The sequence below is a fragment of the Protopterus annectens genome, chromosome 1.part0 (assembly GCF_019279795.1).
Source record: "Protopterus annectens isolate FY-2018-M chromosome 1.part0, PAN1.0, whole genome shotgun sequence".
NCBI classification, from domain to species: Eukaryota; Metazoa; Chordata; order Ceratodontiformes; family Protopteridae; genus Protopterus; species Protopterus annectens.
The window spans coordinates 477,668,875-477,740,963 of NC_056725.1; positions in this window are offsets into that span (position 1 = coordinate 477,668,875).

A 72,089-nucleotide genomic window follows, 5' to 3' on the forward strand; every position below is an offset into this window, starting at 1 on the left:
GAATGGTACACCGACAATGATTCTAGAAACTTTGCCTGACTGCTAAACGTATGCAGCTTAATCTCCTATCTACAGACATTTTATGCTACAGAAAAATAATGTTGTTGCATGCTTTCACTTCCTGAAACTATGTTATGTTTGTCTTAACAATCTTTAATATTTGAACATATTCTGTTAATGCGAGAAGAGGGTGTAATAATATCAAAAAAGACTTAGGGTGGGTGGTGGGATGCCATGACATTTAGTTAAATGCCATTTTTGGACTTCTACATGACTGAAGCCAAAATGCTGAAAATGCATTTAATTGAATACTACATTGCTGAAAGTCAATGCAGTTGAATGTGGTATAGCTATGCATAGTTCTGTAATACATAACATGAGGCATGTAGAAACTGATGAAGAAGCTTTAACTGTTGATTGGTAAACTTATACAACCTATCATTGCCATGGATTCTCATTGTGCATTGGCAGGGATTGCCTTTTGTAAATTTCTTCTCTATATTTCACAACTGTGGAACCATGGAGTTAGTATAGTGAAGTAAGAGGGTGAGAGTCAAAACCCTCCACATGGCAGGTGCAAGAGGGATGCTCCCTTGGAAAAAATATCTTTTGGAAATGTTTTTCTTTGAGTGCTTCTTAATTAGTGATGTTCCCATTAAGTGGAATGTGACTAAATGGGTATTCAGGTAAATGGGATTTCAACTATATGAATTACATAGTTTACAGACAAATGTGCATTATACTAAATACCACACACTTGTAGGAGGTTTAATGGTTAACATATATGAGTGAGAGAAAAAAAGAAATCAACAGTATGCTTCAGCACATGACATGTGCTTACACAGATGTGTATATTCACAAATACATACATAAAAAAAAAAATATATATATATATATATATATATATATATATATATATATATATATAAATGTGTGTATATATATATATATATATATCTATATATATATATATATGCATGTATATATATATATATATATATATATATATATATCTATATCTAGGATCATTACAGAATACCAAAATCCCAAAATCCCGAAATTCTGAAAACTGAGGACCAGAATCACGAGATTGCGGAATCTCGAACGTAGTGAATGGGGATTGCCGTACAGTGCGGAATGAGAACTTTGCCATTCACTCCACTGTAGTGTAATCTCGGAGTTGGTATATTTAAGTTGCAGGGGGCGTTGGTGGTGCAGGGCAGGGCTTGCCCCCCTGCATACAAGTTAGAATAGTTTGTTGTATGTTTTACTTTTTTTTTAAGTTTAGAGATTCCGCAATCTTGAAATTCTGGTTCTCGGGATTCAGGGTCTAGGGATTGTGGAATTTCGGTATTCTGTGTGTGTGTGTGTGTGTGTGTGTGTGTGTGTGTGTGTGTATCAATAGATAGTCAGCCAACATCAACACGTTAAACATTGATGAAATAATCCTATAAATGCTCATATCTATACACAACTGTGCATGCCTCAGCCCATACAACATTTAAGTTGTAAAAGATAAATAAAACTTTGTTTTTAGCATGAGGGTGAAGCCCCCACAGGATCCCCCCCACTCCCTGATAATTGTATGTACTAACTCAAAGGTCATTCCAACACAGGGAAAGGGAAAAAGGCATATTCCCCAGGTTAGAAATAGTTTGATCTTAGACATCTGTTGACCAGCTATTTAGCTGATCATATATGCTTGACTAAATAGCTGCCAACGAAACACACATTTGACCATGAGCATGGAACCTATATTTATCTATATACATGCACATATATATATATATATATATATATATATATATATATATATATATATATATGGGTCTACTTCTTTTGACCTAACTCCCATTTGCCTGACACCCATTTGCCTGAGACCAAATGACTGAAATTTCATTTGCCTGACACTTCATTTGCCCGACACTTCATTTGACTGACAAGTATTATTAGCAAGAAAATGGAATATGCCCTCTTCCCCACTGTAGTGCGACCCTGGAGTTAGAATATAGTGGGGAAGGGGGCATATTCTATTTTCTTGCTAATAATACTTGTCAGTCAAATGAAGTGTCAGGCAAATGAAGTGTCAGGCAAATGAAATTTCAGTCAAATGGGGTCAGGCAAATGAGTGTCAGGCAAATGAAAGTTAGGTCAAAAGAAGTAGACCCAGATATATATATATATATATATATATATATATATATATATATATATATATATATATATATATATATATATATATATATATATATATATATATATATATATATGTGTGTGTGTGCATATATATATATATATATATATATATATATATAGAGAGAGAGAGAGAGAGAAATATACATATACATATGTATATGTGCATGTATATGTATATATAGATAAACATAAGTATAAATATATATATATATATATATATATATATATATATATATATATATATATATATATATCCCTTTTCATTCACTGAAATTACAGTTAACCAAAACTTAAATTGCTGAGACCAGTTACACAAAAAACACTTCTCCAAAACATCAGAATGCCGATCTACAAAACACCAACATGACACCTAACTCAAACTGTCAATAACAATAACAAATATCCCTAAGTTTTGCAGGGGGCAAGCCCCCTGTACCCCCCACACCACCTGCAAATTATATATACCAACTCCAAGATCGTACTACAGTGAAAACAAGGGCATATTTCTCACTCTATGCTGCAGTGAGATCTCTATTTAAAAGTTACGAGTACCTGTTTAATATCTGTCAACTACCGGCATATCCGCCATGGAACTCCACTGGTACGGTACACGTGAAGGTACATAAACTCCATACCATGGCACATCTCACACTTCCAGCATCATGGCATTCTGACATTTCGAAGAATTGTTTTTTCATGTAAGTGGTCTTAGCAAGTTAAGTTTTGGTTAACTGTAATGTCGGTGAATGAACTGGGATCCATATAAATGCATTAGGCTATATTAATTCCAATGGAAGGAAACTTTTGTTGATGCAGGATTTATCATGCTCCTTTGTCAGTTACTGTTTAAGGCAAAGTCTTTGTAAGTCATAGTCTAGATCAACTATAAAGTCCTTTCAATTTCTTAAATTCATTAATTTTATTTATTCATTCATTTATTGTGTAGCTGATTATCACTAGAAGCTTTATTTTGATTTATATTTTATTTTCCCATTTAGTTTGTACTGTTTAATGAAAGAATGGGGAAAGATTGCAGGCATGTACACTCTAGTCCATCCAAGGGGCCTTTCTAGTTAATCCAAAGTTAAAATGAATTGTAGCTTTGAGAAATAGTGAGCACAAACTATAGTACATTATGTAAAGAACAATTTGGTGTGACTGGTGCAGCTGTCAGAATAGCTTTTTTATGAAATGCTTCCCTCTGTACAGAGTTAGCTTGTGTACTTTACTCATTAACACCTGCGTGGTGTGGATTGTCTCACCTCTTGCAGCATACACACGTCTAACATTATAGAGATTTTTCTGAAGAATAAACTTGAAAAGCATAAGATAAAAGAAGTGAAAATATTTTTGAACAATGAAAGCTATTAAAACTGTACAAATAGCAGTGTTGTCAGTAAATTGTATTATTACACTGATAATACTCACTGCATTCATAGTATTTTTCATAAATACTGTAATATATTATACTGTAGGCTGTGGTGGTGCAGCGGTTAGCGTTGTTGCCTCAAAGCAAGAGGTTCTTCCGTTCAATTCCCCGGCTGGAGTGCCTTCTGTGTGGAGTCTGCATGTCCTCTCAGCATTCGAGTGATGTCTAAAGACTTGCAGGTAGGTGCATGTGTGAATGGGTGTGCCTTCTTTGATGGTTGGGTGTTGGGCTGGCAACACGGCACCATAAAAATCCATTGCCAATCATTAGTGGACCGGAGTTCTGCTGTGGCGACTCCTAACTGGGAAAAGCCGAAAGTCTGTAATATATTATAGTGCACAACAGCCTCAAATTATATTTTTTCTAAACATTCACAAAAATGTTCATATTTTGAAAATGATACAACCCAGATATATATTGTTAAACATGTTTGTTTTCACATGATAACAAGAAATTCCTCTGTAAGTGCGTGTTTATTGAAATATTTGCAGAAACATAAAAACATATATATGATGGTATAACTATCAACACAAATAATACTGAATATCTCTCAAGATGTTCAAATTACAGTGCACATATCAATGACACTTTTCTTAACATCTAAGGTTTCACTTGATATCATGCAACAGTCTGTGAGCCACTTGGTTTTGGAAGTATTAAGAGCATATGGAAATATTATCTTCATTATTACTAACAAACAACTAGCAATCTTTCAAGTATAGTGTGATATATAACTAGCACTAGCAGTGAATTGTCCTGTCTCACACCATACACCTCAATAAAATATTGGCCTCTCAGTTATGATAATATGAGCACAAATATGAAAATATGAATAATAATTGCCAATCAAAGATTAATTTCTCTGCCGTGTGACATCCTATACTGGCAATCTTAGTGTAATTTTATTAATAACTCCTTGCTCTTTCGAATACTGCCTATTCTTAGCTGTTAAGTCACTTAGTTAAAGAAGGCAGATTTAGAAAAGTTCTGGACTCCATAAGGTATGGATATGAACAGGAAGTAAACGAAAAAGGCATTATAGGCTTCAGGGATTTTATTTGCATACTGTTGTAGTGATTTCCTATCACAATTTGTCTTAAATTGCTAGATGTTTTATTTTCTGTGAATTCTGGGAGGAATGTGTTTTGATATTTTTGTTTATTTTGAAATTCTTTATTTGTTTGCAGCTGAGAATGGATTTTTTAAATGAGTATGTCATTAGCAATTTACTGAAGTGTAAGTACCTTGTCCAGTGAAATAAACACTGTGTATATATAATAGTAATTCATGACAACATTGGAGACTTGTGTTCCTCATGTCAAAAGTTGGATGATTGTCCTTCTAAAATCAATAGTAAATCTAGACTTTCCAAAGATAATTGTAGATGTGCAATTTTTAAATGTTAACTATATTAATGGCCTAACTGATGAGATAAATAATATGAAACAAAGTGCAAACAGTGTTTGAGATTTTTAGACACTCTTCAGCACACTGTATCTTCCTTAATATATATATATATATATATATATATATATATATATATATATATATATATATAAATGGTTTCACTTCATAATCTCGAAATTATGAAGCCGAACCATTCACAATCCTAAAACCCACAATCACAAATCACACAATCATGAACATACATACACCATACACCACATAATACATGCACCATTCCACCCACAGCACACAAACCACACAACCTTGCACTATGCCCCCCACACCCCCCTACTTATATATACCAACTACGAGATCGCACATAACGAAAAAAAAAACAACTCACACCATCGCATTCTACACTCGCTCGCACACAAATACACATCACACATACACAAACACCAATAAATCCAACACTCACACTCATACTTACACCTCCCTCCCCTTACCCACACATACAACGTACAAAAACACACACTCACTCACTCATCTTCAATTTCTGACACCATACCAGCCAAACACTTCATGCAACGTACTGGAAATGCATAAGTGTGGATTCGAGATATTCAAATTCGCTCTTATGCACTTTTGGCATTCTGTATTTTCAGCTTCATGGTCTCGGAATGCTGAAATTTGAGATTTCAGCATTTCGACATTATGAAGTGAAACTATATATATATATATATATATATATATATATATATATATATATATATACACACATATATATATATATATATATATATATATATATATACATACACACACACACACACATGTGTGTGTGTGTGTGTGTGTGTGTGTGTGTGTGTGTGTGTGTGTGTGTTTGTTTTTGTTGAATGTGTGCGATGTTCATGTCTGTTTGGTTGACACCATTTGTTCAACAAAAACACGTGGCAACACCTGCATGAAATCAACAATCCCTGGGTGGAGGAATATTCCCTTTCCATGGGGATTGTTAAGCGTCAGAGTAGATACAGCAATACACTTTGAATGATCGAACCGAATACCGCGAACAGAAAAAAAAGAAGCGCCGTATCACTAGAAGATGCCAAGCGGAGAGTGTCAGGCAAGACGTTATGGTCCAGCGCCACAGAAGTTAATGATCACTGGGCTCACGACCCAGAGTCTTCTCTCAATGACAGTATTACAAGTGTAACCTGCATGTATACATGAAATGCCCCTGCGGTTGCTTAAGAGTCGCCTGCTGTTAGGTAGAGCCCTGTCAAGTCACAATTGTGAAGTTTCTTCAACAACTTCAGCTCTGCAGAAAACTGCCTCTCATACAAGCAATAGAAGTCCATGTTAAATAGAGCATCTCAAAACTGGAAAGGCAGCGCGAAGACCCAACTGGTGCAGACCGAGAAGCCCATTGCTGGTTCCAACAGACTGAGTTTTTATTCACTGGCCAGGACCGCAGACCTAGAGTCCCGGCGAAATTACTTGATGCAGCTCAACCGAAAAAGCAGCAAATGCCATCAACTGCAATAAAGTAATGCTATAACACTTTATTGTTTTGCAGCCATGAGTTTCCTTTTACAAACTATGAGTTTAACTTCATATTTAGCATTACATAGTGCTTCATTTGCTTCCTGCTGTCCTGAGTTTGCCAAGGGAGCTAGTAAGTTTTTTCTGAACTTTCTTGTTTTTGAACTACAAAGTATTGGATTGGGTTTTAAATGCGACAATAAAACGATAGTCAGGCATTTCTGGCTCTACAACATTTATCTCAACATACAAAATCATTTTAAGGTACAAACAAGGTACTTTTCATGTTTGTTGTAGTCTCCACAGACTGTTGTGAGTTGTGTGCTCTTTTTTGCATCATTTGGAAAAGTAGTTATAGGAATGTATATGCCTGGCAACACCAACATAGTCCATTGAGCTTTTTTTGAACTGCTAAACATCAGTGTGTAACAGTCCTTTGTTACACTTTTTAGCCAATTAGTTCAACAAACATCTTGACCAATTCGCAGTGAGGTTTCTGTGGGATTAAAAAAGGAGTTTTTTTTTTTCTTTTTTTTCGCTCTGTTTTATCAGTGACATATTCAGTTCTCATATATCCAATTTTTTTTTTGAACTTTAGTAGCTATCCCAGCTACGGTCCACCACTAGTCTATCTGCAGGATCTGATTATATGATCTCAGAGTTAGTATACATATATATGTATATATATATATATATATATATATATATATATATATATATATGTATGTATGTATATATATATATATGAGATCCGTACAGATCCCCGAAGACAAAATCACCAAAACTAATTTTGGTTTGGCATACTTGCGCGAAAGTGCTTTTCACCGAAGAAGCACTTCTACGCAAGTATGCCTGTTTGCGAGAACGCACTATGGTGTGGATACGGGAACATTCCATTTTCCTCACTGTAGTGCAGTCTTGGAGTGAGAATATTAAAGTAGGGGGGGGTGCAGGGGTGTGAAGCCCCCCTGCATAAACGTAGATTTTTTTCTTTTATTTTTTTTTAACATATATTAACAAAAGCGCTTTTTTGGTGAAAGTGCTTTCGTTAAATGAAGTTTGGCAACAAACTAAGTTGTCCCGGGACATCTACATAGGGGGATTAGGTAATATTAGGAAGAGTTAAGTGGGTTGGGGAGGTGAAAGGGTTAAGTGGAGGCAGGGATATTTGGGAGGAAAAGAGATAATAATGGGGAGGGGCTTAAGAGGATTAGTCTGGTGTAGTTGGGTTAAGCAATCACATTTTGGCATGAACTTGCTATACTGTAGGTTCACGTCCTGATGACCGGTGTGTTCTTTGGTCGGGTAAGGCCTTGGTTTGGTAGTGGGCATGAGGAGGTGAGTGCCTAGGGTATAGGCATAGTCAAATGTATGTAGGTAATGTGTTTTTTTTTTTTTTTTGCGTGTGCTCTTAGGCGGCGATGGGTATTTTGCTGTGGGATTGCTTGTGGTTGATAGATGGGAGCCATGGGAGTTGTGAGGGGGCGAGTCACTTTGTTTGGCTCAGTTGTTGGTCATGGGTTCGTTGTGGTAGTGATTGGGTGGTGGCGGTTCATGGGGTTTTGGCAGGCATGAGCTACATTTAATTTGTCTGTGTTCTTTCTGTTGGCCAGGGTGACCTTTGATTTGGTACTCACTCATTGGTGGTGTTGGGTTAGTTTAAGAGGACTCGTGATGCTTGGATACTTGGTGGTTTCATGTAAAGCCCTCTCTCGCATCTTGTTTGGTGGTGGTGTAGTGGCGAATGGGGGAGTTTGGCTGTTGCTTTGTTTCTTGAGGAGAGTGTGTGTCGTTTTCGTGGGTCGAGAGTTTCCCCATGAGGAACAGTTGTCAGTTGCACATGCACGCGTAGCGATAACAGCCGTAGGGGAGGATTAAAGTAGGGGTCGGTTAATCTCGTTTTTGCTCTGCCCCTCCGTCAAAAAAAAAAAAAAAAAAGTACATATTTATTGGTTCAGGATATAATCCCCCCACCATCTAATATTGGGTTTTCAAATATTTTGTAGTCCTAGTGTGGTGGCAGCAAAAATTAAACAATGTTGTATATCATTAACTTAACGGGTAGGACTGCAGACTCTTCCATGTTATATCTATGGAGTGCTAAACATTGGCTGTCATTGCAGATATGTCAGTTGCTGATGTATTACTGGTTATGTTTTGTTGCTCTGTCTCTTGTTTATGATAAATGTGTTGGTACTCAACTTTTATTGTTTTGTTTGTAATCTGAGGGCAAAGCCCCTCCCAGAGAGAGAGGTATTCCCCATGGTACTTATCACTGTGTTTGTGTGTCGCCGGATCTGGTTGTTTGAGTGGATGAGCACTTGGTTAGCCATTCAGGCTCTCCCTCCCCCATGGGAAGTTGTTTGTGTTTGGTTGTCCAGTGCCGATACATTACAGGCGGTTGTGAAACGGCAAGAAAATGGGGGATTTTGAAAGATTGTTACTGTCGGTGATAGTATACACGCATTTCTAGTTGGCTATACAGGGTGGTGAGGACAGTTTTATTTTATTTTGTTTAGTTGTTTATCATTTTGGTAGTTATGCTGGTTTGGCCACAAATGCATGCTTTGATGGCTGTTGGTGGTTTTTGACTTCTAGCATGCCCGGCTGGTTTGGACATTGTGGGGTGAGTTTGTTTTCTTTTGCTCGAGGTGGAATGGGGTGGATGTTGTGGCATCTCTATGGTGGGTAGTTTTGCTGGTTGTGTTCGGATGGTTGGGATCCACTCAGGTGGACCTAGAGCATCTGTGGAGAGGTTGAGTTGCTGCCCCGTGGATCCATCGGGAGAGTGGGGCACAGTTGAAGCCGGGACAAATATCAGTGACCAGAGAAATGCAGACTTAGTCTGTTGAGTTAGACCTCGGCATTTAAGATAAAGTTCATCATCAGAATGCAGCATTTATCTCGGACTGAGATTACAGCATATGGTGCTGTTTGCTGCCAGTTCATCCTTGCTTGCTCACCATTTGAAAGGCATTACACTACAAATCAGACCTTTAAAAGCATTAGAAAATTAACTTAAGTTGCTGCGACATGCAAAATTTCTTCTTGCTCACAAAGGCTGTCGGTAGGGTCTAATAGTCCAGAAATGTCTATCTGTTCTAGTCAAATCATACAATTGATGACTAAAATCTGTTCAGAGTATCATTTTCAAACAATTTTAAAGGCTTTCCTTCACTTGCTTTCTATGCTGCTCTCTGGTGATATTTCTTAAAGCACAGAGAGATTCTCTATACTACAGAGAGATTTAATCAAGTGGCCAAGATGCATGCCATTTCTTCTTGAAAACTTATTTTACTGAAATAGTTTAAAAATGCATAGCACTGCATAATACCTTACACATCCACACAAAATATACAAAAAGAATAAAAAAAAATGATGTTGCCAATGTACTGACTATCAAATGTCCCTATAAAATATATATTTCTCAGTGGTCCCCATAGTGAAGTATGCTGGTTCATTCTTTTTCATGTATTTTAGTAGGTCTGCACCAGATTATGGTTTTTGAGAGACAAACCTGAGGATGTCCCCATTCTAAAAGTTAGGCATATTCCTCATCTTATCCACCCAGTAGTTTGATAACCTTGAAATCCCAGTATAAGCAGTACAACAGGGCCAAATAATATAAATTTGTCAGGATGCTTGATCTGGTGTGTGACATCGACAGGACTTGCTGGAGAGCGGATTTGTCTCACAGAGGTTGCCCCACCTTTAGAACAAGCTTCCTATTCATTTTATTTATTTACTGATTTGACATTTGTTGATTGGGATAGTCCGATTGGGCTAGTGCCCCTTTTCAGCAGAGGCCCAAGGAGAAAAGCTCTACTTATATCTAATCAACAAAAATTACAGTGTTGAAATAACGTACGGTAGGATACATACAACAGATAGCATGCCCTCATTGGCCCTGTTTAAGCGCAATTTGGACAATTGGATGGGTAACTGGAAATTCACCCCGGGAGGGGTTCCACCTGTGTCCCTCTTGGACAGGGGCAATAGGTGCAGATTTTAGTGCCTGCTTGAACCAGACACCCTTGGGAACACGGGTTGAACTTGGCTAGGCTTGTAGGGACCCTGGGGCCATTAGTCTAATAGCCTCCAATGATCCTGTGATGGTGGTACATTTCTTCCTGGGTTGGCAGGATAGGTTGTCCTTGAAGATGCCTAGGAATGTTTGTTATGTATTTTGGATGTTTTACATGTCTTTTTCTTTCTTGCAGATGGGGTCTTTGAACGCTGCAGCTGTAATTTGGAATAGGTGGGTATAAGGTGGAGCCTGCTCTGGTTTAATTTTGTCCTTTTCTTTGTAGATGGTGGTGTGCCCAGTACCAGTTGTGGTGATACAGTGAATTCACAGATGATAGAAGCAGTGGTGAGTGAGGAAGTTACACAAGGGGAACACAAGTGGGCAACAGTTACTGATGGAAATTGCTGGAGTCCAGAAGGCATCATGCGGTGGCTTGAAAAGGGGATTTGAAATATGCGGTCTTGGAATGTGGTGGCTGTACTTAGGAATAGGTGGGTGTAAGGTGGAGTTTTTTCTTTACATATTAGAGGGTTTATTCTGTCCTTCTCTTTGTAGATGGTGTGGTGATACACAATGAAGTCACAGATGATGAAGCAGTGTAGATGATCGCAAGATCTTTGCTTCTGTAGGACCATTGCGTTGGCTCTAATCAGGGGATGACTTATGGCTATAGAAAGGGGATGGTGCAGGATGGAGATTCATAGCTGTGGGTAGTTTTATGTCATCTGTTGTCCCTTCTACAGCCTCAGCACTTCTCTGTTAGGCATAAGGCAAGCCAGTCCAGCAGGGAGGCATTTGATTATAGCTGCTTTATCATAGATGTGTGGCGGTGTTGCATTCATTCCTGAGTTGGCAGGATAGTTTGTCTTTGCATATGTCTTGAAAGGTGCGTTATGTCTGATTTATATGTCTTTTCTTTCTTACAGATGGGGGTTTTTGGAATGCTGCTGCTATAATTTGAAATACGTATGTATAAGGTAGAGCATTCTCTTTACATATTAGAGGATTTATGCTTGTCCTTCTCTTTGTAGATGCTGGTGTGCCGAGTACCAGTAGAGGTGATACACAAGGACTTCACAGATGATGGAAGCAGTGGCGAGAAAATAGGTTACACATGGGGAGCACAAGGTGGCAATAGTTACTGACTGAAATTGCTGAAGGATAGAAGGCATCATGCCGTGGCTTGGAAAGGGGATCTGAAAGGTATCATTTTGATAGGAAGGATGCTTTTCCACTGGAATGGGGCACAAGGTGGGTCAGAGTAATCATCTTATTAAGGTATATTAGAGCTCTGTGTTCAATTAGTGAGAGCTGATTATTGCATTGGTATAGGGGGCAAGTAAGGAAGATGTAGGTGGGGGTGGCCAAAGGAGAAACAGTTGGGGGACGGTTTGTGTGGAGTGTGGAGATGAGTAGAGTCACAATATTCATAGGAGCACAGGACTTATTAGGTTAAAGCCCTGTGGCTCTTGTCAATTTTGTGAGTAGAGTTTTAGGAAGCATGGTAGGTAGGCAGTTGTTGGGGTAGTTTTAAAACTAGGTGCGTTGTTACAGGGGAGTTAGAAGGTTTAAAGGAAGTTTGGGTGCAGGATAAGGCTGCGGTTGGACAGGACTTAATTGCCTACTAGTGGTATAGGTATTATAAGGAAAGAGCTCTCCAGGGGAAAGACCAGGGCCAAACAGAGGTTAAGAATGGTTCGGTAATGAGAGAATTACGGCTGTTTATGGCTGGGTATGTAGAGTATTTTGTTACTGAGCATAGGCGGGTTTTCAGGAACTAGATCAAGGGGTGCTAGTTTTGCTAACTAAGGTAGGGCATTAAAGTTGGAATTAGACTGTTCCCTACAGTAATGGAGTTGTTGCACATATAGAACTGGGTAGTGGGTGGATTAAGGTGATATGCTACGGATAACAAGGTTTTGGGTGAGAGAATTGCTACTAGTTGTTTGACTGGTTGCCGTCTTGAGTTTAAGAGGGTATAGTTTGTTGTTTTGTTGTGGTTATAGGCTGTCAATACATCCAGGTTGAGCCATGATTTCAGCTTTGAAGGCACAGGGCTAAAAGGGTAAGTGTTCTCTTGGTGTGGATGTTCCGGTGTTACAACAGGGTGATGGTAATTCTACTTTATTTAGTTTCATTGGGGTGTGTTTCATTGATGGCATGGATTAGAGTTTATGACGGGATTCTAAGGTGCTTTACAGATGATGGGTACACCAAATGATGTTTGGCTTGACCTTTCCCTTTATGGGAAGTGGATTGAACAAATGATGTTTGGCTTGACCCTTCCCTTTATGGGAAGTGGATTGAACAATTTTGGGTAGAAGGGAGGGGGAACAGTCTGGTCAGGCTGGTTGGCGGAGAAGAGGGATAACCTTGCCCTCTTCTGTTCCCCCCACTGATGTCTGGATGTTCATTTCAAGGATCTGGGGAAAGGAAATGAGTAGTTGGAGGAAGCTTGCTCAACAGATAAGCAAGCTGAGGTAAGAATGGTACTTATTTGGTGGAAGGTAGTTCAATGGATGGTGCATGAAGTGAGTTGGGACGCTGCTTCATAAGTAAAGTAATGGAGCAGAGGTATGGACCCTGCTTGTTGGGCAGGATGAGTAGGTACACTGCCCTGATTAACATTGAAGTGAGATGGGAAGCTTCTTCATAAGTAAAGTAAGTGAGTAGAGGTATGGACGCTGCTTACTGGGGCAGGGTGAGCAGGTACGCTGCCCTGATTAACATTACAAGGATGTTATGCTGTATTTAGAATCAATTATATCATGAATAGTTGTAATTAATAAAACTGGTGATCAAAGCTATGTTATGGAAATTTAATAAAGGTCGTCAAATGTCATTTGGTGTGATGTGTATTATTGAAGGGGACTGGGACAAATGAAGTTTGGCAACAAACTAAGTTGTCCCGGGACATCTTCATGGGGGGTTAGGTTAATATTAGGGGGAGTTAAATGGGTTGGGGAGGTGAAAGGGTTAAGTGGAGGCAGGGATAGTTGGGAGGAAATGAGATAATGATGGGGAAGGGCTTAAGAGGATTAGTCTGGTGTAGTTGGGTTAAGCAATCACATTTTGGCATGAACTTTCCACCCACCCACCCTCTTTCCCTCGGTGGGGAGTAGGGTTATTTATCAGTGTGGGTAGGCGGAAAAAAGGGATAGGCTTGCCCTCTTCTGTTCCCCCTCTGATGTCTGGACGTTCATTTCAAGGATCTGGGGAAAGGAAATGAGTAGTTGGAGGAAGCTTGCTGAATAGATAAGCAAGCTGAGGTAAGGATGGTGTTTATTTGGTGGAAGGTAATTCAATGAATGGTGTATGAAGTGAGTTGGGATGCTGCTTCATAAGTAAAGTAAGTGAGCAGAGGTATGGACCCTGCTTGTTGAACAGGGTGAGTTGGTACGCTGCCCTGATTAACATTACAATGAATGGTGTATGAAGTGAGATGGGATGCTGCTTCGTAAGTAAAGTAAGTGAGTAGAGGTATGGACGCTGATTACTGAGGCAGGCTGAGTAAGTACGCTACCCTGATTAAAATTACAAGGATGTTATGCTGTATTTAGAATCAATTATATCATGAACAGTTGTAATTAATAAAGTTGGTGATCAAAGCTATGTTATGGAAATTTAATAAAGGTTTTCAAATATCATTTGGTGTGATGTGTATTATAGAAGGGGACAATATATGTTTGGTGATTATGGATTCGGGACTTTGCACATTCATGCATAAGTCCTAGATCCATATATATATATATATATATATATATATATATATATATATATATATATATAGATAGATAGATATACACATATATATAAATATATATATATATATATATATATATATATACATATATATATATATATATATATATATATATATATATATATATATATATATATATATATATATATATATATATATATATATATATGTATATATATCTATATATAAAACTAGCAGGTGTTGTGGAGATTGCAGCCCTCTGCATGGAGGACACAGGGAGATTGTCTCTGCAAAAACACTTGCTTTTGGTTTGACCTGCTCTCAGGTAATACAAGCCTGGTCTGCAAGGCCATGGAACGTAATATCATGGATCTTATAAACAAAGACATTGGTAATCTCCAAACTCTGGACTCCACCCAGTTTGGGTTTGTAAAAGGTAGATCATGTCTCCTAAACCTTCTTTGAAGCAGTCACCAAAGGCGTAGACGAGGGTAACATGGTTCACACAGCCTGTCTAGATCTTGCCAAGGCTTTTGACACCATGTCACACTCTGGAATTATAGATAAACTCACTAAACTAGGTATAAATCCCTATGTCACAAGATGGGTTGCCAACTGGCTCACTGACAGCCCACACTGGGAAAGTAGCAGACTCCAAATCCGACTACAGATCAGTGACAAGTGGCATACCACAGGGTCCAGTCCTGGGTCCTCTCCTGTATGGTATCTACTTTTCTGAAATACAGGCTAACAGGGAAGGTCTTTGGCTAACAAAGTTTGCAGATGACTGCAAACTAGGAGCCATAATCAAAACTACTAACGATGTGGACATCCTACAAAAGGGCCTCATAGAGACAGATGCCTGGTGTCAAAGCCATGGCCTCAAGCTCAATGCCAAAAAGTGCATTTTCATCCCCTTTGGTAAAAACTCTGTACCCATGAGCTACCACATAGGTGGTAGCCTACTTAACACCAAAAGTGTGATAAGGACCTTGGGACACAGGTGGACAGTAGTCTTTCCCTTGATAATCACATTGCCACAGTATTCAGGAAATCCTCCTACATGGCACACCTCATCACAAAAGGTTTCTCATCCAGGAAAAAAGAGGCCATTGTTCCCCTCTACTCGTCACTCATTAGACCCATTATAGAGTACAATGCCCCTTTTGGTATGTTCCTCACAAGACATCTACAACAACTGGAAAGGCCGCAGAAATACCTCACAAAAAGGATTACTGGCCTCAAACAGATGCCCTAAGCAGACCGTCTCAAAAAAACTCCAGCTTTACTCCATCGCATATCGCCTACTCAGAGGTGATCTCTGCCTAACATACAAAGCTATGTCAAACCAAGAACTGTTGGATATGCTGCACTTAAAGAAATCCCAATCCCTCCAAGCTACACACTCTAGGGGCCCAAACCTTGTCACAACAATAAACAGAACATGCTGGAGGGATAGATACCTGTCCCAGAGACTTCCGATACTCTGGAACAAACTACCTATCTATATCAAACAAAGCTGCTCATTAGCTGTCTTCAAGAAAAGTCTTGATGATTGGATGGGAAATAGGAAATTCACCCCGGGGATCACCTCTGTGGCTCTGCTCGACAGAGGCACAGGAAAATAATTTTCTTGGGTGGCAAAAGCCAGGGTACCTTTTTGACTAGGCTTATATAGGCCCTAGGGCCAATAGCCTAGTACCTACCTATAAACCTATGAACAGAAACAATAGAAAAGAGGCAAGGGGTGTGTGAAAAAGAAGAAACATGAACTGATCTTGAAAAGATTAAAGATTAGAGCAAGAAAAAGGAAGAGAAAGAATAAATATGACACCATGCCTCAGTCTACGGAAGTGAAAAGACAGCTACATGAGAACTGTATGCTTGCAAATGATGCAGGTGGTGAAAACAGTGACATTAATAACACTGATGATGATGATTATTTTTTGTACTAACTGATAGAGCAGACATCATTGGATTAGACATGGGAAGTTATTCAGACATAGTCAGAAATTATGTACCAGTAAATGGAGATTCAATTATTATAGGAACTGATACAGTTAAATAGAGGAAATGAACATCAAACAACATTATGCTTGCAGGAGCAAACCTACAGAATATATTAATGTAGGGAACGCTGGAATTGTTTTTATCTGTGTTAATTCAGATGATCTTATTTTTAAGGACTCATTGTCAGTAGAGAACCTAAAGCCCTCTTAGATAACATAATTTGTACAAGCGTTAAGACATCTTTCACAAATCACATGTAGAAAGGAGATTTGGGCAAGCATCTATCAAGATTTTTGGTTAAATACCTATATGTAAACATGGCACATTTCAAAAAGTGGAAATGTTTAGGACATCCAAGCATCATTGTGGGCACGTATTTAGATAGGATAGTGTCCACTTGTCAAAACATGGGAAGATGATTTTTGCAGCAGATATAGTACAATATTTAACTATCACAAAAAATGATTTTGCCAAGTCACAAATTTAGCAGTTCACAGATAAAAAAAGTGATTTATCTGTGCCAGCTGTTAATGCAAGCAGCAGTAGTAATAAAGTTTTTTTTTTGAAAACTTACTGCATTCATTTAAGGCTGATATGTTGCAATATGGTTAAATAACAATGACTGAAAATCAATTTTGTGACAAACATTCTAGCAAAACATCAGGTGGTGATGTCTTGATAGGGCATGAAGTCTATGGGATATGTGATTTTTACATCTTTGATGATAACACTAATACTGTAGATTGTGGAACTGTGACAATAAAGACACCACTGGAACAGATTACAATCATTGGACTGTATAGACCACCAAACTGAAGTGCTAATGATGTAGGTGAATTCATACACTTCTTGCATGAAATACAGGAAGGAAAGTTATAACAGACAAGGGAAAATCATAATAGACAGGCCCCAGGATTCATTAAACTCTGTGTAGGGTTCATGTAGAGCCATCACAGAGTGTTACCATGTACAGGAAGTAGTGCCTGTGGCGGTGGCACACAGTCTATATTAATGAAGCTCTGCATGCTTAAACAAGGTTTTGCAGCAGGCACCAGTGCATCTGGCCACGAACCTCTCCATGAATGCGGAAAGCACTTCCACATACCTTTCAACTGTACAGACTTTCTCAGAATGTCCAAATGTCCACCACATATTTCTGGCCTGTTACTCATAAAAGTGTGGTTTACTAGCAAATCATTGCTAAATCTTTGAGGACTGAAGTCAGAAAATCACAGATATTTGAAATTCAGAATTCATACACTATGGAAAATTCATGCAAATGCAAAACCTGTTAGTCTATCAACTTTCTAAGTTTGTAAGTGCAATATGTCAGAATTGTCTCTGTTTTTGGACTTTTGTCCACCCATTATTTATGGCTTTGTGTAATTCTTTAATCATCTCTTCTTTTTTATTTTGTATTTTTTTTACTTTTTCTGCCAAGGTTTGCATGAAGAGCTGCTGGCTGCAAATGGCTTCATCTATGCTTACCTCATTTGCAAGAATGGACCACCCATGTATCAGACATGACCCAGACATTCAAAAATAGAAACTAAATGCATTCATTTAATACTGCTGGGGATCTCCCAAACCCAGTAAGCAAGGCTGCACTGCACGAATACCAAGACGTTAACAATGAACACTAATATACGGGACCTCATGTAACTAACCCACTGGTGACAGGTGTTATGTTTCGGACTGGAGTGCAGATAGTCCTGGATTCTAGTACAGTGTATGCAAGCTTTTCTTATACTATTGTGACATTGCATATTATACAAATAAAGTGCTACATAGACAAGTATTGTTTCAACTTTCTTGTGGCAAGACCTGTAAGTTTAGGACTACTGCACATATGGTCCTGGGATGAAATATTGTGCATTCCATACACATTTTACTTTACTTTAATTACTTTGTTTTTCCATGTCACATTATATTTACTCTCCCAGTTGAATAACAGTGTTGCGCAAGTATCCGTATATGAAATAACCTTGAGAATGCACACTGTCTAATTTATGATGTATTTGAAAAAGCTGCACTCTGCTTACCATTGTACAAACAAATGCACTTGGCTTATCATGTTTGTGCGATGGCAAGTGGAGCACAACTATTTCAAATGTATGAAAATGTAGACAGTGCACACTCTCAGTAAGTGCAATGCATGCAATTGGGAGGAAAACATGATAATTAAGGTTGAATTTGTGGAAAATGCACATTGGACATTGAGCTTGATCTTTTGTAGGAATGGATGGTGTCTTTGGAGAGGGTGTGCACTTCCAAGCTCAGTGCTGGGATGTTCAGGAGTCCATGGTCTTTGTTGAGCTCCTGGTTAAGGAGCATGGCATTCACTTCTTGCAGGGTGACTATACTGGCTCTCAGTACAAGTCCGAGGCCTGGAATAATGTGGCTAGGTCTTTGTCCAATGCAACAGGTATCCCACGCACAATGCTGCTATCACTATGATGATCTCTGAAAGAGAAAATGGAATAACCTTGATTGTTGGATCAGGGAATGTTAGGCAGGAAACACCCCATGGATGTGTTTGTATAAACTGTATTGATTAATTGTAAATATTAATGCTGACTATAGTAAAGACTGTTATTCATGATGGCAGAATTCCTTTTTTTTTCTCTTTTCCACAGCTGCAGAAGAGAGGGCCTCAAATGTGAAGTCTCACACATCGCAACTGACAAGGATGAGAGAAACACGTGGTATGTAAGCATAGTTATATATAGTACTGTTATTGTAGCCTTAGCAGTTAAAGAGAGATTAGTTGTTATATCTTGCAGTTGTATAAGATTGAGCATGCATATCTCAGCTGTAAAAGCAAGTATCCATGCAGTAGTCTGTAGCATAGCTCTCAAATGGCCATATTTTTGGTGCATATCTAGAGTTTTAACTCACTGTTTTGGTCTGTTCCTCATAAAATTTATGGTTTTCTGGCAAATAAGTGAGACCAAAGTCAGTAAATAATGAGTGTCAAAATGTATGTTAACACAAATCCTATGCAACTTTCCATCTTTGTAAGAGCAATATTTAAAGTCTATCCCTATTTTTGGGTCATTGTACCCCCATTAATTTATGATCTGTCCAGATATCTTGCTCTAAGAGGTTGACAGGTATGGTCTGTATCACAAAGCAACAGTTGCACATTCTCAGATAACAGTGAGCATGAATCTATGATGTGTAAAAGGAAAGTATGCATTCATTATGCTGTAGTCAAAAAAAAAAGTACAGCATGACAGAATGCACTGGTTGTGAGTTCAAATACCATATTTCACAAATATAAAACTTACTTATTTACAATACTGTTATAGGTTTTCATCATTAAATATAAAATACTGTTATGTTTTCATCATTATAACATTTGAAGTTCAGATCAATATACCTGTGGCTTGAATGGCCTGCTGTCGGGTGTAATCGCTGTACATGGAACATGCATATGTGCAATATATGCACCGATGAATGATTGCTAGATGCAATCTGATATGTACTATAGTGTGTATCTGTTAGAAACAAGCTAGTATTCAAAGTAATAAAGACATTTCTTAGCAGTTGATTGTGTTTAAAGCAAAATGTAACAGAATAGAGTAAAATTATTGTATACAGCTTTGAATATTAACGGTGAAGTTACTAATGTTCTCCTTTTTTTCTGTTACCTTACCCCTTCTTGTTTGTTTCTTTATGGTTACTTTTCTTATTTTTTATTATGCATAATTTTTTATTGCTTTGTAGTTACATATTTTTCATTTATTATGTATCATTGTGTTTATAATTATATTATTTATGATTTTATAATAATTTATAATATATTTTTAAAATTTTACTGTTTCCATTTCTTTTGGTTTATGTTTTATTTCATTATTGTATTTACATTTTTCAATGTTATTACTACAGCACAGGGTAGGCCAGTTCCCAGTGATCCCCTTACACTCATTCCACCGGCTACACCACTAAGGCCCAGCACTTCTGGGCTGCAGCCTGGTAGCACCTCCCCTGCTGACCCTGCTCTACATGGACCCTCAGGTATTTCTGCACCTGTGGCTAGGCCTGTGGTCCCATCTGGTAGCAGAGGTAGAGGGGGTACACATAACCCGAACTGAGTAGACAGTGGGCACACACCTATGCCAGATGGAGATCCTGCATTCTATCCATGTACAAAATACCCACTATAGGCAAAGGCACTGGCCACTGCAGCCAGTGGTGCAGTGATGGAACAGTGATGACAGTCCACTAAGTGAGGACTGGAGTAAAACTGTTATTATGCCTGATGTCCTTGGGACCTTAATCTCCCCACCCCCACCCAAACCATAGGGTTCACCACCTCTTGTGTTCTTCGCTAACCCTGACTCTTATGTCTTGTCTGTCAGCAAATGCTTCCTCACCTTCCCAACGTGCCTGCCTCAGACATGCCTGTCTCCCTTTCCCAACAATCCTCTCTATCCTTAAAAAAATGCACCTATCCCCCAAAAATGTTGTCCCTTACATAGCTCTCAGTGTCACACATGTGCCTACTTGACACACTTAATTTGGTACAACTGGCTTCACAACAGAATTATGTTGTTGTCAACCCTCTCTCTGGAGGTGACAGTCCAAATTCAGCTAAGATTCTGTACATGTGATCAGTTATTACTGTTGAAGAAATGGATAGCTATGTTTTTTTCCTACACTCTTCCTGCACACTCCTGAATTCCTTTCACATAGTTTTCTCCCTGCTTGCTCCCTTTTTTCAATACTTTCCTGTTTCCTGAAAAAATAAAACACTGATGAACCAGGCAGGAGAATAATAATAATAATGATCACATGATGAACTTAGTGTAAAAAGCTTTTAATCATGTGCTTTCATCCACAAGGACTTCTTCAGAATACATATCAAAAATACAAACATATGCCCTATATTTAAACAACTACTAACCAATCAAAATCACTGAACAATTAAACAATAAAACAATTATGTTCTGTTTAATCACTTAAGATACATAAAAACTCAGACTGAACTTTGATAACCAAACCAAAAAGTTATTTTCAATAAATAACCTTTCGTCTTTTGTTTTTCAAAAAAATCAGTTAAACAATAACCACGTCTGGGTGTGAGTAATGTTAGATTTACCCATGATTTGTGTGGTTTGGTCATGAAAGCGAAGCCCGAGTGGCCAAACAAAGACAACTGTGGGTAAATCTAGCATTACCCACACCCAAACGTGGGTTATTGCTATTATACAATGACATTATTTAATGAAAAAAATACTTTCCTTGTATAACAGCACCGTGCTGTCCTTCCGTCTCTGGCTATCTCCTCCTTGCCCTGTCTGATGTACTGCACATGCGTTTGGAACTTGCATTCCCATGCATAGCCAGTACGTCAGTGCTCGGGAAAGTAAGGAACAGAGAAAAGAAGATCTCCATTGCTACGCTTTTTTTTAAAAAAAAAAAAACCCTTAAAATTAAAGAATATATCAAACGGAAAAAAGTCCAGGAGACTGGACCTTTTTCCTTTGTATATTCTCAATGGGCATGCTGGTTGGGCTGGCCAATCAGCATGCTCGTTTTACAATGTTTCCGGCCAGTCGTTGTATAATAAATATCAATTCTTTCATTCAATCCAGGATACCGATCAGCATTTAACCTTATCTGCCTTTGAATCTGTAATATCTCTATTCTGTTCTTATAATCCCCCTATCTTTTACCTTCAGGAATTTGTTGTATAACTGCAAATAAATATTTTTTCCACTTTTTGCACATTTTAGAATTTTGAAATAATGTCCCCTGTTTTAATGGAATACAAATGTTCTGTGATTCTATCTTCCAATTTGCGTGTAGTCATGCCTATGTAAAAAAAGGGGCATCAGGAACATATCCCAATATAAATCACACCCTTTGTTTTACAGTTGAATCTACCTTTAATTTTAATAGTATGTTCTATATGTTGTAAGGAAATATAAGGGGGAAACATAAATGTATTCACACACCTTACACATGCAAGAAGAGTACATGCCTAATTCTTTATTAGTAAAAGGAAATTGGACATTGGTGTTGTCCCTCTCTAATATACTTTTAATACTGTTATTCTTCTTCTTCTCTTTCGGCTACTCCCATTAGGGGTCGCCACAGTGGATCAACTGTTTCCATTTTTTCCTGTCCTCTGCATCTTGCTCTGTCACACCAACCACTTGCATGTCCTCTCTCACCACATCCATAAACCTTATCTTAGGCCTTCCTCTTTTCCTGTTACCTGGCAGCTTCATCCTTAGCATCTTTTTCTCAATATACACTGCATCCCTCCTCAGCACATGTCCAACCCAACATAATCTTGCCTCTCTGGCTTTATCTCCAAACCTTCCAACCTGGGCTGACCCTCTAATATACTTATTCCTAATCCTGTCAATACTTGTCACACCCAGTGCAAATCTTAACATCTTCAACTCTGCCACGTCAAGCTCGGACTCCTGCCTTTTTGTCAATGCCACTGTTTCCAACCCATATAACATAGCTGGTCTCACTACCCTTTTGTAGACCTTCCCTTTCACTCTTACTGGTACTTGTCTGTCACAAATCACTCCTGACACTCCTCTCCACCCACTCCATTCTGCCTGTACTCTCTTCTTCACCTCTCTTTCACACTCATCATTACTCTGAACTGTTGATCCCAAGTACTTAAACTCATCCACCTTCGGCACCTCTACTCCCTGCATCATCACCATTCCTCTATCCTCCCTCTCATTCACACACACATATTCTGTCTTAGTCCTGCTGACCTTCATTCCTCTTCTCTCTAGAAAATATCTCCACCTCTCCAGGGTCTCCTCCACCTGTTCCCTACTCTCACTACAAATCACAATGTCATCTGCAAACATCATAGTCCACAGGGACTCCTGTCTGATCTCTTCTGTCAACCTGTCTATCACCATTGCAAATAAGAAAGGGCTCAGAGCTGATTATACTTCTTATATACAAACTTAGGCTTCTCACCAACTAGTTTCAACAAATCAGCATTCCCCTCTATTATTTTCCAGTTAGAATTTATAATATGCCAAATGCTTCCACTATCCAACACAAATGCCAAACTTCATTTACTTACATCTCCCTTAAGGTGGGTGTTAAAATTTATGTCACTACATAATATGTGATGAAATAATTCTTTCATTTTTTTACTAATCTCTTCAGCTATTTTACACAAATAGTCAAGATCATATCCCCTATCTGAAAACATGGCAATAATGTTGAAAACTTCTAACTTAAATTCTACTCTTTGTTCTCCTGCCTGGTTAATCAGTGTTATTTTTTTCATGAGTTATTTATTATACTGCTCATCATACATCCTAGTGGTTTTGTTCTGGTTTTATCTTCTTGGGTGTTTGATGGCTACAGATGGAGAAGAAGAACTATTAGATTTGACTTTACATTCCATCCCTGAGATGCACAATAGCTTGTTAAAGCTGTTTATTTCTATATTTCATGGAATGAATAAAACCTTGGAATCTTTGACTTCCCATTACAAAGGGTCATCTTATCAGAGAGGTATGTTGAGAACGAGTGAATCTATTAGTTCCGAAAATAAAGATAGAACTGTAATTGAGGCAGATGAAACTACTCAATGGTCATTGGAAACAGGGTAGGGAATTGTTATGTCAATGTTTTCCAATGTGGCTGCCTTGCTTGATTATAACTATGAACCTTTCAATGAGTGTCATGATGTAAATGTTGGTGAGGTTAACATCAAAGACTTTAGGGGTTATTTATTTGATATTGAAAAGTATCTAAAGAAATATCATCCCCTAGTGGTAAAGAACATGTATTTTGAGAAACTTATTGTAGAAATCATTGTACCGAAAGGGCTCAGAATGTTTAAATGCCACAATGGTGTGTCTCTGGAAGATGACTTTACATTGAACTTATTGAGTGTTTTTAATAAGACTGGATTGCAACTGTTAAGGATGTTAATTCGGAACAACCATGCTATTATGTCCAACATTAAAACTAAGATAATTGAAAAGGACTCTGTTATTAGTGATATGTTGCTCCAGTCTCCAAACCTGAGAAGATAATATGAAGAGGTTATTCATGCTGCTGAAAAGTTTGAAAAGAGTCTGGCAGTCAGTAAAATTAAAAAATTACAGAGGTAAAAACTGGCTGATGTCAACAATACTGCTTATTCCATGCCTTTTGAGACACGTTTCAAGGCTAAAAACAACCTTCAGTCATTTACTTCTAATGTACTTGTTACTTTTAATTTAAGGACTCCCACCGAGAATACAGAGGTTTCAAAGACAGATGATGTCAGATCATCGATGGCTGGGGATGAGAGTAAGCTGGCGAATTCTGCCGATGGCATAACTGAATTTCCTCTTTGCTCCCCAAACAAAATAACTAAAAAAAAAGTTTAAAAAAATCCAAAAACTATCAAAATCATCAAGGGAGAATTCATTCTACCAACCAGAATATGAAAAAATGTGAAGAGCAACCAACTTTTTAAATCATGCTGTACCCGTGAGTACAGAAGCTAACACTATAAATTTGTCTAGTGTTGAATTAAATAGTATGCACTTAAATGTTTTAAAATTAGGGCTGAAATTTATGCCTAGCTATAGAGCAAATGTAATTAAAAGTATTATAGAACTTAAACATTTTACATGTAAATTGAATTTGTTGAATGAAATATATACATTTAAAAGAATGTCTAAACCTTCTATTTGTAATCCCTCTCTGAATAGCGCTTTAAAAAGTTTTTGAAAGATGCTGTGAAAGTGACTTTACAAAGGTTCTATATAAGAAGGGAATTGATGTATTTTATAATTTAAGTGAACAAGAAAGAAAAACTTGTTTGAAATAAGAGAGCATACTAGCTTGAGAATAATGAAAGCAGACAAGGGGGCGGGGTAGTCATCATGGATAATGAAGTACATTTATCTGGAATGAAAGATGTTAGATAACAGAGATGAATATGTACCTATCACTTTATATAATATTGAACATTTATGGAAATATCAAATCTACCCTTTATGAATTGTTAATGAGCAATTATATTTCTCATTATATTTATGAATTTTTTATTAATTGAAAATCCTAAAATTGGGGTATTATTTGGTATAATTCAATATGAGTGAGAGAAGGCCCCATTTAGGCCTACTGTGTCTGATCCAAACAACAAATGTGAAGGTATTGCTCTTTATTTGGATATTTTATTAAATCCCTTACTGCAAATACTTATTTATGTGATTTATGGCATTTTTTAGTAGAGTTGAGAGAATTTCACAAAAAATATAATTATGGACATTCCAATATTAAAATGTTGACTATTGATGTGTGCTTTTTGTATACTTGTATTCCAGTGATGGCTGGATTGGATTGCTTGAGAGTGCATTTAAATCAATTTACTACCTTTTCTGAGAATGACATTCATGTATGTTGTTGTTTAATGGAATTAATTCTGGAAAATATTTTTTCTATTTGATAAAACACATTATAGACAAATAAAGGGGGTAGCGATGGTCCCTAGTGTAGCCCCTGCTTTTGCTAACCTTGTAGTTGCATAGTGGGAATTAAATGTATTGACCACTAGTAGATATTACAAAAATATTTTATTTTACAAAAGATGTATTGATGATCCTTTTTTCATTACAGATCTTAATGATAGTGAGGTTTCTGATTTTATGATGGAGTTAAACAACTCTTCTAACTTTCTTAGGTTTACTATGCATGAAATTAGGACTAATGTCCATTTTTTTGGATATTCAGTTGAAAAGGAATTTAGATGAGAAAATAATAGATTCTAAACTTTGCAGGGAAGATGCATTTTCTAAAAACTATTTATACTTTAAAAGTGGGCATCCATGATTTATGAAAAATAACATTCCTAGAGGCCAGTTTATTATTGACTACTAAAGAAGTAGAATTTAAGTTAGAAGTTTTGAACATTATTTCCATGTTTCAAGATAGGGGATATGATCTTGAGTATTTAAGCAAAGTAGCTGAAGAGATTAGTAAAAAAAGGAAAAAATTAGTTCAGCCCATATTATGTATTGACATAATGAATTTTGACACAAACCCTAAGGAAGATGTAAGTAAAGCAAGTTTGGCATTTGTGTTGGACATGTCAGTAGAAAGTGGAAGCATTTGTGAAATCATTAATTCTAACTGGAAAATAATAGAGGGGAATGCTGATTTGTTGAAAGTAGTTTGTGAGAAGCGTAAGTTTGTATATAAGAACTATAACAGTATTAAAAGGATATTAGAGAGGGACAACATCAATGCCTACTTCATTTTACTAATAAAGAATTAGGCATGTGCACTTGTGGCATATGTAAGGTGTATAGATACATTTATGTTTCCCCTTATATTTCCTTACAACATGTAGAACATACTATTAAGATTAAAGGTAGATTCAACTGTAAAAGAAAGGGTGTGATTTATACTGGGATGTGTTCTGGATGACCTTCTTTTTATATTGGCATGACTACACATAAATTGGAAGATAGAATCAAAGAACATTTGTATTCCATTAAAACAGGGGACGTAGATATTGTATTATTTAAACATTCTAAGACATACATAAATTGGAAAAATATTTATTTGCAGTTATAGAACAAGTTCCTGAAGGTATGAGAAAAGGGGATTATAAGAACAGAGTAGAAACATTAGAGACTCAATGGCAGAGCAATTTAAATGCTGATCAGTATCATGGATTGAATGGAAGTATTAATATTATTTATTTTTTTTTTTGAAAAACAAAAGGCGAAAGGTTAATTATTGAAACAACTTTTTGGTTTGGTTATCAAAGTTCTATCTGAGGTTTTATGTATCCTAAGTGATTAAACAGAACATAATTGTTTAATTGTTTAATTGTTCAGTGATTTTAATTGGTTAGTAGTTGTTTAAATATAGGGCATACGGTTGTATTTTTGATATGTATTCTGAAGAAGTCCTTGTGGATGAAAGCACATGATTAAAAGCTTTTTACATTAAGTTCATCGTGTGATCATTATTATTATTCTCCTGCCTGGTTCATTAGTTTTTTTTTTTTTTGTGAGTTGTTTTACTATACCACTCATCATTCATCCTAGTGGTTTTGCTCTGGTTTTACTTTCCTGTCACCCCCATTTCTTTTCTTTAAAGAATCTGTGTGTGATGGTACATGATGTGCATCATCGCTACGCAATCCTAAAACAATCATGGCATGGTCTTATTTTTCAAGCTTTTTCAAAGGTACAGAGGATGTAGAGTAGGCTTAAATTATAATGCTGTGTGTTAACCATGTACACATGTTTCATGGAAAGTCCTTTGAGAGCACTTTTAGCATTCCACAGTTGTTTGGTTAGCACAATTAGTTTTCAGCTTGCTACTTTGTTGGGGTGGAATAAGTATGAGTTTCTGCTTTGGCACAAACTAGAATGGACTGTTATGTTTGGTGGGTGAGCATAGTTGAGTATCTATTATAGCCCAAACAAGGATATGTTTCTCTTTACTCTCCTTGTTTTTGATCCTACTCCATTATTTTTGACCCCTTTTGAATCTTAAAGTCTATCAAGTGGGGAAAACTGACAACCTTCATTTACTGATTAATCTGTAAACAGTTTATTTGTACTTACATGATTCTTATATGCATTGTCATTTTTTTGTCTTTCAGGACACAAGATGTCTGTTTGACATAGGTCCCATTTTACTGTGGTGGACAATGACCTCATCATAGAGACCTTACATCAACATCATGCCGTACTGCTGTACAGAGGGCAGGCCAATATAGCTCAGCGTACAGCCCTGTGGGATGAATTAGTCCACAACAAAAATGATATTGAATGACACAATCACACTTATGAGTAGGTGCATCACAGAGCCGCCAATATGATAACAGCTGAAGGAGGCGTGCAGCTGTAGTGGCACATGATCCCCAGATCACAGGTGTTGGGCCTGCTGCAGAACCTCCTCTGCCAGTGAGGAATTCTTGCTAAACATTGCCATACAGGGCATCTCCCAGCAATCAATGAACCAGTACATTCTGGACATGGGTGCCGCACCTGCATCTCAAGAGGAACTTCCAGGTATGCTTTGCTAGATCATTATTAGAATATTGTGGCATTCTGAAAGAGTGTCAGTAGTTTACATGTGTGTGTGTGTGTGTGTGTGTGTGTGTGTGTGTGTGTGTGTGTGTGTGTGTGTGTGTGTGTGTGTGTGTGTTTGTGTGTGTGTGTGTGTGTGTCAAGTTGTTATTTGAGTGGGGGAATTTAAGATAGCTGCAGTTTAAGCTTTAATTTTGAGGTTGTCAGGCACATTTTTGTTAACATTTGGGTTGCTGCAGATATAGATGAGTAAATGTATTACCCCCTATTGTACTGTTAAATGTGGTGCTGTTGCCATTAACTCTTCCTTTATGATTTCAGACAGGTAGGAATTCAGAGAAATAGGGCTCCTCCACTTGGTAAGCAGAATACATTTATGTCAGTAATGCAGATACATTACAAGATATCTGATAATGTGTCTTCTCATGCCCACTGTATGTGTTGCTGTACTGTCTACACACCTGTCAGTTGTACAGATTTTTGCTGAATGTCGAGATTTTTGACTCATATTCTGGCCCATAGTTCATATCTTAGAGGTTTTCTGGCAATTGGAAAATTATTAACAAGTCATTAAAGACTAAAGACATAAAGTAATTACAGAGATCTGAGTTTCAGACTTCATATCCTTCAGAATTGTCAGGCTAAAGCAAAACATTTTATTCTATCAACTTTCTAAGTTTGTAACAGCAATATTTCAAAATTGTTCATGTTCTTGTGCCTTTGCCCACCCATTATTCATGGCCTTTTTCAGATTCCTAGCACTAGGTTGTGAGGTATGACTGTCTGTAATAGTGACAATAGTGTAAATTGTTAGCATATACTGCAGTATAGTAGTGCAGGTATTAATGTATTCTTATGTTTCTTCCTTTTATCACAGGTGATCATGGAAGTGGTTCTTTGTCCCCATCCCACTTGATGTTATTCTCTCATTAGATTCTGATGATGATGGTGGCCAAAGTGAGGCACAACCAGGGGTTGCAGAGGCTGAATCTGACATTGAGGATGACAATCAGGGACCACCCACATATTCCCCATACACAGCCAGTACACCTATGCATCGCTAGTCCACTGAGGCCACATATATTGGACAGGTGGAGGGCAAGGACATTGACCAGGGAAGTGTAGCTACTGCTGCTTCAGAGCCTGTTGACTCTGGCTATAGCCAAACCTTTGGTGAGATGCCATGAATGAGGCTCAATAGGGGTACTTGCAGGAAAGCTTCCATCTTCCACTTGGTGCACATGTCACTTCACGTGTAATGCAATGTATGTTTAGGGCCATCATGGAGGCACAGGCACATTCAGAAAAGCACTCCAGAAAAATGCCGGGGTTGTAAATGTGGCACAGTCTGACATCCATGACTGCCTCCACTGTGTTGTTGATTCTATGGATTGGATGAATAACAAACTGGAGCGAGGTGTGCCTGTGATGGAGCACAGAGTATCTGTCATGGAATGCACATTGCCTGGGATGGAATGTCTGCTGGGAGGGGAACGTCGACTCCATTGACATAGGTCAGCAATTACATCTGCTTTGAGCCAACATGGCCATGCCTGATCATGCTCCTTTACTGACAGTACTTCCACTGCTCCATTAGGGAGTGTGCTGTCCACAAACAGGTGTCACAGGCCATGGGGTCATTGGCCTGGGTGATGAAACAGTGTCATGGAGGTGCTCGGCTTGACATGGTTTTGAAGCCTATTCCAGAGGAGTGGCAACCTATGGCAGATGTATCTGTCTCTCCAGCATGTCTTATATATGTCAGTCTACACTGATGACCCTTGAACAGCTCACTATAGTCCCCAATGATATATGTAGGGCCAGCATTTCCATCACAATTGGGTCAGAGATAGCACTGTAAGTCATACATAAGTTTCCTTGAAACAGTCTATATCACACTGAGTACAGTGACAGCTACATCAGTCTGTCCTTATTAGACACGTTTGACATCCTGATTTATATTACTTGTAAATCTCTGACATCTGTCAAGTTTCTGCAGGTGCCTGTCACACTACATAGCAAAGGGTGCATTATATTCAGGGGCAGGCCTGAGGAGGGATGACTATAGGCTATTTAGAGCTGAACTGGATACTGCTGCAATGGTTTTGCTAATCTGATGCAATATATAGAAAACCTTCCTCACCACAGTAGTCACATGTTACAGTGCACTTGTGTTCCCAGTTCTATCAATATAAAATTGGTGATTAGGGTATTCAGGGTATGTCCATATAAGCTGGAACATTGTTAATACCAAAGGAAATGATGGTGCATTTGTATGAAGGTCACAACACAGAGTTGTCATAGGTCATTAGTCTGTGTTTGAACAGTACTGACATTGTTAGGGGATACAATGATAGCACCTAAGTGGCCTTCAACCACAAATGTGCCTAGACACAGACACACAGATTCGGTTTTGACTTCAAAGAAGTACATGTCGAACATGAATGGACACAGCAGTGACACTTGTGGTAACCCATGAGTGACAGTTGTGCCGCTAGAGGTGACCTCTATCACTTTGAATTAGTGTTATCTGTGAGCCAATTTGCACCCCACTGGACTACATAGCAGCTGATATTCACCTGGCTTCACTTCTCACTGATGCACAAATATGGGATTGTTTGGAAGGCCTTGGCCAAGTCAAGACAGACAAGGTCAATGCCATGCAGATATGCTATCTCTTGTTACATTATTGAATACCAACAGTTGTAACATGCACAACCTCCCCTTGAGGAAACCATGGTGGGATAGATGTAGTGTATGGATGACACCTCTGTCCTTGTATCTGACATCCATGAATATCCATTCCATTGTCTTATAGTTTAGGCTTGTGAAACATAAAGGGATTATAAGTACATGTATATGTTGCTGATCCACCCTTGTGTAGGGGGAAATAGGTCACTGATTTCAAATTTGTATGGATAAAGGTAGTACTCAAACTGTGATTGAATAAGGTGCCTAGTGCAGTAGTTTGCTGGTTAAGACCATTAGGAACACATGCCAGAATGCCATCTAGTCCCATGGAGGCTGTGTTCCTAGTCATGGAGAGAGCAGCGATCACTTGCTCTTTGTAGATTGAGGTTGAAGGTGATGTTGAAGACGTGCTCTGGCAAGCTTGGCGGTGGGTGGGGAATAATTTTTATCCATGCATATCTGCTAAAAGGTTTTCAATTTACACTGGGTTAGTCTGTGCAATACCATCCACAACTGATTTAGCACACATCTGAGTTATACCTTTGATGCTGCAGATGTAGCAGAGGAAAGCCTTAGTTATCCTTGGCTATGGTTTCGACATATTTCCCAGAGCTGCTCTGTGAGGACTTTAGAAGGTGTCATATTATCTTGTTTATGCTGGAGATGTTCCACTTCCAGTTTGGGATTTACACTTTTTTATTTGTAGACAGCAGCATTGTTCACTTACTGTGTAATTAAATAACGTTAGACATTTATCAGCATGGTTATTATTTTGTAAGGATCTTTATTTGATACTATCAGGTATGTCTGTGTCTATACATTTGTGTAGATGGTTATACAGGACATCAAGTTATACCTTACTATAGTTGTCAATGTCTTCTGTGGGAAATTTAGTTTGGAAGAAGATTATACCATCCCTTAGTATGGTGTAGTTATGTGGAAGATGTAGTTTCAGCTGATGTCTTATTTTGTAATCCTGTACCTATTGCAAATTATAAGGACACTACTTTATGGTTGGATTGAAACAGTGCAGGCCTAACACATGAGGGGTTACATTGGTCAATGCTATTTGTGATGACTAGAGATAAAATATAATAGACACTTGTTGGGTGCTGCAGTCTCATTTCCATGGCATATGAGTTATCAACGTCCAGAAATTATTCTGCAAGTGAGTTTGGCCTTGTGTAAGTTTCACAATCAGTGTAATTATAGTTGAAATCATCCTTGAGTAATTTTTTTATTCCATCTTAATTGTTACAAGTACTTACAAATAGGCTGTGTGGCCTTTCTTGTTCAAGAAGGGGACATGTAACTGGCAATAACATTAAGGCATTTCTTAGTGACAGTAAGTTGGAGTTACATTAACTCCACAGACTTATGTTGTCTAACCCCTGTAGAGGAGGTGTTATCTTCAATGAAGGCAGATAATCCACCTCCCGTGGTTCACACAACATCATGTTGCAGTCTGACTGCATGGAAGTATTGTAGTCTTACAAGGATGGGCTACTTACTGTGGCCTTGAATCAGGTTTCTGTGACTGCACAGACATCCACCACTTCCATTGGGAAAATTGTTGACAGAGTGCAGTTTCTGATGTTAACCCCTACAGTTTAGCACTGTGACCCTTACTTTGTTGGAGTTATATATTTTCACATAGTAACTTCTGCTTTTGTGACCTTGCCTAATAAAGGCATTATAGTGGAAGCAAGTACCTTAGCCAGCAAACAAAAGCCTAGATGTGCCAGGTTAAGTCCATGTCTTGCTAAGCAGCATGGTCTATCCACAATAACATCCCACACTGATAGAAACTGAAGTCACCAATAACAGAAGATCATTTGTTATTCATATTGTTGTCTTATCCTAGGCAAGCTTATAATGCTGGTCATACATATGGACATACATGCCTGGGACATACTTAGAGAGCTTAATCATGTCTGTCTCCATATATTACGAAGAGATACATCTCAAGTTGTGCATAACAACACCAACTATGATGGATTAATACTGGGACATGTTGTGGTGAGACTTGATTGCATGTGTGATGTGACTACTTGTGTCAAACAGCTACTAAATTTCACCTTATTTAAGTTGGAGAGCGGGGTGGCTATATGGGTCACTGTACAATCAAGTATATGGACAATATTTGCAATAGAAAACTATTGCCTTAGGCACTTCCTGGGTGAGACACTGATGCTCCTTTTTTATGTGCATTGTGTGCTTTGGGTTTATTTTTAGGGGTACCATGCATGCATTTTGGATTTCTCTGCTGTTTATGTAGGTTGCTGGAGAGTACCTCCATCCATGATGCTACTTCATTAATGTCAGAGTACAGGCTTGAGGTATTATCTGCACTGAGTCAACAGCAACATGTCAAACAGGCTAGCAGAAGAGAGAGAGGGGAAATGACAACTTGTAATGCAAGGTGTGATCCTGGTATCTGCATAGAGAATTAGAAAAGGATAGGGGTATATGATATGGTGTTATTTTAGGGACACCAACTTATGGGATGTACAGTAGGAGGTGTATCCAAAGTGGGAGATATAGTTTTGTTGTGAAGAGCTAAGATGTGACAGTATTGCCTGTTTAACTGAACTTTGACCAACTATGTTGAGCTGTTGAAGATCTGCTCTGCTAGATAGAATTGGCCAATTGTAATAGAAAATACATGTATTTTTTCTGCATCTACAACCACAAAGAGTTAGTAGAAGCAGCAGTTGAGCATACTGCAGGGCTTTCACTTAATAACAGTGGCTAAAAACAATGGCATGATAAATGTGCTTAGAACAGTGTTCCACAGGCTACTGTAAAACACTCTGTATGTAATGTCCAGTAACAAGTCCGATGCACACACCACCTCCCCCAGTTGACTGCATTAACAAAAGATACCCTACCTACCTGCCTATCTAGGTAAATATACTACAGAACAAAGTACATAACACATGCGCCACAGTACAAGTCTGATTTATAAAAGACTGCAGGTGAACGTATAGTAGATGACATTAGCAGGCCATGTGGGGAACAAGAGGTTGGAGGGATGCTTGAAATGGATGTTTGTGCAAATACCAAAACATTGCAAAACCATGCTATTGGAGAAGTCAGTTAGAGTTGCACACATTCACTTTTTATGGACATGCAAACAAACACACCCAGTTGAATTCAGTGAGAATAGAACCCTTACCTATCTAAGTACACAGACTATAGAACACAGGACTTAATACATGCACCACAGCACAAGTCTGGTTTATACAAGACTGCAGGTAAACTTGTAATGGATGACATCAGCAGGCCATGTGGGGGACAAGAGGTTGGAGGCCTGCTTGAAATGTATGCATGTGCAAGCACCAAAACATTGCAAAACCATGCCAGTGGAGAAGTCAGTGAAGGATACATGTCCACTCTTTATGGACACACACACACATACACACACACACACACACACACACACACACACACACACACACACACACACACACATACATCCAGTTGACTTCAGTGAGAATAGACCACCTATCTACCTAAGTATACAGACTACAGAACAAATTACTTAAGGCACATGCCACAGTACAAGTCTGATCCACATATGACTACAGGTGAACTTATAGTAGCTGACATCAGCTGGGTATGTGGAGGACAAGAGGTTGGTGGCCTGTTTGAAAGGGATGCTTGTGCAAGCACCAAAACACTGCAAAACCATGCCACTGGAGACGTCATTTATGGACACACACTTCCACTCTTCTTTATGGAGACACACACACAATTTACAACAGTGAGAACCAAACCCGTACATATCTAAGTGCACAGACTACAGAACACAGTACTCAATGCAAGTGCCTGCACAAGTCTGACATATCTAAGACTGCAGGGGAACTTATAGTAGATAACATCAGCAAACCATATGAGGAACAGGAGCTTGGGAGACATGCAGAGGCACATCACTTCTTAGTGTCATCTGAGGCTAGTAGCCTAAAATAAGTGTGCTGTTTAGACATCTAGCTGTGTAACAACACCAGTACCCTTATTGAGCATATTTGGCTGTATGAGTTTGGCAAAGCAAGCCTGTGAGCACCACCAAATGTCCCTGTCAATGAGGGAGCACACAACTTTATATATTACACTTTGTATTGTGGTTGATACAGGTGGTAAAAATTAAGGAGACCACAGGGTTGTACTGATTGTTGGTGTGGTTGGTGATGGGGGAAAATGTGTGAATTCTAAATATATGTACATATAGTTATATTGTGTCCTCACTTTGCAATGTTTCTATATATATATATATATATATATATATACATATATATGTATATATGTATATGTATGTATATAAAATGTAATAGTGTGAGAAGCACTGGATTTGTGCTATGGCTAACTAAGTGTACATGCATGCGCGTTTGCCTTTTTATCTGTTTGCGCGTAGGTAAGCAGTGTGCTAACATCTGAGACTTACTATTATGTAATATAAACCTGCTACTACAGGCCATTCCTATCTCTACTCCAGAACAACATTTCCCACTGTCTAGGAGCAATATTTGAATGTATTTGCTTTCAGTTGTTGGCAGTCTGTCATACAGCTTATCTGTTTTTTTCCCTATTTCTGCAATACTGCACTTCACACAAACTAGTTAAGCTTTATTAAAAATCTTTTCTAGACACAGTGCACCATGCAAATGTGGAAATAAAACAAGACAAAGAGGATAAATATTAAAAGTATGGGACACATAAGCAAAGTCTGTAAAAGCACACTATCAATTGATAGTACACATCCAAAATTTCTACTTATGTTGCAATTAGTACCTTCACACCAATAGAGCTTCAGCAAACAGGATGGCTGCCTTAGTCCTCTATGCCACAGAAGCAGCTTGCCAGCACAGATCTGGGGTCATTCATCACACAACCAACTGCATAAGAATGTACACTGCTATCAAACCATGGACTGTATATTGTAAAAGGAATTCTCTGTATTATATTTAGACATAGAGCATTAGTAGTCACACAACCTGTCATAATTATGGTTGCAAATATACATCTCTCTGTCTGACATGTTTGTGTTTGTCAGTGATTCATCAGTTACCTAACACATGCAATGTGTAAGTAATTCTACATAATTGTCCATAAAATGTGAGAGGATATTAACTGTGGCATAAACATCCATATACTGTGGGTTTGGGGTTAGTATAACTGAGTTACTGCTATGGCAGGTACAAGGGTTTTTGGGGGGTAGAGGAATAAAGCACATTTACTGTTATGACACAAACAAGTCTGAGATCAGAAACTGTAATGTGTAGCTTCACTATCTAACTTCTCTCTTGAATGATTTATCAGTATAATGCAGAGGTATGACTGTGTGAATGTTTCATTCCTGAGGCCTAATAAGTACAAATGGACACATATTAGTAAAATTAATGTATGTAGTCACATGTTAATGTAATTTCTGTACAAATACACCACTATTTACTTGCTTACTATACCAAGTTAAGAGCTACAAGGATATGTCATGATAACCATCACAAAAACAATCTAGGTTCAAGACATATCTTGCAAATGCAGCAGATGACACATCGTTAGATCGTTAGTTCAGGGCTGGCTCTGTCTGATGCAAGTAGTACACAGCCAATACATCGATAGGTGAAGGTTGTGTGAGTTGCCTGGCATCAATTTTAATATATATATATATATATATATATATATATATATATATATATATATATATATATATATATATATATATGTGTGTGTGTGTGTGTGTGTGTGTGTGTGTGAATAGGAGAAAAGTATTGGGTCCCCTAGGAGGCCAGTGAATATGCTATGTGTTGTCTCTTAGCCAAATCAAGGGCATACGGTACACACCTACATCTGCCTATAGGGACAGCAGCTGGTGGTTCTTCCTCAGAGTCCACCTCTGACTGTGGCTGTGGTGACTCAGGCATTGGTGAAGGGCTGTGTGATCCTTCACCTTGCTGACCCTGCTGCAGCAGTTTATGCAGGATCAGCTTGTAGAGAATAGCACATACTGTGAATATATATGTACATGTGCATGGATTATACTGCAGGGCTCCACTGGATATATCTAGACACTGGAACCATAACTTTAGCAGCCCAGCACATGCTCTATGATGTTTCTAGTTTGAGCATGTGCCTCATTATGGAATTCTTCCATTAATGTGTGTGCACTTCTGATGAGACTCATCAGCCACAGTTCCAGGGAAACATAGCCAACATCCCCCATAGGTAAATGACCCTATGAGATGTCCACCCTAGCAAACATCTGGTACAGCTGTGATGTGTGCCAAATATGGGAGTCATGATAACTGCCAGGGTTGCTAGTGCGCACATTCAGGATAATCCCCTGGTCATTGCACATGACTTGGCAGTTGATGAAGTGGGAGCCTTTGCGGTTAATGTAGATTCTATCCTGCTCAACAGATGGTGCCTTGATGACTACATGAGTGCAATCTATGGCATCCAGTACTTCAGGGTAGTGCACTACACAGTAGAATTGTGCATATTGCTGACCATCTCCTGAGCAGAATGGGGAAATATATGTGCTCACTGGCAAGTATGAGCAAAGCATCCAGGAACTGGTGGAGGATCGTGGATGCTGATGCCTGTGATAGACCTATCATGTCCCCAGCTGGTCTTTGAAAAGTACCTGTAGCTAATATTCTAATGGCTACACATGCCTTAGTTTCCACTAGGATTGGTTCTCCTCAATTGGCTCTGGCTCTGAGTTGAGGGTGGCAGTACTCAGAGTTCTTGTAATGTGTCCCTGTCCACCCTGTAGCACTCTGCAATCTCCAGCTCATGTAGCTCCTGGAAGGTTACCTTGGGCCTGAACACTCTTTTCCTTCTCAGCCTAGACCTATTGTCTACAGCACCAACAGCATTGACTTCAGCCTCTAGCACATACAGATGTAGAATAGTTGTAGCAGCCCGTAACATTATCTCAGTTAATATTTCCAAGTCTCTGTACTTATGGTATTGAAGTATTGAGGAAAATAAGACTGTAGGCTACATGGATACTTTATACATTTGTTGAATAGGTCTACTGTGTGGGATTGGCTAATTAAGATGCAATTCACCTGCTTAATCTGTAAGTAGCATAAATTTAATGCACCTGCTGAGTGCTCAGTAGTGCACTATGCACACATTCGTGCAGCTCCTCTCACCATTGCATAAATCAGGTAATATTTTTATCTCTGTTTTCCTGATTTTGTGCAAACATGGAACATAGAACATGAAGTAAAGCATGTCCATCCTATACTCAAACCAAGGACCATTGAGACTCTAGCCCTACACATGCACATGCTGCCACAGGGATAGTTACATAAGAAGCACACTAAAACTAGCTTTTATTGCTCCTTTTCCCATGGGTGCACTAAGTGTATCAATCCACAAACACATTAAGAAAAAAAGAAAGGAAGCTGACCCACCCCCCTGATTTCACCAATCACTGTTGACATCCATTGGAAACAAAAAACAATATGTAGATGCCTCCTTACAGGGTTGCTCTTTTTTGTGATTCAACAAATGTCCTGAGTTTTGGCCTGATTTGCATAATGACCATGCTGACAACCTGAAATCTACACGGGTAGTAGCCATGTAAGCAAGGAAACTGCACAGGAGCACAATGATGTAAACACCAGGTAGGGTATTACTTTGCCTAATGATGTGATACATGCTATATAATGGTTATAGTACATTACAATAGTCTGTCTCATGCTTTTTGACCATTTTAGCAGCCTGCATTATGTACAAGTTTATTTTACTTTTGGGGGTGGGGGACCAAAGATACATTTATATCATGGCAGTTATAGTGACATTTTTTAGGAGAATGATTTTCTAGCATCCAGAGTGTGTAATTAGCCCCATAATATGTGTGGTGTTACCTGTTTGGGTCAGTTTGGTCAGTATTTCAGGACTTTTACTTCCCCTTGTTTCCGTGTAGACTCCTGCACTGGGAAATTTTCAGACGACACTGCCGACACATACACGGAGTCTACACAGTTTCATTATATGTTGTTGGATCATTCAATCATGTTGATTTGCTTTATTAGCATAAATCTCAGCTATTTATTATACTGAAATTTGCATTCCATGAAAGTTTCCATATTTGCATGTGAATGCGTGTGATTGGAGGCAGCTACACAGAGCTGACTGAATCTAAAACTTGCTGCGCCCATGTGGACATCAAGCTGCGGCACTCACATGATAAAAATTATTGTGTAAGATTTACTGAATTCCCACCAGGGACTTAAATTTACCATAAACAGGCTGAAATAATATTGATTTTACAACATTAGTAAGGACATTACAACATATGTTCAGGAGCAATTGGTACAGATGATAAACCAACTTGGGAACAAATCATGTAAAATGTTGTTTGTGCTCTTGGGGAGATGATTGTTACTTCACAGAGAGGTATATAGCTAGCTATTTTTGTATCAGATGCCATAAGGAGCAACAAAAAAGCTATTCTCTTCAAAGTTGAGGAGTGAAAATAATGTTCTCCTTTTAATCCACAGCTAACTACTTGCCACATTTGAGGAAGTAGCTGCTATAGTTTATGCCACACACAGAGAGCTACAGTGGTTCATTTCTGACTGCAAATGCAATACTGGTATTAATTTTCAAATGCCAGTGTGCACTGTAGACTGAATGAGATCTGCTGATCACACCATGAGCATAGCTGCCTCCTTTGCCTCACTCAGCTACAATCCTGTCTTCATCTCAAGTTTTACCTCCTTTGATGTACAATGATGATGGGCCGGATTCACGAAAGCTTGCACGGAGTCTAAGAGTAGAGTAAGACTCCAGACAGCCAATATGTCTGTCGAGCGGTCCAGGAACAGCTCTCAGGGGCGTGCATGAGAGCTCCTAAAACTACTCTTGCATGCTGAAAGCTATGCAAAGGAGGTAAATTTGCAATCCAGGAAACACTAACTTGTCCGAGTAAGAGTAAAGTTACTTGCAGAAATGTACTCCGTTGGTAACGGAGTACCGTTCTGCAAATAGCAAAACGGAGTTATGACAGCTCCAAATAAAGGATGCATCCAGTTGAGGAAGCATGCCAATGGCCAAATATAAGGCCATTGGCATTTGTATCTGTTGCAAAATAATAAAAAAAATTGTTTTTTTCCCCGATCTCTGATGTTTAAGCGTAACGCAGTGCCACGCAAATGTGCGGCAATCTAAAAACCAGAAATTAAAAACAAAAAAGCAAAAAATAGGCATTTTATTAAAAATATTCTTCTGCTATGCAGGTGAATAGCAGGCTGAAGACAACATGGCTACTGAGTAGTGGTTGCTAAGGAGGGACGCTCCTTTTGAGAGATGTAACCAAGCATTAGTAGGCAATCTTATGCAAATGAGGATAAGGATAATGAATCCCAATTTTCCCTGTCATGTGAACCATGTCCCTAGAGTGTAAGTGTAGGATTAGGGGAGTAGTAGAGTAGAAGATAGGTGACATCATGAGGGGGTATGTATCAAAGACTGTAAGGTTATTGGAGCAGAGTGGAATGTGTTTGCTGTGAGTTACTCAGGACTGGAAGAGGTGTGTCTAGAGTTGTCTGAACTGAAACCCAGAAACCGAAGGTGTATGCTGTGGATATCACTAAAGACTCTTGCAAAGATGCTTACACTGTGTGTGCACGTGTGCACACCTGTAAACCCGTCTAAGCCTGTGTGTGCATGTGTGCACCCGTATAAGCCTGTGTAAGGCTGTCTAAGCCTGTGTGCACGGATGTGCTCCTGCCTAAGGCTGTGTGCATGCGTGTGCACTCGTGTGCGCGTGTTTGTGCTTGTTTGCTCGTGGCTGCCCCTTGTGGGAAAAGAAAGGGAAAAGGAAGGAAAATAAGTAGTAGGAAGTTAACCAAGGAGAACTAGCAGAGCTGCCAGGTGAAATCAATCAATCAGTCAATTACACAGGCAGTACACTAGCCCAGCCCAGCCCAGCACTTAAAACTCTGCAAACAACATTCCCCCATGTTTTTCTCAGAAACACTGCAACACTGCAGTATACAAAGAGAAGTGAAAACTTAAAAAGCTTAACTGAGACAAGAAAATGTTAGGGGCTGCCATTGCTATTATAAGGCAACATGTGCAAGATGCTGAGGGTGGTGCCATTGCAAATGCTGCTGAGAAACCCGCAGTGAGGAGATGGAGAAGAGTGTACAGACCCAGGGTAACCTACCAGGGTCTACATGAGATGGAGATAGTGGAGCGCTATAGAGTGGACAGAGACCTCCTGCAGGAAATTGTTGAGCTGTGCAGGCCATGCCTCACACACAGAACCAACAGAGGGGAACCCATCCCAGTGGAAACCAAGGTATGTGTTGGCCTAAGAATACTAGCAACAGGTACCTTCCAGAGACCAATTGGTGATATGCTGGGGATTTTGCAGGCATCAGCATCCAGGGTATTGAACCAGTTCCTGAATGCCATGTCAGCCCATGTCGGTGATCATGTATATTTCCCCAATTCCCATGAGGTATTGGCCAGCAATATGCATCTCTTCCAGCAAATAGCGAAATACCCTGAGGTAGTGGGTGCAATTAACTGCACGCAAATACACATCAAAGCACCAGACAGTGAGCGGGGTAGGGCCTACATCAACCTCAAGGGCTTCCACTCCATCAACTGCCAGGTCGTGTGCGATGCCCAGGGCATAATACTGAATGTGTGTGCTGGCTGCCCTGGAAGCTACTACGATTCCCATATCTGGCATCTGATGCAGCTGTACCAGACATTTGCCAATGGGGACATCCCAGATGGTCACCTAGTGGGGGATGCTGGATACTCACTGGAGCCGTGGCTGATGACACCCATCAGAAATACACACACACCTGAACAAGAACTCCATAATGAGGCACACGCACAAACACAAAATGTAATCGAGCATGTGTTTGGGATGCTCAAGTCACAGTTCCGGTGCCTGGACACATCTGGTGGAGGCTTGCAGTACTCACCAACTACATGTACCCAAATTGTCATGGTATGTGCCATGCTACACAATATAATCCTGCGAAAACAGCTGCAGCAGGAACAGCATGGAGCAGGGCCAAACAGCCCCCCACCATTGCCAAGGCCTGCACAGGAACAGGGTGACTCGGAGGAGGAACAACCTGAGCCTGCCCCAGTAGGCAGAAGGAGGCATGCCCAGTATGCCTTGGCCTTGGCAAAGAGGCAACGCATAGCACATACACTGGCTCAGTAGGAACCCTGGAAATTACACCTCTCTCTGACTTGCACATAAAATAAAAGGGATACCTAACTTGACACTACCTGTTGACACACATGTATAGGGAGTGTACTATGTGCACCCGACATAGGCAGCCCTGCAGCACCACCTGAGGCATGATTGCCATGTTATAAGCAATAAAAAGCAGTGCTAAGCAGCTTTTACCACTAATTAGTATATGTAAACAAAATTTCCCGCGCCAACTAGCGCAACGTTGAGCAATGTTGGGCAAGGTCGGGCAAAGTTGAGCAAAGTCAGGTAAACATGCTCATATCTGCTTTACTGTTCCTTAAGCAGTCTAGTCTGCCCAGCATGAAAATAAAAAGCAGTGATGGGGCTCAACCCCAGGATACTATGCATTATAGTCACAGCACTAAACCACTAAGCCATGACAGCATTTCGCTGGCACAGACACAGCAGGACAATTGTACACTAATGCAAACACAAAGAAATGCTGTAGCCTGCCCCTAAAGAGGCATGTGGGTAACCTCCCCCACAGGCCTATGCAGACAGAGAACAGCAGGCCAGGTTGTGTGATGTGGGTTGGGTAGGCTAGGAAGTTGCAATCTAATATACGTGACAGTGGACGCCAAGATCTGTAGTACAGTAGTATGCCTCAAGCCAGTACGATAGGCAACAGTGCAGACTGAAATGGAGTACCTTACATAGCAGTGCAGACCTGGGAAATGTGTATAAGTGTCAGGTGAACCTCTCATCCTTTGTACACCCACAGTAACAATCAGGTGTGCCCCCGGGTAGAAATGTACAAAGAATAGCTGCCCCCCCCCTGTATGTAGAAATGTTGATAAGTCTATGCAAAGTGTCTCATGGAAGCCCTGCAGGCACAGCATGATCCCTGTTGATTTATGACACAAAGGTGAGCCCTGCTGTAAAAATACAACTTGATTTTCCACACACATATAGTATAAATGTCTATAGCGGGCGTGCTCACACACTTCAACAAATGTAGTGGATTTCATTCAGCATCACACTGAAAGGTCATACTGGGCATGCTCACACACAAATAAACGAAGCAAATGTCAGGCAACAACATACTGAAAGGTCATAACGGGCATGCTCACACACTTAGGCTAAATATGGAGATGATAATAAGGGATCTATGGACAAATGTGGTTAGTCATCTCTACTTCCAGAAACACATTCACAAAGTGGTCAGAAACTCATGCTATGTGTTCACACAAGGTCTGTGCATGTAGGTCAAAGGAGGTTCCCTTTACTCATCAGTCATCAGACCCATCAGAGAATACCACAACACACTTGCGATGAATCTGACTAGGCACTGCCAGCAGCTGGAAAGACCACTGAAGTACCTCAAGAGGATTTCTGGCCTCAAACAGTTGCCCCATGCAACAAGACTGAATTTAACCCAATCTGTACTCTGTTGCATACTGTCTACTCAGGAGATCTCTGCACAACAGACAGGTCCATGTCATGGCAACACTCAGATCTGTTCTGAGTTACAGCTCCATGGCACTAAATATACATACCCAACTGATATTTCCAACATCATGGCAGATAGGATCAGTGTTAACTTTACCCCCTCTCACCCATGAAAGAGCACATAACTATAATGGAAGACTGCAAATTTGCTGTCTTCACGGCTGCACAGGTAAAAAAACACTCTCCAAAGCCAGTATCACAGCAGCCATGGGACCAGATAACTTCCCAGGCTGTGTTCTACACAAACCACAGAACGGACAGGCACCACACCGATGTACCATGTTCAGTCATAGCCACACCTCAGGCTTTGTGCCAGCTGAATGGTGCACAGTGACAGTTATCCAACTACACAAGGGTGGAGACACCACGGACCCAAGGAACTAGCGCCCCATTAGCCTGATGAGCCTGCCCTTCAAGGCCATGGAATGTATAATCATACAACTTATAAAAAAATATATTTGTAATCCCCAAACTCTGGACCGCAACCATGTTGGGTTTGTAAAATGCAGATCATGTCTCCTAAACCTGATAGATGACATTGAAGCAGTCACCAGGACTGTAGACAAGGGTAAGGTGGTTCGCACAGCCTATGTAGATCCTGCCACAGCTTACAACACCACCCCACACTCTGTAAATACAGATAAACCCACTAAACGAGGTATAGATTGCTATGTCACAAGATGGGTTGCCAACAGGCTTACTGACAGAACACACACTGTGAAAGTAGCAGACTACATGTATGACTTTGGACCAGTGACAAGTGCAGTACCACAGGCTCCAGTCCTGGGTCTTGTCCTGTTTAGTATCTACTTCCCTGAAGTAAACTTTAACATGGAAGGTCTGTGGCTACTGAAGTTTCCAGATGACTGCAAACTGGTGCCATAATTGTAAACACTAAAGATGTGGACATCCTACAAAAGGGCCTCACTGAGACAGATGACCATTGTCAAAGCCATGGGCTCAAGCTCAGTGCCAAAAAGTGCATTGTCATCCCCTTTGTTAAAAACTCTGTAGCCATGAACTACAACATAGGCAGTAGTATACTTAACACTGAAAGTGTGACAAGAGACCTCGTGTCAGAGGTGGACAGTGGACACAACTGTGATAATCACATCCCCACAGTAGTCAGCAAATCCTCCTATGTGGCACACCTCATCACAAAAGATGTCTCATGCAGATTAGAAGAGGACATTGTTCCCCTCTACTCATCACTCACTAGAACAATAATAGAGTACAACGCCCCTTTTGCTATGTACCTCACAAGACAACTACAACAACTGGAAAGCCTGCAGCAATACCTCACAAAGAACATTAACAGCCTGAAATACATGCCATACACAGACCATCTCAAAATGCTCCAGCCGTACTCCCTTGCATATCGCCTACTCAGAGGTGTTCTCTGCGTAACATACAAAGCTATGTCAAACACAGAGCTGTTGGACATGCTCAACATAAAACACTCACATTCCCTCTGATCTTCGGACCCAAAACCATGAGTGAAATACCAAAGGAAGGGGTGTATCCATTTACCTTATGGATACCCACACCTTCAGGTTAGTGGCACAGCATGAGGCCTTGGAGACCATGCAAGTTCAACTAAACTTGGGCAAAGCTGCTTATCAGATTGTAGCCTGCTACAGATCACCTACCTTGTCTCAGGAACCTCACTCAGTATTCCTGAGAACAGTGGAAAATACAAAGGTCCTATCAAACACCATTATATGAGGAGATTACAACTAGCCAAACATTGAGTGGGAGAATTGCTTGTGTACAATGTCCTTTGCCCAATATTTCCTAGAGATTAAGAACTCTAACACCCTGGAACAGCTGGTCACCATGCCCACTAGAGGTGACAACATACTGGACCTGATCATCACCAACATGCGGTACCAGTGTACCACAACAGAGATAAACCCCTTGCTGGTAATATCAGATCATAAAGTAATCACACTGGACATCCACATCCCGCCCCCCAGTCAATGAAACCACTGTGAAGACATTTTCAAAAGCAAACTGCACACTTCCCAAGACCAAAGTGGAAAGTTCCAAAGCCCCCTTGTTATAGCCTAATGCTATACAATCTGCCGAATCATTTACAAGTGCATCCTATGAGCATCTACAGGGATGCATTGATCGTGACATCCCAAATAAAACCAAGATGCACTCCTCCAAAAATAAGAAACCAATCTGGTGGTCATCGCCCATAAATAAGCTAGACAACAACAGGAGGAAACGAACACATGATAGAGCAAACTTCACAAAAGGAAAGGCATCACTAATCATTATTAGGAAGAAACAATGACCGCTCATAAAATAATCCAAGGCCAGTTTCTAAAGACAAATTGCCAAGGAATGTAAGAATAACAACCACAAAGCCTTCGTTAGCTATACCAAACATGTAGGTGGGAACTTCCAAATATGCTGTCAGCTACTGAAAAATTGCAAGAAATACACTGAACCAACTTACATTGCCCACATCCTGGTGGACAGGTTCAGTGCAAACTCCCCCCACCCATCACCCCAAAAGAGCCTGTGTCCATCCAAGAAGAATGCAGAGCCCCAGACTTCATGGGCATGCAGGTAAAGATAGCCCTCTCCAAAACTAAGAACACAGCATCAATGGGACTTGATGGTGTCCCAGGCTGTGTCTTACAGCCCCAAAAGGAACTACACCCTCACCTACATTCACTGTCCAGACTCAATCATACCACAGGCTATGTACCCAAAGAATGACATACACCAACAGTCATCCAGATCCACAAAGGGGGTGCCACAACAGAACCTGGAAACCATTGCCCTATAGGTCTACTCAGCCTGGTCTGCAAAGCTATGGAGCAAATTATCATGGAACCCATAAACAGAAACATTGGGGACCTCCAGACACTGGACTCCACCCAACTTGGCCTTGTTAAAGGCAGATCCTGCCTCCTAAACCTAGTTGACTTATTAGGACGTAGATGGAGGTGAAAGTAGTCCACATAGCCCACCTGGACCCCTCTAAGGACTTTCTACACCATTCTCCACTCTGTCATCATGGACAAGCTTACCAGGTTGACATTAACAGCTATGTCACAGGATGGGTGGCCAACTGGCTCACAGATCAAACACACATGTTCAGGGTTGTGGGTGCCATGTCTGACTCTAAACCAGTCACAAATTGTATCACACAGGTCTTGGTCCTGGGACCCCACCTGTTCAGTTGATACTGCTCAGAGGTACAGGCAAGCACGGGAGGAGTATGGCTGAACAGGTTTGCAGATGACTGCTAACTGTGGTCCATAATCGACTCTATGGCTGACAAAGACATCCTCCAGAAGGGTCTTACAGAGACAGATACCTAGTGTCAAAACAATGCCCTCAAGCAGAACGCCAAAGAATGCATAGTCATCCCCTTTGGATAAAACAAAGTGCACACAAATTACAACGTAGGTGGTAATTCAGTATGTACAGAGAAAGTCATTATAGCCCTGGGAACACAGGTAGATAGTAAACACTCCTTTGATGATCACATGGCCAAAGTGTTTAGACATTCCTTCTATGTAGCCCACCTAATGTCACCTAATGTAGCCCACTTTGTCTAGTCTGATGATGTCACCATCCTACAAATATACTTGCTGAAAGAAGAACTCACAGTAATGTGTATAGCATGTCGTGTTAATGCGTACTCCTCTAGTATCATGAAGTAGTTAGGTAGGGGTTTAAATCCTGCACTTGACAACTGTGTGTGTCCGTGTGTAATCTTCTTCGAAAGGAGCAACCTTTTGGAGAGTAGTAAAACACCTTAACAGTGGTATACTAATCTTTGTCAAGTCTGATGATGTCACTATCCTACAAATATACTGTGGAAAAGAGCATTGTCAGTAATGTGTATAGAGCGTCATGTTAATGAGTACTCCTCTAGTATCATGAAGTAGTTAGGTAGGGGTTTGAATTCTGCACTTGGTGAGTGTGTGTGTGTGTGATACTGCTGGTCAATGTGTTGTGGATTTTGCTTTTACTACAGTATGACAACAGTATATGCATTGCACATGTCAGGTAGCTGTGTGGCAAATACATATACATACATGTGACCTCAATTATTTCATATGTGGGAACCCTGCTTTCTCCATGAACACATCTGTCATCTTTGCCAGAGTGTGCTGCCACTTTCCAGACCTTAGGTCACATCTATATGCTTGTGACAAGGCCAGCCACTGCAGAGATCCCTGGCCTAGGTCATCCATGTCACACACACCTTACGGTTTCTATTGAATTGTGTGAGTGAGGGTTTATGGCTGAGGTATATTACAGACCTGTTCAAATGCAGCAAAGTCTGTCAATGATGGCTATTCATTATAGGTGTACAACAACCTTTGTGGACATGCATGCAAACCCCTTATTGCTTATGTGATCCAGCAAGGGATTTCTAAATACCTTTGGAAATGTGATTACCAAAGTAGAGATGATGTAACACTTGGCTGCATGTACACATAGGTACCTGTTCAACATGTTGGTGGCTACTACCTATGTGGTACTGTGGGGATACTATGTTTCGTAAAGGTAGATGACTATGCTCTGGTTGGCTTATAGCTTTACAGCATGGGTTTGACAACAGGTATCTGTCTGTATGATACCCTTGTGGAGGATGTGTGTGTCATCTGGAGAATGCATTATAGGCCACAGTATGCATTTCCAGATGTGGACAGACATATCCCTACTGTGATTGCTTGTACCTAAGAGAGCTATATGGCAAACAGGAGTGGTCTCTGCAACGGGTGCAGGTGAATACCACTGGTTACTGGCATAGTATAGTACCTGAAGGACCCAAATGTTACTGTGTGTCCTACATCTGTGTGTCAGTTGTCAAGACATCATCTAACGATTGTTTATGGTCAGGCTGTTGAGGTTATGTATACTACCAGAATGCAAAACAATGACAGATAGTAGCAGTATCACCCACAGCACAGTGTCAAACCATGTCATACACACATGTGTACTCAAGTTCCCAAATGTGTGTAGTACAATGCATACTGGCCACCAATAGAAACTATGGAGTGTTACTGTGTAACACATGGCATGTCACCTGCCCATGTGTTTACTATGCACGTACATGCAGACGATGCACCTCCACCATGTTCACAAATGTACACCTGCAAATCTGTGCTACACACATCCGACACGTACTGTCCACACTCTAACACATGCTGCCAATACTAGACACATCACCCAAGTGGCACGTGGGCGGACAATACACTATTGGAACTAACACTGGTGTAAACAATACTACATTGACAATCATAGCTTTAATGCATCATGCCTGCTCAGCTACACCTTCAAGGATATCATTACACTCTACTGCTGACAACATGCTAACATTGCTATACTGCTGTAAAGTCACCCTGTGCATCAGCACCATGGTAGCCTGTTCCTGCATCTAAGTTACAGATGACAGGAGGTGGCACAGGTTTCATCATATGCACAGGGTGTGTTGTTGGTTTGCCAGAGGCCTACATTGAGCCATACAATCAACATGTATGTGTGTGGGTGTGTGTGAGGGCCAAGAGTACTGCTATGGGCCAATGTTGATGTAATGTGTGCGGGTATGTGTTGGCCCTAGGTGTCTATTTTATGTGTGTGTCTGCATGCACACAGTTCCACCATGTGGCTGCCATATATGTGGATTTGTGTGACAGGTACAGACTCTACCTGCCAGGCTTTACAGATCACTGTCTCTGGCCATGGACACGGTACCTGTGCCTGGCAGGTGTGCTACTGACAGTATCAGGTACTAAACCAGACTGGGTACTATCCTCAGAGGTGGACAGATGTACACTGGACCCAGGTCCCTGCTGGGACTGTCCAGAGCCACATGCTCGTGGTCTTCCAGGATGGTCTATGGACAGCTCACCCCCAACATTGCTGGGGCTGGTACTGGCACTATGGGAGTGGCTGTGGCTTGAGGGAGGTCCGCAGCGACTGCCAGCTGCTGATGTTGCTAGCATACATCCACATTGACGTCTCAACTGTCCCGCACTGTCCTGACACATGGACATGACATTGCAGAGGACATCTAATGTCTCACCCCAACATCTATCAGTGACCTCAGTGTAATTATGGATGGCACCTGCTAGGTCATGGATACTGTCAATTACAGTGGTGTTATGTGCCCTCTGTGCCTTTAGTCCCTGTCTGATATACCGTTCCATATGTGCCTGTACCTCCATGACAGCCTGGAACATGCATGAGGTTGTAAGACCTGTGGCACGTCTGCCAGGGGCATGATAAGCAGCAGTGCTCCGATGAGAATCCCTGGACATCTGCCTATGTGGTACCCTTCCAGACATCTGGGTATGGCTGCTGTGTCGGGATGCATGTGCCATAGATACAACACTGTTCTGGCCAATGCTGACTGTACACTGTCCCTCAGCTAAGGGCATTGGTGATGGAAGCATTGGCAGTATGACTGTGTGCATGGATGGGATGGAAACTTGTGTTCTGTCGATTGGTGGCCCAACAACATACCCTGGCAAACATGCCTGTGCCTCAACACACCTATTCTCATCATCACTATTTTGCTCAGTGACATCAGGTTCCCTGCTGCAGTGAACCAGCCCAATCACAACACCTGTGAGCGGAAAACAAGAAAAACACTTTACGACCTGTGCATGATGTCGGAACACATGCACACATGCACACATGTGAATAAAGTGTTGTGGTTTTCCATCTTCGTGGTTGGTGTTTGCTTTTTGCTATGTGTTGGAGTTTTTGAGAATCCCTGCTGCAGTGAACCAGCCCAATCACAGCACCTGTGAGAGGAAGACAAGAAAAACACTTTACGACCTGTACATGATGTCGGAACACATGCACACATGCACACATGAACACATGCACACATTGCTCTGATGCATGTGTGTTGTTGTTCAGTGATTGGCCTCACCCTGGAACGCAATGTGTACATGGACACAACATTGCTGTGCAAACATTGAAAGCTCTGCAATGTCCTGTGTACCATCACTCACAGGTATACATACCATGGCTGGATGTGTATCTGTGTGTCACATAGATATCCATTTCTGATTAGAGCGTATGTGTCTTTAGAAGATAATTGTGGACACAGGTTTAGCACATGCATGCTATGTATACACACAGGATGAGTGGTGCATGTATACCTGATGGAATACCATTGCTCAACATAGCCATTGTACAGCGGTTATGGTGAGTGTAGGACATATTGTGTACATGCCAGTGCCAGCCATGACATGGCATGCTACAACACAACTGCAACATTAAACATATAACATACCTAATGTGTGTCATGTGACCTATACACTCCATAGCATTACAAGACATATATGTGTCACTTTGTACAAATGGTGATTGCTATGCATATTGTGTATAGGTGCATATGTTTGCACACACACAACAGTGAGGTGCATACCAATGAATGCTATGTGTAGTACTGTGGTTACTGTAATTGGATGGGGTGTAGTACCATGAGCCATGATCATGCAGCATCATGTGGTCACTCAAGGCCACTAATGTGTGCCAGACCGGCACCTAGCATGCTGTACCTGAACTGCAGTACCATGGCTACAGTCACCATTTCACAACCAGTTGTTACATGGGTTTGTAAGGTGCCCAATAGGGAGCATTGCCTAACATGAATGTGTTATGTGTTGCAGAGTGTCACACAGCCCCATGATAGGCCCCTACCCCTCAGGTATATTATGTATGCTGTGTGGATGACATTTGGGATACTGGAGTGTGACCTTACAGCGGGTGTCTGAATACGCCAAGTGTAGCATATTAACGTGTACTGCATATGACAATGTTGTGTATGTTGTGTGCATGTGTATCAACTCTGCCTATCCAATGTCCACTACAGTTTTGCCACAATTGTGTGGGATGCTCTGTGTATTGCATGTGTTTGAGGCAGCTACACACGTTACTGGGATGTGCATAGTCTCACAGCAAACATGCACAGCATGCATTATGCATAGGTGTGTTACGTCTACATGTCCTACACCTCACCTATAACATGCACATATATCATGCAATATTAAATGTAGAACACACACTCACCAGCATGGGTCTGCTGCCTTGCTGTCATACCAGAGGGACCTACAAGGATATGAGACAGTTTGTCAGTGGCAACAACTGTGGCATTGCTACTGTGGGTTTGCAATCTTACAGAAGTACAATGGTTGACAGTCACAGACCTACAGATTATGTTTCAAATTATCAGTATTGCACAACACCAGGCTCCACATCTTCTAACTACACAGTACACATCTCACATATGCATGATCTAACAATAGAGGTAACAGTAGTCCACAGATATGCCATGTTACTTGCACGCTCCGTGTCAACTCGCTGGGTGGCTCCGGCCTCCATGATGATACCTGTTTGCTGTTGTTGTTGTTGGCCAGGAGCCACCAGGCTGAGGAGCAGCTCCTCCACTCTGGTGAGGGGGGATGGATGGCTACCCTACCACCTGTGGCAAGCTGTTGTCTACGGACATCAGACGCATGCTGCCGGACATGTCTAAGTAAATCACTGCAGTGATGGCGTACCTGCACATATGTCCGGTTATGCATGCCTATGTCATTTACCCGATGGACAACATCTTGCCACAGTGCAGCCCACTCATGCTGGTCCTGGCTGGTTCTTGAGAACAGCAGGGTATAGTGCTGAACCAGGCTGGTTGTGATCTGCTCATCCTAGGCTGGGCAATATGTCAGATTGCGATGGTGAGCCATGACCCTGGAAGACAATGAAACAATATGTGTGAGCAAATCATGTGGCACATTTAACATTCTAAAGTACAGATATCACTGAACTGCCATACATAGCAACCTATTGGCTGTCAGAGGATACACACTTTCAATACCACATATCAGTGCTCATACCACAACTGCCTGACAGTGCCTGGCACACTCTATATATCAAACCATGTTCTGCACAACAACAAAGAGAACCCAGTATGTAAGACTATACAATAGTACATGTCACACTGTATGTGACACAATGCACCACCTAGCCACAGGAGGTATATATCAAGCTAATGCATAAAGAAATATGTCATCCATTGCAATGATTGTAAAGTCCAGTTACAGTATTACCAGTATACCACACTAGTTGTTGGTGTCAAACCCCTGCCTAACATATGTGCACATTCGTTAGTATAGGTGGCATACTGCTGTACTAGACTATACATGTTGCTAGATATGCACTTATATCCTGTAACACACATATGACCGAGGGCATGTTACAGGCATACCCACACACACATCAGACATACATACAAGACACAAAGACATGACAACCCAGATGAGCTTTACCTGTGTACCATACAGTACTGTGTGTCAGTAATTACAAAACATTATGCCTGAGGTATGCAATCTGTGAGGACTACAGGGAACACACATAACAGTGTTTCCAAGAAATGCGGACATACACCATACTGTGCTGTTTAGGCCTACAGCCTCAGGTAGTACTACAGTTCATACGGGATTTGGATTCACCAGCAGTACCAATCAATAAGCATACATGTACTGCTTTAGCCTAAAATGGCACACCCCAGTACACACCAAGGGACTACGTCAGACCGTATGCCATACTGCTTTTTCTGCCAAGCAATAGCATACACATCTTTTGCTGGGATCAGAGCTAGGACACAAAATAGCATGACAGAAACAGTTTCTCACTAAGCTATCACACATTTACAGAACCTCGACACATTCGCCAACATATTCACCATCACACTCAGTCAACCTCACATAGCAATTATTGCAACAAGTACATGTGGGTGTGTATCAGTTCATAGGTAGGTAATAGGCTATTGGCCCTAGGGCCTATAGAAGCCTAGCCATATGCTACCCTGGCCTTTAACACACATGTAATTTACTTTCACGTGCCCCTATCCAGCAGAGCCACATAGGTGATTCCCAGTGTGTATTTCCTATCTCCCATCCAATCATCAGGATTATTCATGACAACTGCTAATGAGGAGCTTGGTTTGCTATTAATAGGAGGTTTGTTCCAGAGTATGGGATGTCTCTGAGATAGGAATCTATCCCTCCAGCATGTTCTGTTTATTGAGGTGACAAGGTTTAGGTCCCCAGAGCGTGTAGCTCGTAGTGGTTGTGATCTGTTTACGTGGAGCATGTCCAACAGCTCTGGGTTTGACATAGCTTTGTATGTTAGACAGAGGTCACCTCTGGGTAGGTGGTATGCAACACAGTCTAGCTGTGGTTTTGTGAGACAGTCTGCATAGGGCATCTGTTTGAGGCCGGTATTACTCTTTGTGAGGTATGTCTGTGGCCTTTCCAGTTGCTGTAGATGTCTTATGAGGTACATACCATATGGGGCATTGTACTCTATAATGGACTTTATGTGTGATGAGTAGAGGGGAACACTGACCTATATTTCCCTGGATGACACACATTTTGTGATGAGGTGTGCCACGTACACAGATTACATGACCAGTATGGCACTGTGATTATCAAAGGGGAGACTACTGTCCACCTGTGTCCCATGGTCTCTTATCACACTTTCGGTGTTAAGTAGACTACCACCTATGTGATAGTTCATGGGTATGGAGTCTTTGCCAGAAGGGATGCCAATGCAGTTTCAACATTGAGTTTGAGTCCATGGCTTTGACACCAGGTAAATATGAGCCTGTCTCTCTCTCTCTCTATAAACATATATATATATATATATATATATATATATATATATATATATATATATATATATATATATATATATATATATATATATATATATATATATATATATATATATACACATACATATAAACATCCGTTGGTGTACATATAGATATACATATAGGCACATATATAGTCCACCTTTCATGGTGGGAATATCAATTATGTGACGGTTCTGAGGTATACAGTTATGTAATAATATTGCACAGTGTTGTGCGGAATGCATTGAAGGTATTCTCAGCCCATGTAGCTTTAGCAGGCCTCACTGGTTGAACACTGCAAACCTGACAAATCATACCCACAGCGTTTAACCACCACATGTCATATACCAGCACTGTATGCTGCCTTGTTTGCCACACACTGCAACCTACATAGAAATATGCACATAACAACCTTCACCAACATATATGTCCACCCTTCACAAACAGTTGAAGTATGTCCCTTGCTCTATGCACATGTACAGATGCTAATATATCTGACACAGACAGATCTCTCCATATGTGTGTGCCATACACACACAAGGTCCACACTGTTGTAAGTTTGTGTACCTCTCGGCTGACCTGTTGGGCCTTGCTGCAACATGAAAAGGTGTCACATGTGAGCACACAGTAATATTAGAGGGTGTATATATAGCTGCAAATGCTAGATTAGCATACTAGCCTGGTACAGCTGTTGCCAATGCTAAGCTACACATTAATATGACTAGCATGCATTTGTTACTCGGTCACATCCATATTTATATAACTGTATGCGCTACTCCCCCAAAAAGACATTGTATACACTACTGTACAGAACACAGATAACATGGATCAGATGTTTGACATTTAATGCTTAACTACATATGCCACAGTCATATCCCACTGCACACAGCTACACACTGATTTCTCCATGGCAGTAGTTATGCAGGGCATCTGTGCATAGATATGTACTGCTGCCACATATGGATGATTCAAAGTATGAAGAGTACTCTTCAAAAACATCTACTACATGCCAGTAGATACATATCTGTTGCATACCTTTCCTTTGTATGTGTTTGTATTTGTCAGTTCCGTGTGTTTTGTAATTTTTTTTTTTAAATCTTATTTTTTTTTCAGTATATATTTTTTTCAATATATTTATTTATTTTTTTTAATATCTTTTTTTTATTCTGTTGCTGTTGCTGTTGTTGTGGATGTCGCTGTCTGTCTGTCTGTCTGTCTGCCTGTCTCTCTCTCTCTCCCCGTAGCTGCAATGAAATGATTGCATGTGTGGACAGCAAGTACAGCCTGCTTTTATAGGTATCTGCACATGTGCATGTGATGGCCTCTGCACCAATTGGTGGCCACCATTTGGTAATTGCATGCAGCCTGCTGTGCGGTAATTGCAGTACTCACTGTCATAGCAACCCAATGCGGTAAATTGCTAAGTCAGTTAGCCATAGCCCTTTCAGCTTTCTAAAGTGGGGACCATGCTTGTTTGCTGTGGACACCGTTGTGTAAGTCAGAAGGTTGGTATACTTCTTATATCTGAAGCTAGGGGTGTATCCAATGATTTGAATGTTGTACTCAGACCTGAATGTTGCCACTTTCAGTACACAGTTGTCAGTGTAGAATTGTACTCACCCCTACAAATGCTAACACAAGAGACATGGGAGTATGTAGTTTATTTTCTACTTATACAATTAGCTGCCATACATACGTAGTTATTGAGATGTTTTCATTTGGCACATGAACTGTTTGTGAACTGCTATACTGTGAATATTAATGTACTCACTTCTGCACAGTTTGTGCTTTTTTTGTTGACATTAACACAGGATGCTCATGAAAACTGGACAATTCCGGTACTAAGTATGCCTACCTACATACTTGCTGGACCCTGAACACATAGGTATTTTGTACGTTTGGGTGGGGATTGTCCTGCTATGATACTGTGTGGGGGTTGTAAATTGCTGCTGTAACATTATTTACTGCTAGAATGGCTGGTTCTGTTATCACAGTCATGAAATGCAATTCAACAACAACTGCTGGTAAAGTTCCACAAGAACAGGTTTTGTGTTATGACATTCCTATCTTTCCTTTACATTCACTCATTCTGATGCATGATATATATATATATTTCAGCAGCAACCTGCTGTATATATACTGTGGCTTAGTGGTACTTCATGCAGTCTAGTGTGTCGAAGGTCCGGGGTTCAAGACTGACAGTGGTGTTTTATTTTGCAGCTGAGCAGAACAAGGTCCCTCACATGCAGGGTGACTAAGGCACTTTTAAGCAGTTGTAAGCGAGTTTGTGCAGGTTTGCGCGAAGCTTAGCAATACTTAGCTAAGCGCACACAAGTGCACACTCGCGCAAACTAACTACTGTTTAAAAGTGCTTACTCCCGCTAACCCCCACGCTCATTTCTTTGAAAGAAAAGAAAATGGGGAGATAGGAAAATGGTAAAAAAGGGGCACAAAGAGGGAAATACAGTAGGGAAAACAGCTAGGTATGTGCAGGATGGGCGTAGGGAAGGTCCATAGCTGCCCATTTCTTTAACAGTAACAGCTGTGCATATACTAGAAATTTGGAGGGAAATTTGAAACCTTCCACCCCTGAGAGAGGAGTGGGGACAACAAAGTATGTTGTACTGCCAATTAAATATCAGTTTGTGTCCAGCAGACATGTGTGCAAAATGGGCAGCTATGTATGGGGCATAATTTTTTTTTGGGAGCAGATTGCCCTTTTTTTTTCAGGTGAGAGTGGAATGTGAGGTAGGGGAAGTAGGTATATTTGGGGAGGTAGGTTGGGGAGGTAAACAGACAAGACAAACAAGACACATACAAGGGTGGAATATGACACATGTGGTGGGTGAACACCATTGACGGGGGAAGAATGTTTGGAAATCGCAAGCCCGTGAGCCCACAGATGGCAACAGTGGAACTGAGATCCCCACCCATGGGCAGTCACCACTGCACCTTCACAGCCCAGAGGGTGGCTGTGCTGGGGGCTGCGTAGGAGGGGCAGGCTCACCCCATGTGTCACGCCACTCGTGCCTCAAGCTGGAGTAGAGGATCAGCGATTGAACGCTCAATCTCCCTACGCACCACAGCCCGGACCATTTGGAGGGTGATAGGTGGCCCTCCTCTGGCCACGCTTGCAGGGGGGGTGAGCCCCATCCCCTGTAGCGCTTTCACCTGAAGGTGGCACAAGGCCAATGGAGGAGGAGGTCCCAGGCTGGTCACCGGACCTGCTGGTGCCAGGTGCCATTGCCAGCTGAGGTGGGACAAGTGGGTCCGCTGGGACCGGCCTTCCCATACGTTCTATGTTTAGGTGGATTTAATGACAATATGGGTTGGTAACAGCCAACAGCATTCCAAATTAGTTGTAACAGCATGCAGTAATATTCCCATTAACCCAACACACCAGAGTTACAACAGTTGAACAGCAAGCATAACACATGCATATATAGAACAACAGTGGACATTCCAACAGCATGCAGGACTGATTGGTGGCAACAGGCCACCACGATTGTGGTATTTGAACAGGGCACATACATCAAAGTAATTGCAGATATTTATAAACCAATAGGACATATGTCCCAACAAATGTTTTGAGATTAGACATACCCATTGAGGTGTGGAATTGCATTGTTTATGCACATACAGTAGGGTGTAAAAAGATACCTCCATTAACAACTTATATGTACTTATACTTTACACTACATTCCTATTGACTGCAGGTATATATGCCCTACATGTATTATTACACTAGGCAATGTCTGTTAAATTGTGAAATGGGTTTTGCTAGTTCCTTATATACCTGACCTGTATCTGACATACAAACTGTCCAGGATGCAGATGTTACTGCTACATATTTATATATTTTATTTATATGTATATATCTACATATCTGGATGTGTTCAGGTGACATTATCAGTTATATTTTAACAGTCCCCTACATTTCTAACAGCACACTGACATTCCTGGGGAACACAGTAACAAGCTACTCATGTGCCAGATTTACCTATACATGCCACCCATGAACCAACAGTTGAGGACTGTATTTATGCTTAACAGCTACTGGCACTCCCTTCATCCACTTTCTATGGGCCTACCCAAGTGTGGGTTGACAGCACTTAATACAACAGTACTATTTCTATAATGCAAGAGTACAACAACATTTCGAAGAAAGTGACATGGACACACTCCAGGAAGTATACCCTTATTAATTACATTACACCTTTTCTAGAGGCTCTCTCATTTATTGGATATTACAATGCATGCAGATAACTTATTCAAGATGTATTATACCTTTATTAATGGGTTACAACACTCTTTTTCAGGCTCTCTCACTTATTTTACATAACAGTATATGCAGAGAGGTTATTCAAGACTTATTATACCTTTATTATTGGGCTACAATACTTTTTTCAGGCTCTCTCACCTATTTTATATAACAATACATGCAGAATAATTACTAACCTGCCTGGTGGTGCAGCCTTAGCAGCCTATCTGCATAGGCTTGCATTTTCGCAGCACGGACACCTGCAGCTGTGAAGTAAATGAAGTGATATTGAGACATATACCTATCCATAATATCGACTACAATAGCAATTCTTACATACTTCATTCCATGGCTACCTACTCAGTAGTGGGGCATTTTGCATCCAACGGGCCTCCTGTAGCCACTGGTTCAGTTGGTCCTGCTTGCATCTCTTCAGGTCTGCGTAGTTTTGTCTGACCTTCTCACCAGTCCGAGGGACTCCTGTGGCACTAGTGAGATCATGTGTGAGACGGTTCCAGGTTTCCGCTTTGTATTCAGTGCCCTGGAACTGGCCCTGCAGGAGTCTGGCATCATGATTATGGATGAGGAGCCAAACCATCACTTATGACTCCTCAATGTCCTACCATTGCACTTGAAAGTGAGAGTCCTCTCCAACACCAGCCATGCTGCCTGCAGATGGGAGCTACAACCAGTTATGGCAAGTATTCCTGCCTATGGAGCTTAAATATGCCTCATTTCCCGCACTTATTTGTGATTGGCTGGTTTTGAAAATTCTCAGCTGAGAGCACACCTGCTTAGCACTGGGTAAACTTTCATTAATATGTATGTGTGTTGACAGTGCATGAATATCAAAAGCTGTCATGGCTTAGTGGTTCAGTACTGTGATTATGGTGCACAGTATCCCAGGTTCAAGGCCTATCATTGCTTTTTATTTTACTACTGGCCTGACCGGCTAGGAGGTGTGGCTGTATTTAGTCAACTTTGCTCAACTTTGCCCAACGTTGCTCTACGTCGCCCGACGTTTCGTGCAAACATGTTTTGTTTGCGCTAGTTGGCGAGATGCTCAGCTTCGCGCAAAGCCATTGCGATAGTTAAAGCAGTGCTAAGCTATGAGCAATTATACTTAAATGTGCTTAATACTGATAAACTTTGCTTAGCAGTACTTTACATTGCTTAAGATACGTTACTTATGCATCCATCAGTATGCATAACCAATTCACCTTCTTATATATGTATTAAATATCGTTCAGTACTACATAGGCCATTTCAATGCTTTTTACTAAATTTTAAAAGATAAATGTCAGGAATTATTTTTCTATACAGATTTCATACAGAAAATAGAACGGGGAGTGGAGGGACTCGAACCAGGAATGCCTCCTCTTTGTGAGAAGGCTCTACCACTACGCTATTACTATTTGGCTTAATTTGCATATAAGTATCTTAATATCCTCTTTGATGCTTAAACTGCTAACTGTAGCTAAGCAATGGGCAAACCCGTGCAAACATGTGCAAATACGGGCAGCTATTTTGGGAATAATAAAAAAAAAATAAGAGTTTTACATGTTATAATTGTACAGGGGTTTGAAATGTGGGGGAGTGTAGTGTTGTGTATGTACACATTTGAGCGGACTCGCTCATGTCATTTACATTTGATGATTGTGGGACTTGCAGGGGCGTGGATTTTTGGACTGCTTGGCAGTCTGACACGCCCCCTGCACTTGTGCAAGCTCCGTGTTAGCCTTAGAGTTGAGTCAGTGTGCCCTCATGAATATGCATGGCACGCTGACGTCATCCTCTTAGGCTGCAGTTTCCGTGTAAGACTTATTTAGTCTTACATGGAGGATTACTGAATTCCGGGGGATGACATTGCAAATGTTAAACTACTGCAAATTAATTCTGCCAGACTAAAATTTAAATTGAAGTCACAAGATTAATAATAGACTATACAGAAACAAAAGTTGCTATGTAAAACTATGCATTCAGTGGAAAGACAGCAAAAGGAATGTGACAAGTTTTGAAAGGGAAATTGTTTGATGCAAAAAAAACATTTAACACACATAAGGCCAGGAATTATATTTCTGTAAGAACAATATACTTAATTAAAATAAGAAATACATCTAAGAAATGGAAATTAAGTTGAACTATAGCTCTGGAAACTGAAATATACAAACTGAACAGATAAATTAAACTGCAAGGCAAGACATAGAAAATACAATGACGATTTATATAAAGATATTGAGCATAGTGGGAAACCATTGCACAGATAAAAAAGATGTGGTAGAAGTAAAGACATACAGATTGATAAACTTTGTGGAGTTTCTAAATTTTATTCTCAAACATGAGATATTGTGGATATATTAACACACTCTTATGTAAAGCAGCTTGAGTCCACAACAGGGGTAAATAATTAGTGTTAGTAAGAGCTAAATGATCTCAGATACCGAAATTAAATTAGATTATCTTGAAAAAGCACTTTGCAAACTGGACCAAAGCAAAGACCAGTGATGAAAAGACTGAATTAATAATGACTTAAGAACACTTCAGAATGAGCTCATGGTAATATTACTTCTGTTATTCACTATCCCCCGGATTCACGAATCCTCCATGTAAGACTTAATAAGTCTTACTCTGAGGCTGCAGTTGAACAGTATGACGTTAGTGTGCCATGAATATTCATGAGGGCACGCTGACTCAACCGTAACTCCTACATGGACAGAGTATGAAAGCAGGGGGCATGACCGACTGCCGAACAGTCTAAATGTCCATGCCCCTGCCCCTGCCCCTGCAAGTGTAGTAAAAGCAAAATGTCAACACACAAGAGTGAGTTCGCTCAAATGTACTTGCAGCCAACACCACACACCCTGACACTGTAAACCCCCATCACAGTTATAAAAAGTAAAATATTTATTTATTTTTTTAAAATCCACGATATAGCTGCCCATATTTGCGCGTGTGTGCACGGGTGTGCCCATTGCTTAGCTATAGTTAGCAATTCCGACATGGAGGGGCACAAGAAAGAATGTTTATGCAAATCACACCAAATTGCAATAGTGTAATGGTAGAGCATATGCACAAAGAGGAGGCATTCACGATTTGAGTCCCACCACTCCCCTTCTTATTTATGTTTTAAATCAGTATTTGAAATAATACCAGACATATATGATTAAAATATTATTAAAAGCAGTGAAATGGCCAATGTATCAGTGAAACAAAATATATATTTTTAAAGGATCCAGATATATAATAGTCTGCCGTTAAGCAGCGCTTTACCCAGCTTAACAGAGGTGCCCATAGTTTAATAGCCCTTTACCCAGCTAAGCAGAGGTGCCCATAGTTTAATAGCACTTTACCTAGCTAAACAGAGTTGCCCATAGTTTAATAGTGCTTTACCCAGCGCAATAGAGTTGCCCAAAGTTTAAAAGCATTTTACCTAGCGCAATGTGTTGTGCGGACGTGCGCGCTGCGCCAACCAGGGCACCGAGGAGCAATGTAGAGTAAAGTTGCTTAAATGCAGCCACATCCCCTAGCCTGTCTGGACAGTATGAAAATAAAATGAATGACAAGGTTCGAACCCAGGACTCTGTGCATCAGAAGCAAAGTACAGAACCACTAAGCCATGACAACATAGGGGAAATATACACTGTTAACATTCATATACTTATGAATGATAGTTTAACCATTACTCAGCAGGTCTGCAGTCAGCAGAGAATTTTACAAAACAGCCAATCACAAAAAAGTGCGGGAAATGTGGCATATTTAAGCCCCACAGGTGGGAATATACACCATAACTGATTGTAGCTCACATCTGCAGTTAGAATGTCTGGTGTCGGAGAGGGAACAAGCTTCCGAGCTCAACGTTGGGGCATCGAGGAGTCCAAATACATGGTTTGGCTCCTTGTCCACTGTCACAACTCAAGACTCCTGCAGGGCCAGTTCCAAGGGATGGAGTACAAGGCAGAGACTTGGAACCGGTTAGCTCATGACCTCACCAGTGCCACAGGCGTTCCTCGGACTGGTGAGCAGGTCCATCACCACCATGCAGACCTGAAGAGACGAAAGCAGGACCGCCTGAACCAGTGGATATAGGAGGCCCATGGGATGCAGGATGCCCCACAACTGAGTATGTAGCCATGGAATGCAGTATGTAAGAATTGATAATGAAGTATGTATAATGGATAGGTATGTCTGAATATCCCCTCATTTACTTTACAGCTGCAGGTGACCGTGCTATGAATCAGCAAGCCTATGCTGATAGGCTGCTAAGGTTGCACTACCAGGCAGGTTAGTGATTATTCTGCATGTATTGTTATATAAAATATGGGAGAGAGCATGAAATAAAGTGTTGTAGTCCAATAATGCAGCCATAAAATTGCCTGAATAAGTCCTCTGCATGTACTGTCAGATAAAAAACTTCAGAGAGGCAGAAAAAGAGTAGAAACCCATTAAGAAAGGTAACATATGTCTGGAATAATATCTCTGCAGGCATTGTCATATAAAATAAGTGAGTGAGCCTGAAAAAAGAGTGTGCTAACCTATTAATAAAGGTATAATATGTCTTGAACATGTCTGCCATATACACCGTTAAAACAAATAAAGGAGTGAGCTTGTGGAAAAGTGTGTAATGTCATTAATAAAGGTCTAAAACCCAGAGTGTGTCTGTGTCAGAGTCTGAAATGTTGTTGTACCCTTGCATTATACAAACAGTACTGTTTGAAAAGGTACTGGCAACCCACAGTTGTGCAGTCCCATATAAAGTGGGTGATGGAAGTGCTAGTAGCTGTGAAACATATATACAATCCACAACAGTCAGTTACTGGCTGGCATGAATAAGTAAAACTGGCAGATGTGTAGCATGTTATATTTTCTGCAAATATGTGAGTGTGTCAAGAAATGCAGGGTTCTGTATAAATCGAAATGAAAATATCATGTGAAAACATCCCAGATACGTAGATAAAGAAATATAAATGCGATCAAGAAATATGTAGCAGTAACATCTGCATCCTGGACAGTTAGTTTGTCAGATATAGGTCAGGCATATATTGAACTAGCCAAACCCATTACACAACCTAATGTATGGTGGCAAGTGTAATAATACATGTAGGGGATATACATTTGTAGTCACTAGGAATGTAGTGTAGATGAAAAGGTCATTAAAAGATGTTAACCAAGGTATTTTCTACACCCTACTGTATGTGCATAAACCATGCAATTCCACACCTCAGTGGGTATGTGTAATCTTAAATATTTGTTGGGACATATGTCCTATTGTTCTATAAATATTTGCATTCACGTTGATGCATGTGCCCTGTTTGAACACCACAATCATGGTGGCCTGTTGCTACCAAACATCCCTGCATGCTTTTGGAATAACCACTGTGGTTCAATATATGCATGTGTTATGCTTGCTGTTCAACTGTTGTACCCTTGGTGTGTTGGGTTAATGGGAATATTATTGCATGCTGTTACAACTAATCTGGAATGCTGTTTTGCTTATGTTGTAATTAAACACACCTTGCTTATGTTGTAATTAAACACACCTAATCACAGAATGTATGGGAAGGCCGGTCCCAGCGGACCCACCTGTCCCTCCTCAGCCGGCAAGTGCACCTGGCCCGGGCTCCCCTCTTCCATTGGTCCTGTGCCACCTTCGGGTGGAAGCACTGCAGGGGATGGGGCCACCTGTCACCCTTCGAAGGGTCCGGGTTGGGGTTCATAGGGAGATCCAGCATTCAGTCGCTGATCCCCTACGCCAGCTTGAGGCGAGAATGGCACATCTCACGGGTGAGCATGCCCATCCTACGCAGCCCCCAGCACAGCCACCCTCAGGCTGTGAAGGTGCAGTGGTGACTGCCCATGGGTGGGGATCTCAGTTCCACTGTTACCATCTGTGGGCTTATGGGCTTGCAATTTCCAAACAACCTTCCCCGTCAATTGTGTTCACCCACCCCATGTGTCAAATTCTGCCCCTGTATGCATCTTGTTTGTCTTGTCTGTTTACCTCCCCAACCTACCTCCCCAAATATACCTACATCCCATACCTCACATTCCACTCTCGCCTGAAAAAAAAAATTTTAAAAAAGGGCAATCTGTTCCCACAAAAAAGTACGCCCCATACATAGCTGCCCATTTCGCACACATGTCCACCGGACATGTAAACTGATAATTATAATTTGCACTACAACATACTCTGTTGTCCTCACCCTTCTCTCAGGGGTGGAAGGTTGCAAATTTCAAACCAAATTACGAACATATGCACAGCTGTTGCTGGTACAGAAATGGGCAGCTATGGGCCTTCCCTACACCCTTCCTCCACATCCCAGCTGGTTTCCCTACTGTCTTTCCCTCTTTGTGCCCCCTTTTTCACCACTTTCCTATCTCCCCATTTTCTTTTCTTTCAAAGAAATTAGGGTGGGGTTTAGCGGGAGTAAGCACTTTTAAGCAGTAGTTAGTGGGGTTGTGCGAGTGTGAGCTTGTGTGTGCTTAGCTAAGCATTGCTAAGCATCGCGCAAACCCACACAAACCCACTTACAACTGCTTAAAAGTGCCTTAGTCACTCTGTATGACAGGGCCCTTGTATTGCTCAGCAGCAAAATGAAGTATACCTGTCAGTCTCGAACCCCAGACCTTGGGCTCACCAGTTTGCATGAAGTACCACTACACCACAGCAGATTTACAATAGCTTGGCGCTGAAAGAAATATATCATGCATTACAATGAGTGAATGTAAACGGAGAATAGGAATGGCATAACACAAATCATGTTATGTGGCCCTTAACCAGCAAGTGTTGTGGAATTGCATGACATGACTGTGAAAAGAGAACCAGCCATGCTAGTAGGGAATAATGTTACAGTAGCACCTTACAAACCCCACACAGTATCAGAGCAGGATAAACACTGGCATATTTGAATAGGTCAGAGGCCAGGCCTCCCAACTGTGACTGGTTTACAGGGATATCCCTGATTTGCAAACCAATGTTAGCTGTGCCCATCAGACTCCCTGTGAAATGTAGTAGCAGTAGGCAGAAAGGTGGGGAATCCCACTTAATGATAAATGTCAATAAGTGAGAGTAGACACTGCTTGCATGTCAGAAAAGGTGTAGTAATACATATGCTCAGAATCCAGATATGAGACATATACCAACCTTCTGAATGAGACAACAGTGTCCACAGCAAACAAGCATGGTCCCCACCTTGCAAAACTGAAAGGGCTACACCTACCTAACCTATCATTTTATAGCAGTGTCCTGAAATCACAGTGAGAACTGCAATTACCACACAGCAGGCTGCATGCAATTACTAAATGGTGGGCACCAATAGGTGCAGAGGCCATCACATGCACATGTGCAGATACCTAAAAAAGCAGCCTGTATCTGCTGTCCACACATGCAATAATATCATTGCACCAACTGGGAGAGAGAGAGAGAGAGAGCGCGAGCGAGAGAGACAGACAGACAGATGGATACAAACAGGCAGTAGGAGACAGACACTGAAAACAAACAGCAATACACAGAGGAAACCAAAAGCAAAAAAAAAAAATACAACACCTACAACAAACAGAGATGAGGAATACAAAGGTAAGCTATGTAACAGATATGTATTTGCTGACATCCGAAAGATGTGTCTGAAGGGTACCCTACATACTGTGAATCATCCATATGTGGCAGCAGTCCGTATCTATATGTACATGCACATTTGCATAGGGCAAGGGACGTACAGCAACTGTTAGTGAAGGCTGGACATATGTATGTTGTTGAAGGCTGGTATGTGCACATATGTATGTAGGTTGTAGTGTGTGGCATTGCAGACAGCAAGCAATGCTGGTATATGTCATGTGGTGATTAAACGCTGTGGGACTGAGCTACAGGCAGTGAGGCTTGCTACAACTATATGGCCTGAGGACAGCAGAATGCATTCTGCACATTGTGCAATAGTATTACATAACCGTAGGTCTCACAACTGTTGCATAATTGACATCCCCACCATGAAAGGTGGGCAATATATGTGCCTATATGTGCAGCTATATGTACAGCAGTGGATGTTTAGATGTATGTGTATATATACATGTGTATATATATATATATATATATATATATGTGTGTGTGTGTGTGTGTGTGTGTGTGTGTGTGATATATATATATATATATATATATATTATATATATCTATATATATATATATATATATATATATATATATATATATATATATATATATATATATATATATATATGTGTGTGCATATATATATATATATATATAGAAATATACAATTATAGATATATAGATCTATATATAGATATATATACATATAAAGATAGATATAGATATATGTAGATATATATAGATATATATATTGATATATATGGGTATATATGGATAAATATAGATATATATTGATATATATGGATATATATAGATATATATATATATATATATATATATATATATATATATATATATATATGGATATATATGGATATGTATGGATGTGTATGGATGTGTATAGATGTATGTGTGTATGTATATGTATATGTATGTATATGTATGTATATGTATGTATATATATATATATATATATATATATATATACATATATAGAGAGAGAGAGAGGGAGACATGGGGTCATATGTACTGCAACAGGTGCCTGTTGTCCAAGGCATGGACTGAACACCAGTGTTGATACTGCAGTGCCATACCCCATTCCAAAACACCTTACACAGTAACTGCCACATAGGTGGTAGCCTGCCTAACACTGAAGGTGTCAGAAGGGAACACAGGACACAGTAGTCATGTAATCTGTCTATGTGGTACGTGTCATCACAAAAGGTGTGTCATCTAGGGAAATATAGGTCTGTGTTCCCCTCTACTCATCACAATGCCCCATGTGGTATGTACCTCACATGACAACTACAGCAAGTGGAAAGGCCACAGACATACCTAACAGCTCTGATTGTCAATGTAGCATTGTTTACACCACTGTTAGGTCTGAGTATGTATTGTCCACCCATGTGCCACTTGGCTGAAGTGTAATGTGTTGCCAGCATGTGTTAGTGAGTGGACAGTAAGTGTGTGATGTGTGAAGTACAGATTAGCGAGTGTACATCTGTGAACATGGTGGGTGCACACTGTCTGCATGTGCGTGCATAGTGAACACATGGGATGTGTGGCATACCCTGTTGTACACATTGTTAACATCTCATAGTATCTTTCAATGGCCAGTATGCATTCTACTACAGTTATGTACTAACATGGGTAGACATGTGTGTATGACATGGGGTGACACTATGCTGTGGGTGATACCGTTAATATCTGTCAATGATTTGCAGTCTGGTATTATACACAACCTCAACAGCATGACTATAAGCAATCATTGGATGATGTCCTGACAAATGACACACAGTTGTAGGGGAACTCAGTAACAGTTGGATCCTTCTGGTGCTACACTATAACACCAACCAGTGGTAATGACCACCACCCATTCCTGTGACCACACCTGTTTGGCATATAGCCCCCTTAGGCACATGCAAACACACTAGCGATGTGTCCATCCAAATCTCGAAATGCATGCATTGGCCTACAATGCATTCCCTGGATGGGATGCATATCCTACACAAGGGTATCATACAGACAGATACCTGTTGTCTGATACATGCTGTATAGCAGTAAGCCGACTATGGCATAGTCATCCTCATGTACTATACATACTATCTCGTCAGTACCACACAGGAGGTAGCCCTCAACATGTATGTTGGATAGCAATGTGTACATACAGCCGCATGTTATGTCATGTGTCCCTTGGTATCCACATATCCATAGGTATTGTGGAGTCCCAAGGTGTATCACATAAGACATTAGAGGCCTGAATGCATATCCACAAGGCAGTTGTACACCATTATTGGCAGTCATTGTTGTGTATGAACATGTCTGACATATACCCCAGGCTATACCCTCACTCACACTACTCTTAAGTAACTGTCATGGGTGTGTGTGGTACAGATGACCTTGGCCACAGAACACGACAGTGGATGGCCTTGTCACATGCATACATATGTGACCTATGATCTGAGAAGCAGCGGCACAACCTCTCAATGGAAACAAATGTATTCATGTAGTATGCAGGCTTCACACCTATGTACTGATTGAGGGGACATGTACACATATATATTTGCCACGCAGATACCTGATGTGTGCAATGCACTTACTGTTGTAATCATAATATTTCATACCATAGTAAAAGCAAAACCCACACTGCATTGATCAATGGTGACACACACACAGTCAGCATTTGAAGGATTCAAACCCCTAGCTAACTATGTTATGATACTAGAGAGAGATGCATTAACACGGTGCGCTATTTACTTGGTGGTTTTCCTTCTCCGTCTGTATTTGTAGGATGGTGACATCAATCTTTCCAAAGAGGAATGTACCTCTTTTAGTGTGTTTTCCCAGTCTCCAGAAAGGACACTCCTTTCAAAGACAATTGCACACATACAGACACCCCGACACACACACACAGTCAGCATTTGCAGGATCCAACCCCCTACCTAACTATGTTATTATACTAGAGAGCGATGCATTAACATGGCACACTATTTGCTTTATTAGGTGGTTTCCCTTCTCCTGCTGTATTTATAGGATGGTGACATCATCAGACTGGACATGGTGATGTGTGTACACTTTGTTTTATGCCATTCCAGGAATGGTCCATGTGGGTCAGCAGGTGTCAACAGCTTGAACAGGACCTCATAATCCTTACCTTGTGTGATCTATCTGTGGACACATTGACATTCCGTCATATGTCAACACATATTTATGCACAGCTTGTTGGTTTTGTGGATACTACATGTGTCTGGGATGTTGATAAAGGGCTATTCAAAGTCTATGTGAGACATGAGTAGATGTGTTCATTGATGTATGTCCTGGGTGGCTGCCTTGCAAACAGTCTAGCATGTTTGGGAACCATGATCCGCACATGAACATACCACAGTTGGTAGGGTTGTGTGTATGTCAGCTTCCAATAGCTCTGTTTATGACTGCAACCATGATGGACTCCATGACCTTGCAGATCAGACTTCATAGGCGTACTGGACTTGACTTCCCATGGTGTGTTGTGCACCAACACTTGTGGGGAGTGCCATATGTTGCTGTGACACATTTAATGGTTTCACATCCTGTGTAGGGGGTGAGGCTCAGCTGACTGTTCAGGTGCAGGATCTGTTTGTTCTGTAGTTTGTGCATGACACATATTGGGAATCAATGTATTCTACTTGCTGCCATGCTTATGGCAGTGGGTGTAGCTGCTCATCCATTCTACATGTGATATCTCCTGGTATGATGATATGGCCTATTGCCAGTGGGAGGTGGGTATGTACATATGGGCCTGTCTGTCAGGATGTCTGCATTGTCAGTCAGGTACAGTTGGCTCTGACTCAGGACATATATGAGTGTACATTGCTATTTATGACATAGCTGACGGAGGTGTCATGATTCAGTCTGGACTCCTTCTCTGCTACTCTTTACAAAACACCAACAACCATGAGCACTAATCCCTGTTATACTCTGTTACACACTTAACACCCTACTGATCCTTTGTGATCAGGCTACAGAGTATACCATCATAATATCCTGGCATGTCCAGGGGTCGGTTTTGTGTGTACTGTCCAGTCCAGCTGGTGAATATTGTGATATTGACACAATGTCACATCTGCATCATGTACACAGACAACCCTCTCCTCCTCCCGACAAACTCAGATATATGTGTGAGATGCACCTATAGAGACATACAGGGTGCTGAACTCTCTCGACCCATGACTGGCACAGTCTATCAGGTGGTGAAGGTAACCACACACACCACATATGAGTCTCACATATCCTCTAGCGACAGCACTCAAACCACATTATCACACATAGACATACTCAGATGCTGTAAATGTACTCTGCCTAAGCAGCAGAGACCTCCAAAGCAGACACACACACAACTGCTACCCCACTACAATACCCCCATATCACATAGTTCACAATGTCAGTGTGCCACACAGTCACTGCCCTTCAGGCTAAACAACACTCCTAATACACTTGTAATAGGCGACACTTATTGTTAGACACACTGACATTCCACTCACCAGCCCTAACAAGGGAATAGTCACTTTGGGCTGTCTGTCGGGTGCCAGGATCTGCCACATAACACAGGCAGTCAGGTCACTCCAAAGCAAGTACAGGACTGGCACCATCATTGTCCATGCTGGTGCGTAAAACTTCAGACGTTACTCCCTGGATCACATGACATGATACATGGAGGAACACTCTGATCATGTAGCCCAGACCAGTATGACCCTGACCTTATCTAGCATCTTACACCCACCAATTATGATGTCACAGTATACAGACAAACATATCACGTTTAACAGTTGCCTAACAAATTTGTTTCATTCATAGGGGATACAGTGTCTGTCAGCCTGTGGTGACATGCTCAACATGCCACGTAGCTTCACTATGGACAGCTTGCACCTGTCACGCTTGGACTTTTGAATGCTGGCTAAGGGTCTTGTTACCACCATAGTGCCTTTTTTAAGCAGGGCTCAAAATACAAACCCACCTCCATAGACATTACAGGTTAAAAGAAACTAAGGGTAATGCTGCTCAACACCAGATGTGTTACCCTCATATTGCTGCCACTCAGGACTCTCCTCAGTATGGAGGATAGTGCTATCTGTGCACTAACAGATGCCTGTTTCAGGCTCACTTATGCACATCAGCACTACCAGGTTATGTTTCATACCATGCTTTCTGACAACAAGACTTGGAACAGACAACACAGCTAGGGGGAGTATCCATATACATCACAGATACACACACCTCTGGGTTAGTAGCACTGCACAAAGCATCACAGACCATACATATACAACTACCATTGCGCAAAACTGCCTTTCAGTTTGTTGCCTGCTACAGACCACCCTCCAAAACTCAGGAACCACACTCTGCTTTCATGGGAACTATGGAGAATATGAAGGTCTCCACAAACACCATTATATTGGGTGACTTCATATACACAAATATTGACTGGGGATACTACTCAAGCCCCAGCACCCTCACCCAACAGTCGCTACAATTTGTAGACTCATATGCTATGGCACAAACAGTCAGCACAGCCACAAGGGGGAATACATATTGGACCTGATCATCACCAACATGGGGACTCTATGTTCCACACCAGCGATATACCCCTCATTGGTAAGGTCAGAACATACATCTATCTCAGTGGACATACATATACCCTCCACACACCCATCCTGGGTAATCTTGGTGAACTTCTCATGAGCCAACGTCTCACTTCACCAAAGCAAGGTGGTATCCTTCAGAGACCCTGAGACAGTGGCAAATACAGCTCA